The sequence below is a fragment of the Zophobas morio genome, unplaced genomic scaffold (assembly GCF_036711695.1).
Source record: "Zophobas morio isolate AGI-343-1 ecotype UQ-CSIRO unplaced genomic scaffold, CSIRO_AGI_Zmor_V1 ptg000049l, whole genome shotgun sequence".
Classification (NCBI taxonomy): Eukaryota; Metazoa; Arthropoda; class Insecta; order Coleoptera; family Tenebrionidae; genus Zophobas; species Zophobas morio.
In genome coordinates, this window is record NW_026972154.1 from 207283 (window position 1) to 279371 (window position 72089).

General features: G+C 32.9%; 3 protein-coding genes and 3 long non-coding RNA genes across 6 annotated transcripts; 2 read left to right on the plus strand and 4 right to left on the minus strand.

Annotated features, from left to right (window-relative positions):
• The first annotated feature begins 6835 nt into the window (after window positions 1-6835).
• LOC135142697 (uncharacterized) lies at window positions 6836-12566 on the plus strand. Its single transcript, XM_064074452.1, has 7 exons — window positions 6836-7876; window positions 7927-8000; window positions 8055-8247; window positions 9308-9625; window positions 9687-11175; window positions 11231-11970; window positions 12207-12566. The coding sequence occupies exons 2-7, from the start codon at window positions 7947-7949 to the stop codon at window positions 12500-12502; spliced, it is 3090 nt and encodes a 1029-aa protein (XP_063930522.1). The 5' UTR covers window positions 6836-7876; window positions 7927-7946; the 3' UTR covers window positions 12503-12566.
• A 10499-nt stretch (window positions 12567-23065) lies between these two features.
• Window positions 23066-24716, minus strand: LOC135142701 (uncharacterized). Its single transcript, XR_010282594.1, has 3 exons — window positions 24643-24716; window positions 23987-24186; window positions 23066-23879 (listed from the first exon to the last, which is right to left on the minus strand). It is a non-coding gene; the product is annotated as an uncharacterized LOC135142701 (long non-coding RNA).
• Window positions 24717-34408: 9692 nt separating this feature from the next.
• On the minus strand, window positions 34409-35629 carry LOC135142704 (uncharacterized). Its single transcript, XR_010282596.1, has 2 exons — window positions 35550-35629; window positions 34409-34854 (listed from the first exon to the last, which is right to left on the minus strand). It is a non-coding gene; the product is annotated as an uncharacterized LOC135142704 (long non-coding RNA).
• Window positions 35630-47465: 11836 nt separating this feature from the next.
• Window positions 47466-48508, minus strand: LOC135142530 (protein takeout-like). Its single transcript, XM_064074247.1, has 5 exons — window positions 48504-48508; window positions 48297-48443; window positions 47900-48115; window positions 47711-47844; window positions 47466-47665 (listed from the first exon to the last, which is right to left on the minus strand). Exons 1-5 carry the CDS (start codon window positions 48506-48508, stop codon window positions 47466-47468), a joined length of 702 nt encoding a protein of 233 aa, XP_063930317.1.
• Window positions 48509-48873: 365 nt separating this feature from the next.
• On the plus strand, window positions 48874-50682 carry LOC135142532 (protein takeout-like). The gene is made up of 6 exons (XM_064074248.1): window positions 48874-48931; window positions 48979-49219; window positions 49265-49398; window positions 49446-49669; window positions 50330-50436; window positions 50604-50682. Exons 1-6 carry the CDS (start codon window positions 48874-48876, stop codon window positions 50680-50682), a joined length of 843 nt encoding a protein of 280 aa, XP_063930318.1.
• A 4399-nt stretch (window positions 50683-55081) lies between these two features.
• Window positions 55082-56633, minus strand: LOC135142662 (uncharacterized). The gene is made up of 3 exons (XR_010282581.1): window positions 56565-56633; window positions 55911-56111; window positions 55082-55803 (listed from the first exon to the last, which is right to left on the minus strand). It is a non-coding gene; the product is annotated as an uncharacterized LOC135142662 (long non-coding RNA).
• Window positions 56634-72089: the final 15456 nt, after the last annotated feature.

Below are 72089 nucleotides of genomic sequence, written 5' to 3' on the forward strand. Positions count from 1 at the left end.
ACACGTTACATCTATCAAGTAAAATGGAAATAGACTTTGTATTTTGGAAGTACAAATTTTTACATAAAAATTTTAAAATGATTTCTTGTTCGAGAGTCGTCATTGTCATTTTCTTCAACAGGAACTCCATATTTGGTGGAAAAAACTTTTTTAATTTTAATCGCCACACTCGTTTTGTATTTTAAAATACATTATTCTAGCATAATCAAAACTTTATGTTCATATATAGCTGTAGAAAAACTTTCAAAAAGTTTTCACATTTCAAAAAAAATTATTAAGTTGCCATCTAAAAACATGTCAATGACGATATAATTTAAAACAAAAAACAATCAACATACAATGTTTATGTAGCTCTGTACATGTTGAAAATATCTAGAAAATCGAACTTAAAAATTTAAATATACATACTTATCAAAATTAAATGCAGAAAATTTAACCATCATGTTTTTTTAAGCAGAATCCCTCGTTTTACCATACAATGGACAAAAAGGGTAAATCATATATTAATAAGGAACATGTATATTATTACCAAATGCTAGGCCAGTTGCACATAACGAAAAGGAAAGCTTGTATTTTTGCCATTTGGACACTCAAAAGGGGTAAAATCACATACGTTCCATATGACGAAGAATTTTGTAAAAAAATGGTTCTGAAACCCCAAAAATTTTATTTCGGATGCGTTGTTCCGGAACTTGTTGTTCCGGAACTTGTTGTTCCTAGGAGACGTAGGAGATTATCTGTTAGAAATCCTGATTATATTTTAAAAGCACACAGAGAAAAAAAGTCACTAAAAATTAAAAAACAACTTTATTACAAACTATTTATGTATAGATTATTTGCTCGTTTTGAAAATATGTATTTAATATAATAAATCTGTTACCTCTGAAATGGTAGTTTAATTGTCTGCTATTCTACTGGTTTATATCGATCAATATGTTGCCTTTCTTAATACAAAAAAAAAAATCGTGAAGAGTATTTAGATAATTGTAAAATTTACCTGCACAATAGAAACACAACACAACAACCTGAGGACGGACGACGGTCCTCAGGTAATTTATTCAGATAAGAGAGTAGTACAGTCGCTCATCCAAGTAGAGGTTTTCGGTGCGGTGCAAGGATTTTAAATAAGTAGACTTATTTAAAATCCTTGGGTGCGGTGCTAATAATTCGCACCGACAAAATATTGTACTTCAGCTCCATCTTAAAAGCAGTTTAAAAGCAAGGGTAAAATTCTTGGGCTCGGAACAGCTGTCAGTAATATTGACCGTCCAACCCTAGCTGTCATAATAATAATTGGAAAAATTTACAACATTGCCTGCTTGCTAGCCATCCGAGCGTTTCGGATTCTGACCAAATAAATGTTATTACCTTGAGTCTGTGTCTTTGAAGTTTCTGGTTACTAGTAACAGTTTTACAGCAAAAATATTTTTTTGTGCCTGTGGGAATATTATTTTAATAGCCTTTTTTTAAAATTTATTCCATTTTTGTTACCTAATTACGAAACGGACACTCAAGGATAATCGATGAAAGAAATCAATACTGCACACTACTACTACATAAAGAATCGAAAACATAAGCAACATAATATGTAATAATAATAATTGTGTGTATGTACACATGCATGTAATAGTAACAATAATAACATTATTAATAACAAAAAATAAATTTAACACCGTTAACCTTATACACGCGGGTACATGGTATCAGTGCTCTTAATAAATTTAATGCATTTAATAATAAAAGTTGGTATATGTATAGAATTTTGATTTTCCTTCAAATGCGAACATTACGTCCTGCACTCAAATATTTGACTAGTTATGTATGTATTTTGCCTTAACCTACCTACTTCCCTCTTTTTCAAATTAATATTTTCCAAAATTCATATCATATATTGAAACAAAAAATGCCAGATGCGTGTGTATACTGAGACAACATATTTTCTCATTGGTTTCACTTATAATTCATATTGTCCGTACTTGTGAGGCCTGCACCTCTTGGGATTTATTTTTTATAAACAAAGTGAGAAGGAAAGCAAAAACGAAAGGGAATAAGAATGTATAATAATGAAGATTATATATAGTCTGAGGCATATGAAGGAAACTGAGAATATTGACAAAGATTATAAAATTTATAAGGAGAAAGAATAGACTAAAGAGGAAAATATAGTTAAAGTGTTAAAGATCACCAATGGGAGCTTTGGAGCAGAGATTTTGATATACAAAAGTAGGAGTGAGGAGGAAATTCAGGTTTCATTAGAAACCGTGTGTTCCACTTTCGCTACTCCATCTTATCCCTTAATGGCAGTAAAAGTTCAAGTTTTATCTTTCTTGAATTTATGACAACTGATTGATTAGTAGAAGTAGGAGAAATGGAGCAAGCAAGTGATTGGTGAAAATGTTCAAGGTCCTTTCAATTACACGTTAAGTTTTACAATTCTCAAATTAGAAAATTATTGATAAAATGATATTGCACTATTTAAGCTCGGTGAACGAAGACCGTTGCTTTGAATGAGATTCATTTTAGTTAAATAATTGCCGACTTATGAAATTGGAGACTGAATTATATGTAATGTATGTAACGTGCCCAAAACAGGAACTGGGTGACCTTGTAGAATTCTATATTCGCTGTATTCCAAAAATTTCCAATCATCCAGCATGGGTGATTGCCTGATTTTTCAGCGCGAAATTTAAATTTCAAATTTAGGACACCACAGCATTAAACTTATAGTAACGAAGACTTATTACAGAACCAAAATTATTTCAAAATCTTCTCAGCTTCAATTACCCACAGTAACGTTTATTTCCCTTTCCACTGTCCAAATTTCATCACAGTACTAAACAGCCTTGATGCAAGAAAATGTATCTACGTATATATACAGTATATATTATGAACAATGTTTTCTTTTTATTTTTAGAAATGATATAAAATTGGGCCTTGCCCAACGAAAAAACTAAAAACAATCTGCCTTCAAAAACCAGTCCTATTAAGAGTCGTTGAGTGCAGAATAATAAAAATTTTCCGCAACTATACTGAATGATATTTGTTTGAGATTCTTGATTAACAATTATCCGTTTTTGCATGTTTGAATCGATTTTTTTAATGCTCCTAAACTGGAAGGTAAAACTAGAGTTCAGGGTTTTCTTGAAATAAGATTGTGTATAGAGCGTATACAAGAAAAATATTAATAAAATAACTGAGCTATAAGAAAAACCTAAGATAGTGTATCAAGAAAATAGCAGTTTTATGACTTTGAGTTTTTTGCTACCATTGTCAACAAAGAATGTAGCTTTTAGTTGCAAATTTGTGACAACGCCATACTAAACAAATTGATATCGCGTCATAACAATTATTAAAAAAAAAAAAATTGAAACAAATAGTTAAAATAAAGTTTAATTTGAAACAACAAAAACAACTTCAAAGAACCAGTTTTATCACATCTTTATTAAGCAACTTGACTGATAATTCACATTCACAACACATTATCAAAAATCGCGGCAAAAATCTTTCTAAAAGCCTCTTCAGAATTTGGCTTAACATTGGCAAACATTCTCGACCAATTGTTGTTCAAAACTTGATTAATATTATCCCCGAGAACTTTGTCCTCATCAAACAAATTATCCATCTGGAATTTAATCAACTGTTGCATCAAGATGAGCTTGTTGTCGACGACTTTATAATGTGACTTCCCGTTTTTCTCGTACTCTTTGAGACTGAAAATGAGATGAAGGTTCAAATTATCTAAACACATTCATTAATGGGACGGTTTAAGAAAGTGGCATAATCAATAAATCGTTTTATACAACATTATGCAAATTACCATCATCACTACTCTCGGTTACCATTATTTAAAAAGGAGCAAAAAAGTGGTGTGAAGAACAACCGAGGGATCACCTTGCTCAATACGGCGTACAAGATATAACGCAGCGGCTGCAGGTAGTAAAGAAATAGTGGAGTGGGGGATTTTCATATTTAGTTGAAGCCGTCCCTGAACGAAACCACAAGAGCCGGTCGAGCTGCAGTGGACACGTTATTTACGACCCTAAAACCTTTTCTATTGTAAACAACTTAACTTCGACACAATGGGATGATTTTATGATGGCCATATAACCAACTTTCAACCACTTTTTTTAATAAACACTCGGTATATTAAAACTCAAATTAATGTATTCCACAACAAAGTACGAACCTCTGTTTTATTTTTCCACAATTTATGTAACTTTGGTCAGTAAATTTTAATCTTATAATTTATGAGATATCGAGGATCGTACGCGCAGTAACTTACCCTGTATAAACATACCATTTAAGTAATGATGAATATTATATGTATGAGTTCGAAAAAAAAAAGGTCGGTACAGTTAAGATCTCGAATTGTCAACCGTGAAGTGTTGAACTAATTTTAAAAATTAATGGTAGTAATGTCAGATTATCAACAACGACAATTTTTTAAATTGACAAACCGGTTTTCAGAATGATTGAGATACAAGCTGTCTGTACAGGAAATTTCAATAAACCAATTTAAATTTTTACTAGTACAAAGGTTTAATGTTGATATTTCTAAATGTAGTTTTTGCTTCCCAAGCATAATCTTAGGAAGTATTGTAATCGGGGCCGTCGGGCGTTTCTGTGAGAGAGACCCCTAGAGTACAAAATCATAGGTCTCCTGTTTTTGTCTGTCACTCTGCTTGTCCGCCATCTGTGTCGAATTTGGTACAGATAATAATCTTCGAAACTATCGGACCGATTGTTGACAAATTTATATATGTATTATGAGTATCACAAAGATCGTAAAACGCTAACCGAACTTTGTGTAATCATTAGAGAGCGGATTTTATGAAATTTCCATATCCGTAATTTTTTGCATATAAGTCTTGATATTTAATATGTGAGCAAATCATGCTAATTAAAAATGAATACAGCTATCAACAAAAATTGCATATTTGCATATATTTGCCTTCTGCTGCATATTTCACGTAACGGGTGCATATTTTGCAAAATGATTGTCATTCTATCGGCATTTATCTAGAAAGACGAAATTTCATGAATCATATTGCAAATATTGTCCTGAGCTTCAAATAACAGAGAAAGGTTTGGGTTTTATGGTAGTTTGGAGGAACCACTGGGTGTTAAGCCATGCTTCCAGGTCAAATCGGGTCCTAATTACTTTTGGAAATACCGTTTATTCCCAATATTTTTGTTCGTTACTTAAGTGTATTAATGGTATGTTTTATGGTGGTCGAAGGGACGTTATCCTATTATTTTTCATCGGGCGTTTGCATTTAAGCATTTAAAGCGATAGAGGTGTGTCAACATATAGATAAGTAACTCAAATTAATTTATGGATTAAACCTTTTCCTGAACTTGTTCTTCAAGAAGGAACTATGTTTTGTCGCGCCTGCTCTAATCCGGTAAGCATTCTTACATCTGTGGACGCAGTACGCAGTTTTTCTATTTACAAATACATACTTTAGAATCACCGGAAAAACGTTTTAGAATATTTCTAAAAATATATAAAAATAAATTGTTACCAAAATAGTAATTAAATAGTCGATTACTACCATTTTTTAATTCGTTCTGTTTACCTGTATTTATTTTTTAGTATAAGAATATTATCTTAAAAAATGTGAGTGTTTTTGCAATTTGTAAATAAATTTAGTTCGGTTATTACGTTTTTTTTAATTTTTGGAGCATATGCAACTGCATATCTCTGCATATATTAAGAAAGTTACTGCATATTTGCATACATTTGATGCATATCATATGATCATATTTCCCAAAATTTTGCTGCATATTTTCCGCTCTCTGATGATTAGTCTAATCATCCTTACCGGTAATGTGATGACGTCACTTCAAAATTGTACCTACTAAATAGATTTTAAATAGAAAAAAATAACATACGCCTACAAGTGTAGTTTGTGAATCCACGAGATATCTAGATTTTTGGAAAAAGAGCAAAATTTTATAACAATGTTTTACAATTTAATTTTGAATCTGCAAAACCGAATGCTTCGAAATCTTGTAGACGTTTTAAAAGTTATCTCGAGCATGGTAAATTATTAAACAAAATATATTTATTTATCTCCTCCAAAATTTGATGACGTTACCTCAAATTTTTGCCGAGTAAATGCTATCTAAAATGTGAAGAATATGGTGGGTCTGTACTTGTGACTTAACATTACATTCATATTTTTTGGAATTGCTTATACAGATGACTCAAACAAATTATTGTTTATTTATTGGTTAAATCAGGGAAGGCTCATTCCATTTTTCCAAAAATTTGGGAATACAATGCTGTTATTATTAGTGTTAGACTGCACTTATCCAAACTCATATATAAACCGGACAACATAGAGAAGTGGCATAGTTTAAATGAAATGACGGTTGAGGCACTGGGGACTCCTCAATTTATGTTGGTAGCAGTGTTTGTAACTAGGAGTAAAATTAACTAGAATAAATGTCATATTATTTTTAACGACACGTTTTATTTTACAAATTGACACTAGATTTATCAGAATATTACAAGCTGCTTACTGTTTCCTTCACTTTCATTCAGATCACACGAATTACAATTATAGTGAAACAAGGTTTATACTGGTATCGAGTATTTAAATTTGCCGCTTGCTTTTGGGGGTTGGGGACTTCAATGTAAATAAGGGTGGTTTTGCAGCCTCTATGTCGCATCTATATTCATCTATGTATAAACCTTCGCAAAAATGTTGATGGCGTCATCACAAAATTATGTGAGGGAAAAACTTATTTGAAACATACGCGTAGCACGCTTCTCTATATTTAGTTTAACATTACATAAATTTATTTTATGAATATGTCATTCCAAAAAATTGATGCAGTGGTAAATCACAATCAAAGGCGTATCATATTTTGCACATTTTCGATAGGATTTATTTATTTCGATTAAAACTTTACCATGTTTCCAGTAACTTTAAAACGTCTGGAACATTTTAAAACATTCGGTTTTGCAGATTCAAAATTAAATTGCAAAATGTTACAAACGTTAATTTTTTTCCCCCCAAAAATCCATATATCTAGGGTAAAAACTCAACACGGACTCATAAACCACACGTGTGGGACTACGTTATTTTATACAATTTAAAACCCATTTAGTATGTACAATTTTGAGGTGATGTGATCACATTGTTGATGGATATGATTAGACAAAGTTTGGGTAGCATTTTATCACCTACATGATATTTATATAGTTTCAGAGATTATCTGCCTAACAAAAATTGACACAGACAGACGAAAACAGAAAACCTATATTTTGTACTTTAGGGGTCATGACTCATTGAGAAAATATAAATGTAGCTAGTTTTCCAATGGATTCGATAACAATATTTTTTATGGAAATGGAGATGAATAGAAAAATTTTGTTAATGTTCGTTTCACCAAATGGTTAAACAACGTGATTAACAATTACATCTGTCTGCCGACGTTATTTCCTGTTGTCACTGTTGTCAAAATTGACAAGGGTGACAGTGACATTTATTTTAAATTAAAAATTACTACTGATTACATATTAATATAAGTCTCATATCCAAAGTCCCTTGAGGGCTTAAAAATGACATAGCACCGGTCATTTGGATCAAAATTTCCCAGAATTGCCAATCTAAACAGTATTATATTGATCGCGCTGTATTTTAATAATCATTTTTTGAAATTCTTTAAAACTGAACGTCGATAAATGTCGGATTAATATTCTAAAACTGTTTTTAGTTCTCCACTAATGTGAAGTGTAATAATATGTATGTTTGTATATTTTAGGAATCTGTTTCATGCAGTAAGCTCTATAAGTCGTCCAAAGGAAATATCTACGTAGGAAAACGAAAATTAAGTCCCAAATCTTCACTACTGTTTTCAGGAGGTGAGTTGATGTTACATAGAAAGTACAATAACAATTTGTGTTTTTTTTAGATCCCAAAACATTGTCTAGGATGAAAGATCAATTACAATCGTCGTTTATAAAAATTGCTAATAGTATTCAACTGGTATGAAATACAGTTTACAAAGAACAAATGTAAATAATCTGGCTATCGTTTTAGAACAAAATAAAACTTTCGAAGACTAGTAAGTATGAGATTTCTGACACCGATGAGGAGCCGTATGAAGACTCTGGTGATAGTTATCAACCAACCACTTCCTGTTCAAGTAGGGGATCCAGTCACATTTCATCACCAACATTTCAAGTTGATGATATTCGCAGTAATGTTAGACGTCAGCTTTTTCCTACATCAGGTAAAATAGTATATATATATATATGTATTATCCAGGTGTCCCAGATAAAATTCTGTGATCTTATATCTTCAAAACAGATAAAGATATTGAAATTTTGTATACACCATTGTTTTTGGCTTGAAGGAGGAAACTTAATTTAGCACAATGTAAAAATGACGCATATGTTGCTAGCCAACGTTTTTTTTATTACAGGATGAAACATTAAACTCGGGGTTTTCAATATCTCATTTACTATTACAAATAGAACAAAGTTAACGACCAAAGTTGTACAGTTATGTTATTTTTAACTATACTAAGGGTTCTGTTTTTAAAGCGTAACTCACACGTTAGTTTTTTTTTTAATAAAACATCCTATATATTTTTACATATTTTGATTCTTAGGCTATACACTCACAAATATACACAGTGTTTAAAAAAATTAAACTTTATAATTTTAACATGTCAATATTTCAGTTCATCAGACGAACAGCCTGTATTTTATGATCGTATCTTATTCAATTTTTGTCCTCATTTTTTTAATATGTTAATGTCTATATCAAAAAAGTAAAAAACGCAGTAACTATCATCTTCAATTATAAAGAAAAAAAATAAGACGCAGGTATGAAAAAAGGGGTAGGTATTTTATTTGAGAAAACTGAAATATCGATATTTGAGAGTTCTAACAATTAAAACATTTTGATAAACGCTATGAATACGAAAATTGAATGCCATTTATACCATAACAAAGCGCGTACCTTTCTTTAGGTGCTACACAAAGTATTGCAACACAGATTTTGAAAAAAACTTTACTCTGATTTTTTTGGGAACCCTTCCATTGCTAAAAAATACATTACAGTTAAAAATAATTTGAGAGTATAGTCCTCAAAGAATCGTACAAATTTGGTCCTGATCTTTCTTCTCAATTGCTAATATTTAATGAAACATCGAGGAACGCGGACTTAGTGACTCACCCTGTATATTTTTAACATATTTTAATAAATCCTTACATTACAATTTTATCTGAGATACTCTGAAATGTAGATAAAGAAGCTTCAAAAAAACTTGCTATATTTGTTAATAGGTTTATCCCTTCTAAGAACACCGTCTTCTGAAGAAAGCGAGTCTACCGACGCTGGCATACTTTCCAGAATGACTAGAATCACACCTTCCCCTACATGCTCGATGATGATACCAAACTGCCCCCTAGAAGAAAATACACCTACCCGTAGTAATATGCCTTCACAGTTAGCAATAGTAACATTTAAGGGCCAAAATGTTGAAGTTATTATTAACCATACGTTACATCGAGGACAATATTCCTGCCACCTTAATTGCGTCAAAGAAACGCTTACTGGTTTTCTTTACGAAAATAAAACTAATAGCAACGATCATGTGTGCAGTGAGTATACATAAAGTCCTATATAGGTAATGATTGCTACAATACATTATATGCTTTACAGGTTATTTTAAATCAGAAGGTGCATACTCTAACGTTGGAACAATAGTCCGAGATAAAGATGAGCGGAAGGCGGAGTTCCATGTCAATAAATGTTTCCTCAGTCCTGATACTTTGTTTGGAATGGAATCTTTTTTTCCTCACATGAAAACTAATCTGACTCCTCTTCTGGTTCAACAACATATAAATCAAGAAGTAGGACCAAAATCTTGTAGAATACCAACTGATAAAAAGAGTAAATACCATTTTTGTATGTACTGTGATCAAATGCGAACATCTATAGGAAGACACTTTGTAAAATGTCATGCTGAAGAAGAAGAAGTTAAGACAATTATTTTGCTTGAAAAACAAAGTAAGGCACGCCACGAGGCTTTGACTGCTTTGAGGAGAAAGTCTGACAGTGTACATAACGCAAGATCTGATCCTCATAACAGAATTTCTATTCGTGCTTCAAAGATGGTGCCAGTCGCTAAATTTGTAAATTGCTGTAATTGTGGTGGACTTTTTGCACCAAATAACTATTCTCGGCACAACAGAATTTGTACTGAACGTCCAGCTAATCGCCAAAGAGTATTGCCACTGGCAAGATTTAATACTGAGAATCAACAAGAAGATTCTGATGAAACAACACTTAACGTAAACAATCTTGTGAAGAGATTACTTGCGTCCATGGAAAATGACGAAGTTGGAGACGTTGTTAGAACTGATTCCACTTTATTACTTTATGCCAAAAACAAGGCTTTGCAGCACATGAGTGAAGAAAGACAAAATGCAAACACTCGTCAACAACTTCGAAGAGGTGCAAAACTTTTGATACAAGCACGCCTTCTAGATAGTGAAATCAGCGAATTTTCTGATTGCCTGGATCCCACTAAATACGATACGATAATTGAGACTGTCTACTTACTGAGCGGTTTAAAGATAAAAACTTATGAGCTTACCACTCCTACGGTTATTCCACATTTCAGAATTTTATTAGAAAATTGTGGTACATTTTTAAAAAGTGAACTTTTGAAAAAAGGATTAACAATGCAGGATCCACAAGTTCAACGAACTGATGCCTTTCTCGCCGTCCATAACAACGACTTTAAAATGAAAGTTTCAAAAACTGCCAGAATAAATACGGTTAGAAATATAATAGAAAAAAATAAACAATTACCGTTGCCATGTGATGTAGCGGCGTTAACAGATTACATTAAGGCTCAAGCGTCTTACAGTTGCAATAAATTAAAACAATCTGGATTTAACTACGCCCACTGGTGCAAATTAGGAAAGTCTGTTATGCTTCATGTTTTAATTTTTAATAGGCGACGTGTTGGAGAAATAAGTAACATACGTTTAGCAGACTACCAAAAAAAATCTAAGTTAGAGAAAAAACAGTGTGCAGGATTAAATAACTTAGAGCAACTGCTTGCAAATCATTTTACCCGGATGCTAATCATGGCTAAAAGAAGCAGACCTCTTCCTGTTCTGTTGGATGATGAACAAATACAGTAAGTTTAACAAAAAATTAAATCACTCTCATCTATTGTGTACTGTATTTTTTAGATATATCGATTTATTTTTGTCACTCAGAAAGCAAGCAGGAGTAAAAGAAGAGAACCCATACTTATTTGGAGCGCCATTAAAATCTCAGCATCTGAGTTGTTCAGTAGCTCTCAATGAATTTTCTATTAATTGTGGTGCCAAACATCCAATTAGATTACGTTCAACTGCATTGAGGAAACAAATCGCAACAGTGGCACAGATTTTAATTCTCAATGATAATGAGGTTCAGCAACTGTCTGATTTTATGGGCCACAACATTGAAGTGCATCGAAGACATTATAGGCAAAATGAAGAAGTAACACAAATTACGAAATTAGCCAAGTTTTTTATGTTACAAAGTGGCAGAGACTTAAACAAATTTAAAGGAAAAACTTTAGATGAATTAGAAGTTATGTTACCAGCAGTGAGTGAAATAAACGATGTAGGTGATGAGGTTGATGAAGAATTGTTTGATGACCTGAATGGCCAACATATTGATACTGATCTAGCTAAGCATCACCATGAAAATGTGCAACCTGAAGCTGAAATACGCCCACATTTAGATGATGATGAGTCTAATGTATCACATGATCCTGAAATTTTATTGGAAACCGGAGAAACTGAAGAAGCTGTATCCGACATGGTTGATATGTTGAAAACATCCATAGAAACACAAGTAACGTCTTTAAATACAGAGAAAGCAACAACAAGTGGAAATCGGCAAACAAAAATACGCCGAAAGAAGAATTGCTCTACTCCAGGTAAGATCAACCTACTTACTTATTATTTCAATATTTTAAATTACATTTGTTATACCCTACATTAGATTCAGCAAATATGTATGTACATGATTTTGGTAGATAATTTTTTTAAGTTTGCACTTTCACCCTGGTAACATTGTTTCTCAACTCTACCAAATTTGTTTGTGTTAAGACTTATACTTCTTGTTTTCGTACCACTGTTAAAGCGAAATTATTTTGTCTTTCTTGTGTTTTAGATAAAAGCCCTCAAAGCAGATTTCCAACCACACAAGAAATTTTAGTAACTCTAAATAATAGTCCAAGGAGGAGGAAACGAACTAGTAAAGCACGTTGGACTGTTCAAGAGAAGGAATTCGTTTATCAACATTTTAGAACGTACCTTCAATATAATGATGGTGTTTTTCCAAAAATGGCATTCTGTCAACAATTTGCCCAAACATATCCTAACCAAATAGGACACCGACCTGGGAATATTTTGTATGCATACATAAGAAATGTAAAATTAACTTTGCAGACACCCCCACTGATATAGTATATTTCTAAAATAATAATGTACAATAATTGGCCTAAAACAATAAAGAGTATAACAAAACTAACTATACTTTGATAACCCAAACCTCCCGCCTTAAAATGATATTGAACAAAATTTGAAATTTGGCCTTGGCTGTGATCGTCTGCAAAAGTGAGACCCTACATTGTGTTTTGAAAAATGGCGGGAGGCGTTCGTTCATACAAATTGACGCACTGCGGAGCGGGAAGAGTGACGGATTTAAAAAACTTATATATGGAAAAAAAAACTATGAGAAATAAACTCAATAAGGACTCAAGGGGCCTTGACATTGGGCCCCAGAAGGACCTAAAGAATTTATTCCTTAGAGAAAAAAAAACTTTATTTTCATTGAAACCTGAGAACATAACAAAATATCAGCAACCTCACAAGTACAACAATAAACAAAATTAAAGGTCGCGGAATTCTCGGAAAAGTAAATGGATGGCAACGTTCCAGATATTACGGTGGTGTGGCCTCTACAAACAAGATGGGGGCGCACAGCGGGTGTAGGCGACAGCCACACTTCTCGTGAAGGCCCACATGGCCCTGCCTCACCACTTCACGGGTGTGGTCTTACGCACCCGCATGTTCTAGGTTGACCTTCCTGCCCCCGCCAATAAGCCAGCTGAGTAAACTCCTAGTCAGCCAAGGTCGGAAGTCCAGCAAAACCCGTAACCACCCGCACGGAGGCGTCGACGCCACCGCGTCCACACCACACGACCCCCAAGTTAACTAGCGCTATCAAAATGAGTATTTGGATTTCAGACAAGCAATAAACAAAATTTAATTTTGTCATCAACACCTTTTTTTAAATAAAGAAAATTAAATGGGATTAAATTATGCACGTGTGATCAACAATCTTATACAACAAGAAAATGAAATAAGAAATTATTCATGTTTGTATCAATGATTTTAAACAACAAGAAGTTTGAAAGAGATTATATTATTCACATTTTAGCAATGATTTTATTAAATTAAGCTACATTTACTTCGCTGATTTTTATCAAAGTATTTATCTGATAATAACAAAGAAGCTATGGATTTTATTAAAATAATGATATTAAATAAAGAAGTTATAACTGCATTAAAATGATTTTTACCACGTTACGTTGTTTACCGAATTAAACAAACAAACCCTCCCCCCCCCAAACACAATACACATAAATAAAAACACATACGAAATAAACAAAACAACACATAAAACATGCAAAATAAATAAGACATAGCCAATCATAAACGTTCACTAGCTCCGGTGTTTCCTTCACCACCTTAGTACGGTACAGGACGGAGTACACAAAAAACATGGTTTCAAATTCATCGACAATGTTTTCGGTCAATAACGAATCCTCAATAACTAATACAAAAATTTACAAAGGACGCCCTTGAAATTTCCCGGTCAACACCCCGTACTCTGCACCCTACCACTTTCTCCTTTCTATTTTTTTTTTTATTGAATATTTGAAAACTACATGGAATTTTCCAGAATTAGAGTTTACAATAAACGCACAGGTAACGCAGCTAACACAAAAGAAACCCCCCGTCCCCCAGATAATGATATTATTATTTTTTCTGATGCCGTTCTCAGCGTTATTTTGTTAAAGATTAACTTATTCAGATTACGTTTGAATTTACTTTACTCACACGTGCTGAAATTATGCAACGCAAAATAATAACTCGAAAATTGCCATCTAAACTTTCCGCAAAACATTTGCTAAATAAAACTGTCCTAGCTAACGTAATTCCCTGAAAAGCCCTACTAAACGGATTGAAATTATGTTGAAAAGGTTAGTACGAAAATTAAGGGCCACGGCGTCATCCGGAGGCGTCGCCATTTTGTAGCTTCCGTTCGCGTATGTGTCACACACGCGAAGCTCACATACGTGGGATCCCCGCGTGTCACATACTCCGTAACCATCGAGAAGCAACGCCGCTTCTTCCATCAGCACACAAGGAAGCACGTGGAAAACATACCTCTCGGATCTTCAAACCAAACACGTGCTCACCAACGAAATAAAGCCTCTCTCTGTTCGAAACGGAGCAGAGAATTCTTACGTTCCCTGGTTCGTCCGGGGGGTGGAACTCCGTTAGAAGGAATCGCCGCTAAAAACAGGAAACAAACAACGCACAGACACATGGAAAACGCAGGGAGCACCAACTTGACGTCTTACTCGAAAGAAAGACGAAGTCAATATGGCGCGACTCACCCCTCTCAAACACGACCCTTCTGCACATCTCCTTATTAGTGGTTTTCGTTTCTTTTCATTTCTACCCCTTTTCTTACCAAAGGTTTAGCGCGCGGAAATTTGGTTCGAAACGGCTTACTACAATATACATAATTAATTCTGGTTGTATTACATTAGTTTATTTCCTATTTTTGGTGAGAGGATGTACCTAAATAATTGAGATTGTTTCTGGTGGGTAAAGAGCACAGTATTCCAAATATCTCTTCGGCAATTATTTCTGAAACGAAAGTGACATTCAACGTTCACTTCAGAGTGCATAGCATATCAAAATAATATTTATAACTGAAGTTGCTTTATTTTAATTATTGGTTAGATACCAATTATTAACTCCACACATTCATTTTCCCCACTTAACCTCAATGTGTCAGTCTTTTGACGTTTGAGGTTAGGGGAATTCTCCTTGATTATCATCAAGAATTTAACGGACCATCAAAAAAATTGACGTCAAGTTAGCTGTGTTTTTTGCTTTCCACTCACTTTCACCGCCCAGGCTCAAAATAAGGGTCGTCTTGTATAATTGAATTGCATTTCACGTATTTTACACTACGAGCGTAGTTTATAAACTACGGACGCAGTATTTTATAAATTTTGAACACCGTATTTTATAAGCGATTAACACTATAATATTATTTCTATCATGAAAAAAACAAAATAATTTATTTTATTGAGCGAACCAACAACGTTCACCCCATTTTCTCAAAAGTTTGAGAAAATAGTGCTGCTATTATTAGAAACACACTGCACCTACGCAAATTGATGTACGTGCTTTGTTAAAATATTGACGATATTATGTATTATAAAAATGTTATTATGGAAAAACTTACTTGAAACTTACGCATAACAGGTTTTTTATCTGTACCCAACAGTCCATATACATAACTCTATCTTAATTTTTTTAAATTATAGACGTTATCATAAAAAATAAAATTACATTAACAAAATCAAATTCGATAATTGTTCGAAGAAGTTGGATTTGTTGGATAGCGAGGGAAGTTCTATTTAATACGGTAGGCCAATTTTTTTTTTTTAATAAAATAATGCTTTGAATAAATTGAATTAAGTAATTTGAAAAAGAAAGATTTTATTCAAACATTGTGAAATTTATGGCAAATCTGTAAATATAGGTAGGTAGGTATGAGTTTTGCTAATATTTACTGTGATAAAATCACCTAGCGCTTCTCTAAAACAAATTATAATTGGTTATTAGCGAGTCATATTTGTACAATGCCGCTGTAAAGTCGTCATCCGGGCAGGGGGCCCCTTCAACTTTGGAACTGATGAGTTATGAGACAATGAGACCTTTGCTTTTTTGGTTTGGATGGAGTCCCTAGCTAGAAGTACTTCTGAAAAAATGTATGTATACTATATCAGTCCCATTGTTATTCTCATTCAGTCCTTAATGACTCTAAGTTTCTGAAATGGTGGAAAACTAGCTATGTGATACCGATGAACGACAATTCATCTCTATCGAATCTACTGACACGTTATATGCGTTCATGTTGACTCAGTCTGTACATATTTCGCTAAAACATTTGATAGAGTTAATCATAATATCTTAATTTTGAAATTGAATCATCTGGGATTTCGTCAAGGGCCTATTTTTGTCACTTGTATAATACGTAACTAGTATCTGCTCTCTCAGTATTATGAACTCCATACGAATGTTTACTGCGACATTCTCACCTGGCGCCCTGCTAAAACAAGTTATAATTGGTAATTAGCGCGTAATATTAGAGAACTAAAATAACAGCAGTTTTCTTTGCAATTTTTGATTTTGAACAATATAGAGATATTACTATATAAAACCGTTAGATACTGGTCATTCGTTTATTTATTGTCACTTGTATAATACGTAACTAGTATCTGCTCTCTCAGTATTATGAACTCCATACGAATGTTTATTGCGACATTTTCACCTGGCGCTCTGGTAAAACAAGTTATAATTGGTAATTAGCGCGTAATATTGGAGAACTAGTATAGCAGCAGTTTTCTTTGCAATTTTTGATTTTGGACAATATACACATATTAGTATAGAAAACCGTTAGATACTGGTCATTCGTTTATTTACAGTTTATAATAAAGCAAAAACTGAAATAATTAATGATCATTTTTTGTGTTAATGAAGTTAATTTAATGTATATACATATGTTACAGTCAAAGCGTACATTTCAGCGAATGTATACACTGACTAGTCAATGTATACATTGACGTACGGTTTTAGCCAAAGTATTCACTGCGCATGGAAATGGATACTTTTACTAGTAAATGTATACATTCACTAGACAGTGTATGCATTTACTGCAGTCTGTTAGTCAAAGCTTCAATAAAAAGAAATACTTAAACATCACAATTGAGGAGCTCAGAGAAGAAGTAGTACAAGTGACATTTTTATTAAAAATGAGTTAAGTGCTGAACAGTATATTCACTAATGCTTATGGAGAAATAGAAATAACATAAAAAGTTAAACATTCTACGTTGTTGTCTAAACCTGTACAGATAAGATAGGATAAATGAAAAAACTTCCAGGAATTACTCCCACATGTAGCTAGTTTTTTTTAAGTTTGCAGATGATAATAAATTAATAAAAGAAAGGATTAGCATGTCGAAATCGATAACGAAGAAGACAACAAACTTTGTTTTTATTGCAGTTTTATACATTGTAGATAATATTAAACTAACACTTAATATGTACTACACACTACACAAAAACAATAAATCACAAATACCGCTAAAACATCAGTAGGTACCAAGGTTAGTTAATAGAGAACAGGTTACCACATAAACGAGTATGTGGGCAAAATCGCTTACGGGGGAGGAGAGGTGTCAGCCCCATGTGACGTCAAAATGAGGTTGGTATTACTTGGGAATTTTTAGTAACTTGTAATTTTGAGTTGGTGTGACCGATCAGCTGATGCCTTTAATCTGTACGATCTGTACCCTTAGATCATATAATAAATAGATACCACCATGCCGTGTTCTTTCCCTAGGACAGCCTGTGACGACATCCTCCTGTCACACATCTCTCTCGTGCATGGAGGGATTACAATGAAGCTATCCTTGCCTGATCACTATTTGAATTTTGCGCGCTTAAATTTTAGGAAGTATGTCTGAACTAACTTCGGAAGAAAGATGTTGACAGCTTGATTTTATAAATAATTCACAGTAAATAACGAAAGGAATAGTAAATTATTGGGCAGCAATTGTGATCCTTTATGACTACATCACTTAAAATAGGATCTTTGTTCTAAATTCTAAAATTGTTTTTTGTACAACAACTCGAAAGAGAGGTTAGAAGAAACATCTGTCAAAAGCTATTTGTTGCGCTGGTGCGGTACAAGGATGGAAGTGAAATAGACATATACAGATGAAATGCATATAACAAAGATGAAGATGTGGTGATCACACAAGGATAGCATTATACTACTCCCCTTGACGTAGAATACGACAACAGATAGCTTCATGTCTAGTCACAGCTTTCAGTTTGAGTATTGGTATCTATTTATTATATGATCTAAGTCTGTACCGCTAATTCTGACGTTTGGTGTTAGTACTGCGACTCGTGTAACCCTATTTTGCCTTAAATTAAATTTATTTTTGTCTAAGCTAAAATGAAATGTTTTGATATATTACTAGAAAGGAAAAAGTAAACCAGTAAATGCAGATTTTCAGATTTTTTGCATAAAAAAATCAGTTAATAGTGTCACATTTGTTATTTTCAAGTTCTACTGGCAGCAAAACATTTTTCTTGAGGTTTATTAAATTGTTCTTTACACAGGATTGAAATTTGCGAAGTAGAAGCGGTCACTTGATTAAAAGTTTCCGTTTTTAGTGCGTTACTCGAGTATTTAAAACGGGCAATTTTCGCGCCATTTGAGAGCCCCTTGTGACGTATCAATATGGCATCCCAATGTGGCAACCTTATCTATTAAATGACTTTGAGTAGGTACAATGTGAGGTTATGTCACCATGTATTATTTGGTGCATACTTTGACTAAGCGGGAACCGTTAATGTATACATTGACTAGTTAAAGCTCACAGATCGTCCATTGTGAACACATTTACTGAGCAAATCAGTCAATGCATACGTTGGCTAGTCAGTGTATACATTGACGGAATGAACATTTTGACTGCAACAGTGTCAGCAGAGAGTAGACAGCGCGTAAATCGTTGTTGTCACGTGGTCTTGGCGTGGTCTTTCTGTTTAGTCAATTAATTGTCAATTAATATAACTAATAATTATTAAATAAGACTTTCTTGATTAAATATTATATTTTATTCCATATTTTGTATATAAACTACAAAACTTTAAATCCAACATAAAACCATTTTAAATTTCGCGGTCTGTCAAATGGTGTTAATAATTTTTGTTTTTGTTAAGTTTCCGCCAGGTTTGCTCCACGGTGACGATACTATATGTTTTCTAGGGGCTATATTTGGTCTAAAGTTATTTAGACAGAACATCTCTTCCACCTGAGGTATAGTATAACATATCCAGATATTTGGAATAATCATAAAATTTGAATTTGAGAATTACATTTTCTTATGATAACCCTTATAAGTTAGAAATCAAGAAGTGGATGTAGTGTTAGAGTAAAAGAAAAGAGGCATGCTTTATGTATGTTTCATGTGAGTTTTTCCGTCATAAAATTTTGAGATGACGTCATCAGCATTTTAACAAGACCATATACATCTATCTGGACAGGTGTAGTGTAATACTAACAAGGACAGTACTTCCAAGTTTTAGGAAAACTGGACAAATGTTTTGCATATTTTAGATAGAATTTGTTTGCGCAAATTTTTCGATGATACAAATTTTTTGGGAAGGCATAAACGAATAAGGCTTGAGTAACAATTTGCCATACTTACGATAACCTTAAATCGTTTGAAAGATTTCAGCAGTCGATTTTGCAATTTCAAAGTTAAACTGTAAAATCTTGTTATAAAATTTTGATTTTTTTTCCAAAAATCTAGATATTGAGGAGATAAATTTAACACGAATTCATAAACCGCAAATGCAGGAGTACATTTGTTATCGCACAATTGCGAGATGATATCATCGGATTGGTGGTGGGGAAGAAAGAGATAGACACCAGACGCCAGACGACAGACGGCACAGAGACAGATGGAATTTAGAGATCATCATTTTGGTAAACTAGTAGTCCTGAAACATGGAGAACTGATGAAGTTGGAAATATGACTGGGTCGGTAAATTAAAATACTTTCCTTTGAATCGATAAGTCAAAATCGGTAGGTTGTTGCCATATAACTATAAAAATTAAATGTTATTGACAAATCGCGTAACAACAAATGTCGTAGTGGTTGAATCTGTAAAATACAAACAAAAAAAGAAATGAGTGGCTCGCATGTGAGCGCAATTTTTTATAGCCACAAATTCAATTTGTCAAATATTAAAACTATTACGTTGGCTCCATATCATTGTAGCATTATTTGACTTATTGATATTGATTCTTGCCTAGTTTATTGTAAGGGTACATATCTACCAAAAATTAATTATCAAATTCATATACAATGGCAGAATTTAAAGTGGGATAGTAAAATTATTAACTACAAAATAAACTGCGGTTGTAATTAGAAGAAAGGTGTACTGTTCTAAAATGAAATAAGTTACAAACATTATACCACCACAGCTAAACAACGTCCAAATTTATCGTTCGAATCTAAAACCCATTCAGTGGAATGTAAAATAATGCACAGTATGAATTCATTATAATGGCTCTTTACAAAGGCAAGGCAAAACGCGCTGCTAAAGCTGGTTGGTAATATAGGGACCAATGCCCTCCTGGTGGACAATAGCTGAACTGAAATAGGTAGTGCTTGCATTAAAATGCAGCCTTAGAAAGGCAGAGAAAAATGCATCTTCAAAAACATAAATAGAATGCCTCGCTAAGTCAAGGTACGACATTATAGTTATTATTATTATTATAATCAATAAAATAACGAAACAATTTACTCACGTATAAGGCGCCGGCGTGTAATATGAGAGGGAACTGAAAATCGTGTATGTATAAGCATTCGTAATTTAAGATGACAAGCGTAACAGCATACGTGAGAGTCAAACAGAGAAACTGTAAACAAAACGACCATCGGTTTTATTGCTTCGACTTCCGCTTATTATATAAAACATTGGGTTTTATTTTAATTTTTGACGGTGGAATTCACAATTGGTTGATTATAAACATGTCTATACCACATTCGCGGAACCTAGAGAGCGCGCAAAACAAATGTACGTCTGTAATGTTAAAGTCGATGTAAATAAGCGTGCTACCCTTATGTTTCAACCGAGTTTTTACTTTAAAAAATTTTGTGTCTACCAAATTGGGTTGGTCCAATGTAATATTAATAATAAGTGTTGCCTTTAATTTGATCAATAAAACAAATTGACTTCATTAATTTTTTTGAGCCACCTCTTAAGAAAATCTAAAAAATATGAATGGAATGATAAATCACAAGTACAAACTCATCATCTTTTTTGCATTTTAGATAGGATTTCTTTAGCAAAATTTAAGGGTGACGTCACCAATTTTTTTACGAGGGATGAACAAATACATTTTGAACAAAAGTTTACCATGCTTATAATAACTTTAAAATATCTCCAAGATTCCAAAGCATTCGGTTTTGTAATTCCTGATTAAATCGATAAAATAAATTCACCCATTCATTAATTTTTTTGAGTCAGCCTGTATATGTAAATCCAAAAATTATGAATGGAATGATAAATCACAAGAAAAGACTCATCATATTTTGTACATTTTAGATAGGATTTATTTAGCAAAATTTTGTGGTGACGTCATAAATTTTTTAGGGGGGATGAGCAAATATATTTTGATCAAAAACTTACCATGCTTATGATAACTTTAAAACATCTTCAAGATTTCAAGGCATTCGGTTTTGTAGTTCCTGAGTAAACCAATAAAATAAATTTACGCATTCATTAATTTTTTTGAGTCACCCTGTATATGCAAATCCAAAAAATATGAATGGAGTGATATATCACAAGCACAGACTCATCATATTTTGTACAGTTTAGATAGGATTTATTCGGCAAAGTTTCGAGCTGACGACATCAATTTTTTGGAGGGGATAACCAAAAATATTTTGACTAAACATTTATTATGCTCTTTATAACCTTAAAACATGTGCAAGATTTCAAAGCATTCGGTTTTGTAGTTCCTGAGTAAACCAGTAAAATAAATATACGCATTCATTAATTTTTTTTGAGTCACCCTGTATATGCAAATCCAAAAAATATGAATGGAGTGATATATCACAAGCACAGACTCATCATATTTTGTACATTTTACTACGTACTTACTATGTACAATTTTGAAGTGACGTCATCACATTAGTGGTGGGGATGACTAGACAAATTTTGGTTAGCGTTTTACCATCTACATGATATTCCTAATATAACTACAAAACTTCACAACAATCGATCCAGTACTTTCGGAGATTATCTGTCTAATAAAAATCCGGGACGGCAGACAGACGGACAGACGGACAGACAGACGGAAATGGGAGACCTATTTCTTGGTCTTCTAGGGGTCATGAAAGATCGAGAAAACGTAAAAGTAGAGAGTCGGCCGACGGACTCGATTACAATACTTCCTTTGCTTACGCTCGGGAAGTAAAAAACGCGCCAAGTAAACTACATCACAGGTGGAGTGGAAATGTGTGCATATCATGTAGAATGTAACTCCTTCAACTTTTAGAACGGCGATATCTTAGGAATGGTCATTCTTAGGGAAAAAAGTACAAGAGCCAGTTTAGTATATAATTTTAAGCTCTATAATTTTTGTCTGAACTATATTTTTGATAAAACTTACCGTTTTCGAGAAAAATCGAAAAAACAAAAAAAAAATGACTTTTGACCTTGAATAAATTTTTTAGCACACTTGGGATCTATGGGGACTTTTGACAATTTATTTCTACTGGTGTACCCAAGGTCTGTACCAAAATTCAGCTCTGTCGGAGTTTTTGTTATTTGATCATTATTTTTATGTCTATTTTGACCGGACTAGGATATACATAAGCAAGAACGCAAATCGAGAATATCGGAGTCTAGATATAATGCAGAGTATAGAAAAATAGTAAAGGACCAAGTACCAAAGGACACACACAGAGAGAAAGTCTAAAAGAGGAAAGAATGATAGCGAGTTATAGGTGTGGAAATGAGGAGAAAGAGAATAATTTTTGGATGGATGAAACGGACAGAAAGTGTAGGATATGTTGGAGAGAGGGAGAAACAATAGAACATATGCTGGAGGATGTGAAGGATTGAGAGAATCGGAAGAAAGTAGGGAGAAGTACTAAACGAGGATGGAAGAGCACTGGACTGGACTGGATGAAAGAGGTACGGAAGAAGAACTAAGAAAGCAAGGGGTGGGCAAGCAGAAAGAATAGAACAATTATTATTACATAAAACTTTTTAATTATTTATTTATTTTTCATTATTTATGATTTGTTATTATTTATGATTTGTTATTATTTATGATTTGTTATTATTTATGATTTGTTATTATTTATGATTTGTTATTATTTATGATTTGTTATTATTTATGATTTGTTATTATTTATGATTTGTTATTATTTTTTATTATTTATTATTTTTTATTTATTTTTTATTTTTTACTACTTTTTATTATTTATTTTGCTGCTGCTGTAAGAGGTTCTGCTGGTAAAAGCTGTCCATTTGGCTTTTCTCTCCAATGCACTTCTTTTTTAACTTGGCGCTCTGATAAACCCAGAGTAGCAGCGAGTTTCGATTTTTGTTTGATTGTTATGTAACAATTAAATAAAGTGGATTCTTTTTCTAATTCGATCCTTTGGAGGTCCGAATAAACTATTCGGTATTTGTCCTTCGTTCCTGTTTTCCTAGGGTTGCACTGACTCTGATAACTCGTCTACTCATCCACTCGAAGGGGGTCCTCGCTGGCGGTGCCCTCGCCACATGGCCTTTGGAGGTTTTGGGGCGAGATGCTCCTGTTTCCCGAACTCCAAAAAATCCCCGTTGGTGAATACGGAATGCGTTAGCACGTGGTCGTGGTGGGGCCACATTTGCGGCTCCTAGATTTGGCCGGCGGCGCGGCGACGGCTTCCTGCAAAATGTATATTAACAATGTTGCAATGAATTTTTAGTAATCATGTGGATTGAATGCTGGGTCCTGAGTAGACTTTTCAATACATTAATGCAGTTTAGTCTTACCTCAGGTGTTTGAAGGTCTCTGATCAGTCCAACTCCAAAATAATCTTTCATTGAAGCGAAAATTTGTAATATCATGTTGCGTCGATAATGGTCCAAACCGTTTCTTAATTCTGATTCTTAGCGTTGAATATTTATCCTCAGATGAAAAACGTGCTGGATGAGATAAAATAGTTGATATAGATAGGAGTTGTAGTAAGGTTCTAAACAAAAAAAATATAATTATCGCATGGGGTTTTGAAGTTTGGCAAGGTGTTGTAAAACTGTACCATTTGCAACCTCTGGTATGTCTCTGTTTCTGTCTTCTTCTGATAGACTGTATTTAAACAGGCAAAGAATGCCCGCGTAACTGTATCGGACTATAAGACAGAAAGAGAAACATTCCGCTTTACAACATCTTGCCAAAATTAAAGGAATTCTACCATAATAATAGTAAATAAAAATCTGAAAGATAGTATTTTTGGGGTGCAAATTAAAAATAATCAACAAAGCTTACAATTATTTAAAATATTCATTATTTTTTAACGTCCAGTGAAAGCCAAACAAGTGATATCTGCGAAACTTTAGAAAGACGTTTTTAAAAATTGGGAAAAAAATTCTTATCACCGAAAGCGATTACTTTGCCACCCCCAAAACATACTAATGCAGTTCAGTCTTACCTCAGGTATTGATGTTAATTTGTTGAGAACTCAACCAGAACAGCTCCTGTCCTGGTTGAGCTCTCGACAAGAACAGAAAACAGCACTGATGTGTACTTAACGACCTACCGCTATCGAACCGAAAGAGTGGGGTGGAAAATGGTGGTGGAGCTTGTACCCCCAGAAGGTGGTAGTGGGGAGGACATTTCTAGAAAACAGAAAATTGTTTGGTAGTGAAAAATTAAAAACTAAATCTAACGAGTTTTGGCAGTATGTCATACGGGAAAATGGATTATCGACTTTTTAACGGGGACAATTTTATGTATCCTGACATATGTTATTTGTTTTATAAACACTGAGACGACGTCGTTAACTCTGTGGACGGGAAGAAATTCTAATTGTTGTTTTTCAATCGTCAATGTTACTATTTTGCTGTTATAAATTTAATTTGTATACATTTCGAACTACATTTAATTAGCAAATCTGTTGCCCTGATGTCATTACATTTTTAGTGCAAAAGAGCAAACGAATTCTGGTTGGCGTTTTACCTACTACACAGCATTGTTTTAGCATCAGATGAACCTTTAAAAGAAAATATCTTCCAACAAACGCTTGAATTAATTTCGAGGGTAAAATTTCTCCAACATATAGTGATAATGAATAACAAACACAAATATGGAATTTATGAAAATTTTTGTTTTGAAACGGTTATCAACTATAATGAAGGAAAAGATTTAAGAGAGTTTAATGATTTCGTTTAGAGTTAAAGGCACCATAAATAAAATAAACATTACAACGGATAATTTCGACGAAGAGTCTTTTCTTCCTCAGCATGAGGCAATGGGGCCGTAAAAGTGACGTTATGAAGTTATTAGCAGAATGAGTGTCGCCAAAAATTAGAAATTCCAGAAAATTCTATGCGGGCTCCTTACAAAGAAACGACTTAAGTCTGCTGCATGGGAATCTCTCAAATGTAGAAACACGTGCAAAATTGTTATTAACCCAACTGGTGAGTTAAGGCTTCTTCTTCTACACACTAAAATATGGCAAAAAGTACAAAACGGCGTGTTCAGTTTCATCCTTATGACAACAGCACATATGTACAGGATGTGTTTTTTATTTGATACTCCTTTAAGTTTTTGATTTGTGAAGATCCGAATTAGAAGTAATGATAATAAAATAATAATAATAATTGATGGTAAACGCATTTTTTTATTCTCACTTCCGTTAACACCGGAAATGACATTAACGCATTATATTTTTTAATAAATACATCATTTACATATCTTACCACAAAAAATTACAACCAACCAAAAGTCTAAAATTGCTAATATAAAAGTTACTTAGTAAAATATATGAAATATACTACTTATTTGTGAAAAAATAACAACCAAGTTTTCATTCTCATAGTTCATTAAATTTAATTAAAAGAAATCTCGATCGACGAAAACTCGAATACAACAAGAGCACAATTTTGTCTTTCCGTTCATTAAAGTAACTCATATTTCATTCCAAAGGAAATAATCAATGATGTTCAAATCGGGTTATCTTGCTGGCTATCTTATTGCACCCCCATTTTTCACCCAACCGTGTTGAAACTTTTTATGTAATCATAATAAAATAATAATTTTCGTAATGAGAGCTCGGCCAAAATTAAATTCGACCCGTTTTACTCCATTACAGCTATTTATACAGGGCCGGCTCTAAGGGACCAGGCGCCCCGATGCAACTTACTGTTCAACGCCCTCTAAAAAATTTTTGTAAAAAAAAAACAAATAAAATTTTGTAATCACATTTTTGTAGAGCGATATTTTTATTAACAAACATACATAAAATTATGATGAATCAATCTTAATATATACACTATGTCCCCGGTATGAGTTCACAAGAGAAAAAAAAACTGTATTTTCTATTTTACAAAAAAATTACATAGGAATAACATTTTTTGCTTAATTCAAAACGTATAAATCTGCAATTAAAACTTCAATATTCCTGGTCTATACTTTTAAAATTATTTTTTTCTTATTTCTCAGTTCTTCGTTACTTTTAGTTTTTTTCGATTTTAAGGACACAGCCTGATAGTATTAAAATTTTAATTGCAGATTTATTCGTTTTGAATTAAGCTAAAAATGTTATTCCTATATCATTTTTTTGTAAAATAGAAAATACAGTTTTTTTTTCCTCTTGTGAACTCAATCCGGGGACATACTGTATATAAAAGTGTTTGTCCTGACTGACAGACTGACTGATTTATCAACACAAAGCCTAAACTACTTAAGCTACAAAAATGAAATTTGGACAGTAGGTTCATTTTGTGTTATAAGCACCCATTAAAAAAGGATTTTTTGAAATTCCGCCCCTACCGGGGACAAAAATTTATGACTTTTTAAATTAGACGGGTTCACTAAGGAGGGGGGAGTGAACGGGATGAAAAATGATTTGTGAATTCCACGCAAGGGGAGCTGCAGGCAACAACTTTTCTACATATTGTCTTTGCCATTTCTACTGAAACACCACCTGTTGATTTTGCTTAAAATTTAGCAATTGGTAACAGTTTTTAGTTGATTGACAACGGCTTTTAGTTAGAAAATTGTCTGAATATGAACGTTACCAAATTTACGATTAACAAGTGGTGTTTCAATAGAAATGGCAAAGACTTTAGTATAAGTATAAAAATATTTATATTACAAAAAGTTTTGAATTTTTAATATTGTAAAATTGAAACGATTTCAAAGTTATTTTTAATTTAGATTTACCTCAATGTTATTCGAAATTTAAATGTAAAATTAATGATGACAAAGAGCCACAAAATGATACAACAGAATCAAATTCGGTTGCAAACAGGAACAGTGAAAAATATAACAAAACTGTTGAACAATCAGCACAACCAACCGACTAGACTTGAAAAATAAAATTTTTAAGTATGTGCCGACATGGAGTTTTATGGTAAAAACAAACGTGACAAATGTTAGGAAAAACATCTGGTTTTGGTCATACCGCTGTTTCGTCAAATTGTTATTCAGATAGTGCAATCATAAATCTGGTACTTTTTGTCAGTATTGATCTAAAGGTCCAATCACCCAACCCAAAGGTGCACTTTTTTTCAATTATTACAGTCAAAAAGTGACTTCTTATGATCTGTTTTTGTGAACCACTCCCCATAGTGGAATATTAAACTGTAGCTTTTTCGAAAAGTTTTCGATGGGCGCCTTGGTCTGTTCTTGCTATAATATTTTGTACATAGTGATTCAATGTTTATTTTTATAGAGTTAATATAAAAGCATAGGCGGTGCCCGCCGCCCGGCGCCCTTTGTCATGGGCGCCCCGATGCGGTGCATCTTTCGCTTACCGTGTTGAGCCGGCCCTGTATTTATATTATCCGACCTCTTTCCTCTTTTGAGGAGACCAAATCAATCAAATTTCATTTTGTTTTAACGGAGATGGTTGTTATTGTAACGTGCTAATAGTCGAATTTTTTGGAAATATAAACTTAAACGGTCGAATTTACTCATGTATACAAAGAAAAGTTATTTAGAAAAATTTCCAAATTTTACTTACAGGCATCTGTAGTAAATTTACTCTGGCGTAGAATTGTTTTTGAAAAATCAAAACCGGATAATGAATAAACTCTAAAACACATGCCGAAAAAACTGATTCGGAAATATTTTTCAAGCTGAGTAATTTTCTGGTTTACTGTGGATGAGACCAGGTATACGCCTAAAGAGCTTAACGCCATCACTCATAGATAAACGGATTAAAGTGAAGAGGCCAACTATGTTATGATTCAGGAGATTTTTTTACTAGAAATTATTTAGCTAATTTTCACAAATTCAGATTTTATTTTCTTCTTACCTTTGGTCTACACACTAATTGGTCATAGGATCCTAATATTTGTAGCAATATACAAGTGATTACAGTTTGTGGTCATTTTATCAATCGGAAAATTTATCTGTTTATTAGAATACTGCGTTTATATAAGCAGGTATGTACGTTTGTATGTATTTCACAACTTAAATACTTATACAGTAGAAACTCATATACAGATTGGTCGTATCATATCTTTTACGTTTATTGCTAACTTAGGGGCAAGATTTTATGACTCACACGTTACATCTATCAAGTAAAATGGAAATAGACTTTGTATTTTGGAAGTACAAATTTTTACATAAAAATTTTAAAATGATTTCTTGTTCGAGAGTCGTCATTGTCATTTTCTTCAACAGGAACTCCATATTTGGTGGAAAAAACTTTTTTAATTTTAATCGCCACACTCGTTTTGTATTTTAAAATACATTATTCTAGCATAATCAAAACTTTATGTTCATATATAGCTGTAGAAAAACTTTCAAAAAGTTTTCACATTTCAAAAAAAATTATTAAGTTGCCATCTAAAAACATGTCAATGACGATATAATTTAAAACAAAAAACAATCAACATACAATGTTTATGTAGCTCTGTACATGTTGAAAATATCTAGAAAATCGAACTTAAAAATTTAAATATACATACTTATCAAAATTAAATGCAGAAAATTTAACCATCATGTTTTTTTAAGCAGAATCCCTCGTTTTACCATACAATGGACAAAAAGGGTAAATCATATATTAATAAGGAACATGTATATTATTACCAAATGCTAGGCCAGTTGCACATAACGAAAAGGAAAGCTTGTATTTTTGCCATTTGGACACTCAAAAGGGGTAAAATCACATACGTTCCATATGACGAAGAATTTTGTAAAAAAATGGTTCTGAAACCCCAAAAATTTTATTTCGGATGCGTTGTTCCGGAACTTGTTGTTCCGGAACTTGTTGTTCCTAGGAGACGTAGGAGATTATCTGTTAGAAATCCTGATTATATTTTAAAAGCACACAGAGAAAAAAAGTCACTAAAAATTAAAAAACAACTTTATTACAAACTATTTATGTATAGATTATTTGCTCGTTTTGAAAATATGTATTTAATATAATAAATCTGTTACCTCTGAAATGGTAGTTTAATTGTCTGCTATTCTACTGGTTTATATCGATCAATATGTTGCCTTTCTTAATACAAAAAAAAAAATCGTGAAGAGTATTTAGATAATTGTAAAATTTACCTGCACAATAGAAACACAACACAACAACCTGAGGACGGACGACGGTCCTCAGGTAATTTATTCAGATAAGAGAGTAGTACAGTCGCTCATCCAAGTAGAGGTTTTCGGTGCGGTGCAAGGATTTTAAATAAGTAGACTTATTTAAAATCCTTGGGTGCGGTGCTAATAATTCGCACCGACAAAATATTGTACTTCAGCTCCATCTTAAAAGCAGTTTAAAAGCAAGGGTAAAATTCTTGGGCTCGGAACAGCTGTCAGTAATATTGACCGTCCAACCCTAGCTGTCATAATAATAATTGGAAAAATTTACAACATTGCCTGCTTGCTAGCCATCCGAGCGTTTCGGATTCTGACCAAATAAATGTTATTACCTTGAGTCTGTGTCTTTGAAGTTTCTGGTTACTAGTAACAGTTTTACAGCAAAAATATTTTTTTGTGCCTGTGGGAATATTATTTTAATAGCCTTTTTTTAAAATTTATTCCATTTTTGTTACCTAATTACGAAACGGACACTCAAGGATAATCGATGAAAGAAATCAATACTGCACACTACTACTACATAAAGAATCGAAAACATAAGCAACATAATATGTAATAATAATAATTGTGTGTATGTACACATGCATGTAATAGTAACAATAATAACATTATTAATAACAAAAAATAAATTTAACACCGTTAACCTTATACACGCGGGTACATGGTATCAGTGCTCTTAATAAATTTAATGCATTTAATAATAAAAGTTGGTATATGTATAGAATTTTGATTTTCCTTCAAATGCGAACATTACGTCCTGCACTCAAATATTTGACTAGTTATGTATGTATTTTGCCTTAACCTACCTACTTCCCTCTTTTTCAAATTAATATTTTCCAAAATTCATATCATATATTGAAACAAAAAATGCCAGATGCGTGTGTATACTGAGACAACATATTTTCTCATTGGTTTCACTTATAATTCATATTGTCCGTACTTGTGAGGCCTGCACCTCTTGGGATTTATTTTTTATAAACAAAGTGAGAAGGAAAGCAAAAACGAAAGGGAATAAGAATGTATAATAATGAAGATTATATATAGTCTGAGGCATATGAAGGAAACTGAGAATATTGACAAAGATTATAAAATTTATAAGGAGAAAGAATAGACTAAAGAGGAAAATATAGTTAAAGTGTTAAAGATCACCAATGGGAGCTTTGGAGCAGAGATTTTGATATACAAAAGTAGGAGTGAGGAGGAAATTCAGGTTTCATTAGAAACCGTGTGTTCCACTTTCGCTACTCCATCTTATCCCTTAATGGCAGTAAAAGTTCAAGTTTTATCTTTCTTGAATTTATGACAACTGATTGATTAGTAGAAGTAGGAGAAATGGAGCAAGCAAGTGATTGGTGAAAATGTTCAAGGTCCTTTCAATTACACGTTAAGTTTTACAATTCTCAAATTAGAAAATTATTGATAAAATGATATTGCACTATTTAAGCTCGGTGAACGAAGACCGTTGCTTTGAATGAGATTCATTTTAGTTAAATAATTGCCGACTTATGAAATTGGAGACTGAATTATATGTAATGTATGTAACGTGCCCAAAACAGGAACTGGGTGACCTTGTAGAATTCTATATTCGCTGTATTCCAAAAATTTCCAATCATCCAGCATGGGTGATTGCCTGATTTTTCAGCGCGAAATTTAAATTTCAAATTTAGGACACCACAGCATTAAACTTATAGTAACGAAGACTTATTACAGAACCAAAATTATTTCAAAATCTTCTCAGCTTCAATTACCCACAGTAACGTTTATTTCCCTTTCCACTGTCCAAATTTCATCACAGTACTAAACAGCCTTGATGCAAGAAAATGTATCTACGTATATATACAGTATATATTATGAACAATGTTTTCTTTTTATTTTTAGAAATGATATAAAATTGGGCCTTGCCCAACGAAAAAACTAAAAACAATCTGCCTTCAAAAACCAGTCCTATTAAGAGTCGTTGAGTGCAGAATAATAAAAATTTTCCGCAACTATACTGAATGATATTTGTTTGAGATTCTTGATTAACAATTATCCGTTTTTGCATGTTTGAATCGATTTTTTTAATGCTCCTAAACTGGAAGGTAAAACTAGAGTTCAGGGTTTTCTTGAAATAAGATTGTGTATAGAGCGTATACAAGAAAAATATTAATAAAATAACTGAGCTATAAGAAAAACCTAAGATAGTGTATCAAGAAAATAGCAGTTTTATGACTTTGAGTTTTTTGCTACCATTGTCAACAAAGAATGTAGCTTTTAGTTGCAAATTTGTGACAACGCCATACTAAACAAATTGATATCGCGTCATAACAATTATTAAAAAAAAAAAAATTGAAACAAATAGTTAAAATAAAGTTTAATTTGAAACAACAAAAACAACTTCAAAGAACCAGTTTTATCACATCTTTATTAAGCAACTTGACTGATAATTCACATTCACAACACATTATCAAAAATCGCGGCAAAAATCTTTCTAAAAGCCTCTTCAGAATTTGGCTTAACATTGGCAAACATTCTCGACCAATTGTTGTTCAAAACTTGATTAATATTATCCCCGAGAACTTTGTCCTCATCAAACAAATTATCCATCTGGAATTTAATCAACTGTTGCATCAAGATGAGCTTGTTGTCGACGACTTTATAATGTGACTTCCCGTTTTTCTCGTACTCTTTGAGACTGAAAATGAGATGAAGGTTCAAATTATCTAAACACATTCATTAATGGGACGGTTTAAGAAAGTGGCATAATCAATAAATCGTTTTATACAACATTATGCAAATTACCATCATCACTACTCTCGGTTACCATTATTTAAAAAGGAGCAAAAAAGTGGTGTGAAGAACAACCGAGGGATCACCTTGCTCAATACGGCGTACAAGATATAACGCAGCGGCTGCAGGTAGTAAAGAAATAGTGGAGTGGGGGATTTTCATATTTAGTTGAAGCCGTCCCTGAACGAAACCACAAGAGCCGGTCGAGCTGCAGTGGACACGTTATTTACGACCCTAAAACCTTTTCTATTGTAAACAACTTAACTTCGACACAATGGGATGATTTTATGATGGCCATATAACCTTATAGCTCTTGGTTCACTATAACTAGGTATGTATAGTGAACCAAGAGCTATAAGGTTATATGGCCATCATAAAATCATCCCATTGTGTCGAAGTTAATTTGTTTACAATAGAAAAGGTTTTAGGGTCGTAAATAACGTGTCCACTGCAGCTCGACCGGCTCTTGTGGTTTCGTTCAGGGGCGGCTTTCACTAGATATGAAAATCCACCACTCCACTATTTCTTTACTACCTGCAGCCGCTGAGGGTTCCGAAATAACCACTCGCTTTGAAAGCCGGCCCTGTTAAATATGAGCAAGAATTGTTTAGAAGATGATTTATTGCCAACCGGTAAGCTTAGTGCGAACCACACAAAAGGGGTATTTATTTGCGATCAACTACTTTTATGATGGCCATATAACCTTATAACTCTTGGTTCACTATACCTACCTAAATTTCTAAGATTTCGGGTTGAAAAATTCCAAGATTAGTAAAAAATACTCACAATAACGTACCTTCGTACCTACAATAAAATATTCTTGGAAATTTAATTTTACTTTTCTACCTACTTCCAGAATATGCCCAACACGTACGAATTTTTATGGAAACAGGAATTTAAAAATAAGAGGAAGAATTATGGTCGGAATTATATATATGAACAAGCATTTTTTTGTTGTGTGTATTGCGAGTAAAGATCTCAACAGTCTCTGACAATGATTTTATTAATTTATTTTAAAACACACATTTGGCTTTTTTCTTTTCTTATGACAGTAAATTAGGTTAAACCGCATATCAAAAATTCTCTTTCAAGGGACTTTATGCTAAAAAAAGGTAGGAAGTGCTATTTAAAAAATTTTCGATGACGTCATACACCTGTCAAATATCGCTCAAAACTTTTAAAACTAATATTACAAAATGGCAATTTTTATATACCAGTAGACGTGTTTTTGCGTTTTTACTTCTCGAACGTAAGCTAAGAAATATTGTTTATTTTCTTTCATAGTAGATAAATATTTTAGTTCCTTACTCTGCTCTACCTGCAAGCTGGGATACACTTCCCCCGCTGACAATAGCAGTAATAAAACTAGTTAAGTATTGTAAACGAAGTGAACGATTTTAACCCTTAGAGATGAGTGGCAGCTGTCATAACGAGGTAGCATGGGTGTTTTACAAGTTGCATATCTTTTAAAATAAAAATTTTCTTGAGGTGTGGTAGACCCCTAAACAAGAACGCAGGTCGAGAATATCGGAGTCCAGATATGATGCAGAGTATAGAAAAATAGCAAAGGAGGACGTACCAAAGGACACACACACAGAGAGAGAGAGAGAGAGTGTAAAGGAGAAAAGGATGATGGCGAGATTTAGGTGTTGAAATAAAGAGAAAGAAAAAAATTTTTGGATGGATGAAACTGACAGAAAGTGTAGGATCTGTTGGAGAGAGGGGGGAAACAATAGAGCATATGCTGGAAAGATGTGAAGGATTGAAACAATCGAAGGAAAGTTGGGAAGAAGTGCTAAACGAGGATGGAAGAGCACTGGGCTGAATGAAATAGGTACGGAAAATAAGGGAAATAAGTATATTATTAGATAAAACTCAAGTTATCTATTTTATTTGTTCATTTATTAAGACCCACCACTGACCCGGAAATGACCGGCATTCAGGCAAGACTTCTATCATTACGGGTACTAAGACCAAGTAATGATATGAATTGATTAGATTAACAGAACAACTTTCGAGATTCTAGAATTACAGCATACAAATTAGTCTGCTATTATTCTCTAATCTCACCCCATCCCCAAAAGTCCATATTATGTTCATTATTTTTAGCATGTTCATTATTTTTCATTTATTTTTTATTTATGTTGTTCCCTGACCCGGTTGTGATTGTCGTTGCTGCTGCTGTAAGAGGTTCTGCTGGTGAAAGCTGTCCATTTGGATTTTCTCTCCAATGCACTTGTTTTTGCTTGTTTCCGCCGTTTCGGTTGTCTGTTTTGAAACCAGATTTTAACTTGGAGCTCTGATAATCTCAGAGTAGCAGCGAGTTCTAAACAGAAAAATTATAATTATCGCATGGGGTTTTGAAGTTTGGCAAGGTGTTGTAAAACTGTACCATTTGCAACTTCTTGGTATGTCTCTGTTTCTGTCTTCCACTGATAGACTGTATTTAAACAGGCAAAGAATGCCCGCGAAACTATATCGGACTAAGACAGAAAGAGAAACATACCGCTTTGCAACATTTGGCAAAAATTGAAGGAGTTCTACAATAATAGTAAATAAGAAACTAAATGATAATATTGTTGGAGTGACAAATAAAAATCTCAAACAAAGCTTACAAATATTTGCAATATTCATTATTTTTGAACGTCTAATGTAAGCCAAACAAGTGATAGTTGCCAAACTTTAGAAAGACGTTTTTAAAAAAATTTCTCGTGCAACTGTATCGGATTAAGACAGAAACAGAAACATACTACTTTACAAAATCTTGCCAAAATTAAAGGAATTCTACCATAATAATAGTAAATAAAAATCTAAATGATAGTATTGTTGGGGTGAAAAATAAAAATAATCAACAAAGCTTACAAATATTTATAATATTCATTATTTTTGAACCTCCAATGAAAGCCAAACAAGTGATATTTGCGAAACTTTAGAAATACGTTTTTAATTGGAAAAAAATTTTTATCGCCGAAAGCGATTACTTTGCCACCTGCAAAACATATTAATGCAGTTTAGTCTTACCTCAGGTATTTGATGGTTAATTTTTTGAGAGCTCAACCAGAACAGTTCCCGTCCTGGTTGAGCTCTCGACAAGAACAGGCAGGAACAGGACTGATGTGTACCTAACGACACCCTAACGACCTACCGCTATCGAACCGAAAGAGTGGGGTGGAAAATGGTGGTGGAACTTGTACCCCCACAAGGTGGTGGTGGGGAGGACATTTCTAGAAAACAGAAAATAGTTTTGCAGCGAAAAATTAAAAACTGAGTCAAACGAGTTTTAACAATGTGTCTAACGAGAAAATGGATTTTCGATTTTTTAACGGGGACAAATTTATGTGTCCTGACACAAAATATGTTATTTGTTTCATAAGCACTGAAACGACGTCGTTAACTCTGTGGACAGAAAGAATAAATAAATTCTAATTGTTGTTTTTCAATTATCAATGTTACTATCTTGCTTTTATAAATTTAATTTGTATACATTTCGAACTAGATTTACTTTGCAAATCTCGTGCCCTGATGTCATCATATTTTTAGTGCAAAAGAGCAAACGCACTCTGGTTGGCGTTTTACCTGCTACACAGCCTTGTCTTTTAACAGCAGACAGCAAATAAACCTTTAAACGAAAATATCTTCCAACAACAATGATAATGAATAACAAACCCAAATATCGACTTTATAAAATTTTTGTTTTGAAACGGTTACGAATTATAATTAGGGAAAAGATTTAAGAGGAGGTAAAGATTTTGTTTATAAAATATATTATAAATAAAATACCATAGACAATTTCGACGAGAAATCGTTTCTCCTTCAGCATGAGGCATTAAGGCAGTAAAAGTGACGTTATGAAGTTATTAGCAAAATGAGTGTCGCCAAAAGATTAGAAATTCCAGAAAATTGTCTGCAGGCTCCTTACAATGAAAAGACTTAAGTCTGCTACCTGGGAATCTTTCAAATGTAGAAACACGTGCAAAATTGTTATTAGCGAAACTGGTGAGGCCTTAAAGCTCCGCCACACAGTCATTAAAAGATGCCAAAATAAGGCAAAACGCCAACCCATTTTGCGCCTTTATTTTAACAGTTGAAGAGCAGGGCGATACATGTGCGTGCTCATGACATAAAAATCTTTAAGGAAGCACTTGTATTTTTTAAAAAACGTAGCAGTTTTTAAAATAAAAAATAAAGTGCGTAAAACCCCAGCGGATTTTTAGCGAAAACTATAACTCGGTGTGCTTTTAAAAAATATCGAGGTGATAGAGAATTTTTTTCTACTTTAGGCGCCATTCTTCGTTTTCTGTTAAAATTTTACTTCTTTTAGTTATTGTAAAAAAACTGCAAAGCATTTTGGGCAAATTTTGGTAAGTTAGGCAACCCAAAATATTAGCTGAGTCGGTAAGCTGTAATTTATGGCCCACACAATAGAGCACCTTTTAAATACCTTAAGCTTATTTGACCACCCTTTGAAGTACCTGACAATAGCATTAATAAGAAGGATATATATATCTTTTAGCTATATGCACTGGACCCTGTTATACCTGATACATACCTATAGTTGTGGTTCTGGTTCAAACTAGGTAATTGTAATAACTGCATTTATTGAACAATAAATTAATGATTTTATTTTTAATAGCTCTTTAATATTTTTACTGCAAGCCGCATATGAACATTTAATCTCTGCAATTGAATTAGAATTTATTAACCCATCTGGAGAAGCTCCTAAAAATTTTTTTCAAATTTGTTAGAGCTTCAAATTTTTCTTTGGCCTTTTCTTCATTGTCAATAGCAAATTGTATAGACTTGTACAATTTTTTCATAAAGTTTTATCGGAATGCACAATACTTTTAACGGTATTTGCGGTGTTAATTCCGTCTCTCATTTTGTCCTTTCTTTACTCCATTCCCTACACATTCGCTGACCACAAGTACCTTTTTCAATAGCATTTACGTTACTCTGTGACAGCTTTATTAATAAATCCGATTTTTTTCTTTCATACACTTCGTTTTCGTTTGTTCATCGTTGACGATATTATTTTTACCGGAATCCAGACTTCGGATACGCAATTTTTTAATAGAGGTTTTAGTTTTATTAATCGTTTTTGTTTTTTTCAATTTTTGTTCCACAAACGCCTTCGTATACTAACATTGGCCTCCCCAATTTTTTTTTTTTGAATAACGGAATTAGGAACGTACCCTTATTATTATAACTTATTGCCGCAGGAAAGCATCACCCTTGATACGATCCTCGTGCAGAAAAACTTAAAAACTTATTCTTTTTCCTCCCACAAATTTATTAACGACAGAATTGTAGCATTCCACAGCATTGTTCTCAATATCAAAAAGTAAACTAGACGACAAAGTTGCAATTCTATTTAAAACTTGTTTGTAAGGTTCGTATAAAATACCATTTGCGAAAGTAGAAATTAAAATATCATTTGACTGTCCACTTTTATAATAAAAATAACTTGCACATTGTTCGTGATTGCCAAATATATGCTGGAAAAGAAGGAAGAGGCTCATTTTTGCTGATAACTGATAACAATAAGCGAAAACCACCATCAGAGACAGTAAAACTTGAAACAAACCAAAATAATGAACAAGACAGTGTTCATTATGCTGATAGATTAAAATTTATTTTTATGTTGGTTATCATTCTGAGAAGGGAACTCTTGATTTCCTTTGGTTATTTTAGAAGTTTGTTGAGAAAGGGCTGAGATTTTTTTTCTAGTAAGCTGAGATCTAGTCGTTTTGACGTGCTCATTTTTACATAAGTACCACTCAAATTTAAAATAGAAAAAATTCGTTCATTCAAAAGACGAAAACGCACTGATTACTAAAGTCTATCACTGATTGTGGCTGTACAAAGTGAGTACTATAAGCCTAAATACCTTTTGCGACCAATGAATGTTCATTAAAACACAATGCTAGTTTCAGTCGTCTCGCTTCTCCAAAAAAAGCAATTTCCGCTTGTATAAAATAAGCGAAATATTGATCACAATAAACGGCAAAACTGTAATGCATTGGTATTGCGTGGGCCCGTTCCAAGCTATTTTGATCACACTAACCGGTTGATAACATTAACCGTGATCATATTAAGCGGCGTCTACTGTATTTTTAAAAAATTTTTAATAGTGATATCTGCTTTCGTTGTTTTAACTATTTCTCTAATTTTGGAACAATAATTACCAAGTATGTGATTTCTACATTCAATTTTTTCTATAAAATAATATGCACCATATGGTTTTGCAGCCCGAACTTTTTTTAATACGCTACTATCCTCGTCGCCTATAATTCTCCTATAAAGTTACTAAAGTAAATCCCTCTAAGATAATTGAATCTTCCATGGACATAGATGTTTGCTCCCAGTTTTTAAAACAGTTATGTGTTGGAATTTCTTTTTTCTGTTTCATACAGGTTTTACAGAAACTACAAAGTTTGTTTTTGACTCCAACATAAAGTATTTTTTTAGTTCTGGCAGCAATTATGCGTCCTACCCCAGACAGTGCATTGGATTTGTAAGAGCATTTGTTCCAAGCTCCATCGGCAATAACGGTAATATATGGGACGCAATCATTATCTACCTCCCTCGCCTTCACAGCTAATCGGTACTCTTCATTACCTGTGTTTTGGTTTGTTCTTCGAAAAGTGCTTCGATGCTCTTTAGAACTCTAGCCCCGGCTTTACGATATGTCGCCTGGGGTATTTGAGGGATATCTAGAGCTGAACAAAATTCTGAAATTTGAGAATAACCTACGACCGTTGATCTAGCTCCACAAATAGCTGCATAATTGACTTTGTATATATGATTTTCAGGTTCAGTACAAAGATTACCGAATATTCCGTACATATGAAATTTGTAGTAGAAAACAATTTTTAAACGATAACAATTTTCGTGAGTTATTTCAATATTGTCTAAAGTACTGATTGATTTCAGTGTTGTTAATAAGTGGCCTATGTCAACAATTCTACGTCCAGTACCAATTTCTCGACGTGTTATGACCTCTAGAGTACGAAAAAAGTGGTCTCCCGTTTCCGTATGTCCGTCTGTCTGTCTGTCTGTCTGTCTGTCTGTATGTCTATCTGTCTGTCTGGTGTCTGTATCCATTTTTTATTAGACAAGTGTTCTCCGAAACTACTGGATCGATTATTGCCATATTTTATATGTATATTAGAAATTTCATGTAGATGGTTAAACGCTAACTAAAATTTGGCAAATCATCTCCACCACCAATGGGATGACGTCATCTCCAAAATTTATAATACAAAGTTTTTTAAATTTGATAAAATTAGATACTCCTGCACTTGTGGTGTGTAAATCCGTCCAGAATTTTCACCCTAGACATCTAGAATTTTTGGAAAAAATTTTAACGTATCCGGGTTCGCATAAAAAAAATAACATTCGCATATTCAAATTTTATAATTTTTCGAAAAAGCTAGGTTTGTTTTGTTGTATTTCAGAGGCGAGAGAAGTTCTGTCGAAATAACTGTCGACCAATTTGCTTCATTCAAAATACATTCCGAGAGGTAACTAGGTATGTTGGTATGTACCTACCTAAATTTCTAAGATTTTGGGTTGAAAAATTCCAAGATTACTAAGAAATACTCACAATAACGTACCTTCGTACCTACAATAAAATATTCTTGGAAATTTAATTTTACTTTTCTACCTACTTACAGAATATGCCCAACACGTACAAATTTTTATGGAAACAGGAATTTAAAAATAAGAGAAAGAATTATGGTCGGAATTATATATATGAACAAGCATTTTTTTGTTGTGTGTATTGCGAGTAAAGATCTCAACGGTTTCTGACAACGATTTTATTAATTTATTTTAAAACACACATTTGGCTTTTTTCATTTCTTATAACAGTACATTAGGTTAAACCGCATATCAAAAATTCTCTTTCAAGGGACTTTATGCTAAAAAAAGGTAGGAGGTGCTATTTAAAAAATTATCGATGACGTCATACACCTGTCAAATATCGCTCAAAACGTTTGAAACTAATATTACAAAATGGCAATTTTTATATACCAGTAGACGTGTTTTTGCGTTTTTACTTCTCGAACGTAAGCTAAGAAATATTGTTTGTTTTCTTTCATAGTAGATAAATATTTTAGTTCCTTACTCTGCTCTACCTGCAAGCTGGGATATACTTCCCCCGCTGACAATAGCAGTAATAAAACTAGCTATTGTAAACGAAGTGAACGATTTTAACCCTTAGAGATGATTGGCAGCTGTCATAACGACGTAGCATGGGTGTTTTACAAGTTGCATATCCTTTAAAATACAAATTTTCTTGAGGTGTGGTAGAGCCTTAAGGCTTCTTCTTCTACACACTAAAATATGGCAAAAAAGCCAAAACGACGTGTTCAGTTTCATCCTTATGACAACAGCCACATATGTACCGGTGTGTTTTTTATTTGATACAACTCCTTTAACTTTTTTATTTGTGAAGATCCGAATTAGAAGTAATCATAATAAAATAATAATAATAATAATTGGTGGTAAACGCATTTTTTAATTCTCACTTCCGTTAACACCGGAAATGACATTTACGCATTATATTTTTTAATAAATGAATCATTTACATATTTTACCACAAAAAATTATAAGCAACCAAAAGTTTAAAATTACTAATATAAAAGTTATTTAGTAAGATATATGAAAATTTACTACTTCTTTATGAAAAAATAACAACCATGTTTTCATTCTCATAGTTCATTAAATTTAATTAAAAAAAATCTTGATCGACGAAAACTCGAATACAACAAGAGCACAATTTTGTCTTTCCGTTCATCAAAGTAATTCGTATTTCACTCCAAAGGGAATAATCAATGATGTTCAAATCGGGTTATCTTGCTGGCCATTTTATTGGACCCCTATTTCTCACCCAACCGTGTTGAAACTTTTGATGTAATCATCTATCTGTATTAATAAAAATGAATCGCCGAAATGTATGTACGCCTATAACTTCAGAACGACCGCACCGAATTGGACGATTCTTTTTTTTTACGTGTTCCTTATCGCCAGGAGAAGGTTTATATGTAAGAGTATTTATAAAAAATGAGACGGCTAAAAGATAAAAAAAAATTTTAAAATTTTGCACGGGAATCGCCACTTCGAATGAATTTGTATAGTTGGCCATTCCTGACGGACCTGTCACCTGACTGACGTGTCACACAAAACTATTTCTTCCGTGCGATTGTGAAAAGTATTATTGCATTTCAAGTCGTTGTTTGTTTTTTCGTAAAAAAAAACGTCGTTTATTTCAAGAAAAGTGTTCGTTAAAGTTTGATCTGCCATATTATTTACCTATGTTCACTTTGTTGGTTTCGACAAAACCTCAAACTTTACCGCTATTCGAGGATTTCATTTGAAGTTTTCAGTATTTTAAAATTCTCAAGACAAAATTTACAGATTTGATTGACTGCGAAAATAATTCTGTGTCGTTTTATGAAGTTCATTACAACGCCGAGAAGACGACAAGCTGACATAGGTCCACGAAGTCAATCAAATGTGCGACGAACTACCTCAGGTGCAAACCGCAATGATTTATTTCATGGGTAATTCGGACACGGAAGTTGATCAGCGTTGTGCTCATAATCAACATAATCAAACATTGAAGCGAGACATTGGGTGGTATGAATAAAAGTGAGTAGATACTCATATTCGAAGTACAAAGTACCTAGAAAGAGTAATAATCTTATATACCTGAGCATCTACTCTATGTACTGAGTACCTACTTGGAAACATTGTATCTCCCCGGACACAAATTGAACATCTACGCGTTTTGTGAGCATTCAATCTAAAAATGAGCATCGGCGTGGCAAATAATTGAGCTGTCTGTAAAGCAGCTTAGAAAACGAGCAGGATCGTTGTAAGAGTGAGTTTTGACTAAATATGGGGACTTTCATGAACGTGGAACGTCGCCAAAAAATGCATTCAGTTTGGAGTGGGAATATCCAAAACTTTTCAGGTAATTAACTTTTATTTATGCATAAATTGTGCAGTGCGTTTTTTCTTTCATTGGCCATAGAGATTCCCATCTCAAGGTGTCTACCTAATACTAACTTGTATTTTGGTGACTCGATTTTTGCCTTGATGGTTGAACACTGTCACTGTTTTCCGTTTTTGTTGTATCGAGATGCTACTTGGGCATCAACTGGTACCTATTGAAGTATTAGCATCATCTAGAAAAACTAGAAACATTTGGATTTGATATTCGAGTAGATGCTTCGTATTTCGAGTATGAGCATCTACTCAGTTTTATTTATACCAACCATTGTCAAACAACTGATCGAACGTTTTTTCGATAGAACTTCATTCGGACCAAAAGTATAATGTAACATATTCAGCATTTTCTTGTTGAGTCTTTCCTTCACACAATTTTGTGATGACCAAATCAACATTTACAATCAACACGTATATCACCTTGGACTGGTGCAGTGTAACTAATACTAAAAATAACTGTATTGTATCTCCAAAATTATCTGCGAAATTCGAGTGAGCCGTCCCATCAATTTTTAATGATTAACAATTTACCATACTTACAATAACTTTAAAACGTCTGCAAGATCTCAAAGGTATTCATTTCTGCAACTCTTGAGTTATTCAATAAAATAAATTGACTGTACCATACATTTTTTTAAGTCACTGTAAAACCAAATCTAAAAAATTGGTCTAAAGAGTTTAGACAGTACTTCCCTCGCTGTCGGAAACGTGACGACTGCATGTCTACTATGTTTTTTTCTCGGAGTGGATTTCAAAGCAGTCGGTTTTGTAGTTCCTGAGTAAACCAATAAAATAAATTTACGCATTCATTATTTTTTTGAGTCACTCGGTATATGCAAATTCAAAAAATGTGAATGGAATGATAAATTACAAGTACAGACTCATCATATTTTGTATATTCTAGATAGGATTTATTCGGCAAACTTTTGAGCTGACGTCATCAGTTTTTTGAAGAAGATAACCACATATATTTTGACTAACAATTTATTATGCCATTTATAACCTTAAAACATTTGCAAGATTTCGAAACATTCGGTTCTGTAGTTCCTGATTAAATCAATAAAATATATTTACGCATTCATTAATTTTTTTGGGTCACCCTGTATATGCAAATCTACAAAATATGAATGGAATCATAAGTCACAAGAAGAGACTCATCATATTTTGTACATTTTTATTCAGCGAAATTTTGTGGTGACGTCATAAATTTTTTTAGGGGGGACGACCAAATACATTTTGATAAAAAATTTACCATGCTTATGATAATTTTAAAACATCTTTAAGATTTCAAAGCATTCGGTTCTGTAATTCCTGATTAAATCAATAAAATCAATTGACGCATTCATGAATTTTTTTCAGCCACCCGATATATGCAAATCGAAAAAATATGAATGGAATGATAAATCACAAGTACAGACTCATCATATTTTTAACATTTTAGATAGGATTTATTCACCAAATTTTAGGGTGACGTCATCAATTTTTTTAGGGAGGGATGAGCAAATAAATTTTGATAAAAAATTTACCATGCTTATGATAACTTTAAAATATCTCCAAGATTTCACAGCATTCGGTTCTGTAATTCCTGATTAAATCAATAAAATATATTGACGCATTCATTAATTTTTTTGAGTCACCCTGTATATGGAAATCGAAAAAAATTGAATGGAATGATAAATCACAAGAAGAAACTCACCATATTTTGTACATTTTAGGTAGAATTTATTCAACAAAATTTTGTGGTGACGTCATAAATTTTTTTAGGGGGGACGACCAAATACATTTTGATAAAAAATTTACCATGCTTATGATAATTTTAAAACATCTTTAAGATTTCAAAGCATTCGGTTCTGTAATTCCTGATTAAATCAATAAAATCAATTGACGCATTCATGAATTTTTTTCAGCCACCCGATATATGCAAATCGAAAAAATATGAATGGAATGATAAATCACAAGTACAGACTCATCATATTTTTAACATTTTAGATAGGATTTATTCACCAAATTTTAGGGTGACGTCATCAATTTTTTTAGGGAGGGATGAGCAAATAAATTTTGATAAAAAATTTACCATGCTTATGATAACTTTAAAATATCTCCAAGATTTCACAGCATTCGGTTCTGTAATTCCTGATTAAATCAATAAAATATATTGACGCATTCATTAATTTTTTTGAGTCACCCTGTATATGCAAATCCAAAAAAATATGAATGGAATGATATATCACAAGTACAGACGCATCATATTTTGTACATTTTAGATGGGATTTATTCGGCAAACTTTCGAGCTGACGTCATCAAGTTTTTGGAGGGGATAACCAAATATATTTTGACTAAAAATTTATGATGCTCTTTATAGCTTTAAAACATCTGCAACATTTCAAAACATTCGGGTTAGCAGATTCAAAATTAAATTGCAAAATGTTGTTTTATAATTTTTTTTTTTCCAAAAATCTGGACGTTTCGGATAAAAACTCAATTGGGGGTCGTAAACTACATGTGTAGGACTATGTTATTTTATACAATTTAAGACCCATTTACTATGTACAATTTTGAAGTGACGTCATCGCATTAGTGGTGGGGATGATTAGACAAATTTTGGTTAACGTTTTACCATCTACATGATATTCCTAATATAAGTACAAAATTTCACAACAATCGGTCCGGTACTTTCGGACATTATCTGTCTAATAAAAAGCCGGGACGGCAGACAGACGGAAATGGGGGACTTATTTCTTCGTCTTCTAGAGGTCATGAAAGATCGAGAAAACGTAAAAGTAGAGAGTCGGCCGACGGACTCGATTAGACTATACTTATACAATACTTCCTTTGCTTACGCTCGGGAAGTAAAAATCTTTTCGTTTTCATAAACCAGCTCTGGATAATTTTTAATCCATCCAGAAACAAGCGAACTTTTTTCTTTCGGCATTTTTACTTCTCCATGCCTCAGTCGTTTCGAACACCCGCAGCCCCTTCCCATAAATTTTAAAATCATTATTCATCCATAACAATCTCAAAATTTATATTTTTACGACTTTATGAGTTCTAAGAAGTAACGGTATTTGTGACCGTCGCCGTCCAGCTTGAAAATTTCGGCCGGAAGTTGTCAAACCTATCCGTTGTGTTGTATTGAACCGAGCACGTTCTAAAAAATATCATGGGAAAGTGAAAAGGGAACAAAACCTGCACTGATATGCACGATTTCTCCGAAATATGCAAGAATTAGAAAAAATGATGAAATATGCATGCAATATGCATTCGGCATAAATTCCGCACTTTAATTATTAGATAAAACTCGAATATCTATTTTATTAATTCATTTATTATTTATCGTGTTCATTATTTTTCATTTGTTCATTATTTATTTTTGTTGCTCCCTGACCTGGTTGTTATTGTCGTTGCTGCTGCTGTAAGAGGTTCTGCTGGTAAAAGCTGTCCATTTTGCTTTCGTCTCCAATGCACTTCTTTTTGCTTGTTTCCGCCCTTTCGCACGTCTGTTTTGAAACTGGATTTTAACTTGGCGCTCTGATAAACCCAGAGTAGCAGCGAGTCCCCATTTTTCTTGTTATGTAACGATTATCTAATGCGTTCCTTTGGAGGTCCGAATAAACTACTCGGTATTTGTCCTTCGTTCTTGTTTTCCTAGGGTTGGGCTGACTCTGATAACTCGTCTACTTCATCCACTCGAAGAGGGTCCTCGCTGGCGGTGGCGGCGCCACGCGCGCTTGGAGATTTTGGGGCGAGGTGCTTCCGTTTCCCGAACTCCAAAAACTCCCCGTTGTTGAATACGGAATGCGTTGGCACGTGGTCGTGGTGGGGCCACATTTGCGGCTCCTACATTTGCTGTTCGGCGCCCTGATGGTAACCGTGCCAGGAGTGCGGGTTAGCTAGCAGCTGTAGGTAAATATCACATACAAATGTAGTTCTAATTTATTAGAAAAAAGAAACAAAATTCCTTACCGTCTTGGAGTTTGGAGTCTTTAATTTGTTGAGAGCTCAACCAGAACAACTCCCGTCCTGGTTGAGCTCTCGACAAGAACAGGCAGAAACAGTACTGATGTGTACCTAACGACCTACCGCTATCGAACCGAAAGAGTGGGGTGGAAAATGGTGGTGGAGCTTGTACCCTCACAAGGTGGTTGTGGGGAGACATTTCTAGAAAACAGAAAATTGTTTGGTAGAGAAAAATTAAAAACTGAATCTAACGAGTTTTAACAGTATGTCTTACGGGAAAATGGATTATCGACTTTTTAACGGGGACAATTGTATGTATCCTGACACAAAATATGTTATTTGTTTTATAAATACTGAGACGACGTCATTAACTCTGTGGACGTGAAGAATAAATAAATTCTAATTGTTGTTTATCAATCGTCAATGTTACTATCTTGCTGTTATAAATTTAATTTGTATACATTTCGAACTACATTTACTTAGCAAATTTCTTGCCCTGATGTCATCACATTTTTAATGCAAAAGAGCAAACGAATTCTGGTTGGCGTTTTACCTACTACATAGCATTGTTTTAACAGCAGATGGACCTTTAAACGAAAATATTTTCCAATAAATGCTTGTCAGTAGTTCGAGGGAAAAATTTCTCCAACACATAATGATAATGAATAACAAACCCAAATATCGACTTTATGAAAAATTTTTGTTTTGAAACGGTTACCAATTATAATTAGGGAAAAGATTTAAGAGGGGGTAATTATTTTGTTTATAGTTAAACATACCACAAATAAAATATATACCATAGATAGTTTCGAAGAGAAATCGTTTCTCCTTCAGCCTGAGGCAAAGGATTAGTAATTCCGGAAAATTGTATGCGGGCTCCTTACAAAGAAAAGACTTAGGTCTGCCACTTGGGAATCTTTCAAAGGTAGACCCACGTGCAAAATTGTTATTAGCGAAACTGGTGAGTTAAGGCTTCCCCTTCCACACACTAAAATACACGTCGTTGATCTGCTTCCCCAACCTCTCGTCCCCGTTGAATAGATTATCGAGTTTATAGTGAATCAACTTTGGTTCCAAAGTCAGTCGACTTCCGATAATTTTATAATATTTTTTGCCATTTTTCTCGTATTCTTCCAAATCGAACGTGAAGCTGAGTAACAAGTCACCTTAAAAAAAGAGAAGTAAAATGATTATATAAAAAATAGCCTTACTAAGATCTATAACACCAGGTCCGTGCCCGTCGATAGGCAAAACCAAAATCTTGCCTGTGGCATCATACATAAAGTCTAGTCTCAAATGAGGTACCGTAAAGACAAAACATATATTTTTCTTATCAAAATCAACACTATAAACAGGGATAATAATTATAAATTTCCACGATTCGCAAAACTAAGACATACTCAAATTTCGATACTTTTCCTTGAGTGAGTCCGGATAGTTTCAGGTTGGTGTAATTGTGGCTAAAACTTGCTGGGCCACCTCCTGGTGCTATGGACATGAAGGGAATTTCCAGAGGTTCCAAACCAATCAAACCAACTGACGGTATTGCGTGATTCAGTTGACTTATAGCATTTTCTACCGCTTTTGCGATGCACGGGTTGAAGTCGCTTTTATTCCTATCGCATTTTTGGAAAGAAGAGGTTAAAACTGGTCTTTAGCTTGTGGTAACATTAAAAAATAAACTTACGCAGTTTTACACAACCAGAAATAGCAATGGTGTGTAGCGGTGAGGGGAGATTATAAAAAATTGTGTATGGCACACAGGTTTATTGAAAATTGATTATTACATCAGAGCACCCGTGTGCTAGATGTTCCGGACAAAACTTAATAGCGACTGACTTAAAAACTAACTGTGTCGGTGTAACATAAGAAGTCGCCCCCGAATCGAAACCCAATGATTTTTTACGGGTCAACCGGGTCAAAGGGGTGGCTGCAGACCTGCAGCTGCAACATTTCTTTGACACACCGACGACATAGGCGTACTAAAGACATAGGCGTACCGACGACATTGTAGCACACGCAACAAGCAATAAGGACACAAAAAGTTGTTACCAACGAATGCATATTTGAAACCCACTTGTACTGACACCGGGAAATGATTTTATAAAGAAAAACCTACCTGGAAAATTTCTGAAACGAGTTTTTTGTACTTTGTGTTGTAATTATTTTTAAACGATGTCGGCTTTGATACAAAGCGTAGAAGTCTTATTTTCATGTTTTTTTTAATATTAAATACATTATATACAACCAGTAGAAATTATAAAACATGCTTGTCATCAAATTAACTCACCAGTAAAAAGGGACCTCGAAGACTATTCTATCCAGAGCAGGTTTAGCTGAACTTATTCCAAGTCAAAAACAGTCTTGTATAAAAATGAAGTCTTTAGCAATACTTTGTGCCCTTTTCGTGGTTTCGGACTGTGTTAAAATGCGTAAGTTAAAATTTTTTGAGTTTCCTTTATTCGAATAGCAATTTTAGCCTCCACTTTCCAAAAATGCACCAGAAACAAAAGCGACTTTAATCAGTGTTTGTTGAAAGCTGTTGAAAATGCTGTGCATCAGCTGAATCACCCAATGATGGCTGTGGGTTTGATTAGTTTAGAACCTCTGGAAGTCTCTTCTATTAACGTCTCGCCGGGAACAGGAGCAGCCCAGTTTACCCAAATTTACAAAAATGTGAAAATTTACGGTTTTAGCAAAGCGAAATTCTCAAAATTTGAGTATGTGTTTATTTTGTAAAAGTTTTAGTATTAACGTGGTTTTAGCTTTGACTTTGATAAGAAAACAATCACTTTTGAGTGCAGTGTTTCAAATATTCGAGTGGAGGCTGAATACGATTTTAAAGGGAGAATTATGGTTATTCCCTTTAATGGAAAAGGTTCCGCTGTTATTACACTTGGTAAGAGGTTTTGACGAAGAGAACTTGTATGATTGTTATTTTTGAAGACGATGTGAACTTCGTATTTACGTTTAATTTGGATGAGTATGACAAGAGTGGAGAGAAATATTATAAAATTAAAAAGAGCACACTTGTTGCGGGACCACAATTAATCCATTTTCAGTTAGATAATTTGTTTGGTGAAGATGAAGCGCTAGGGAAGCACCTCAATGACGTTTTTAATGAGAACTGGAAGGCACTTTGGGACGATGTCGAAAGCAGTTACGAGGAGGTTTTTAATCAATTAATTACAAATGATTTTGATAGGTTTTTGGAGAAAGTGCCAGTTTCTGAAATTTTTGATTAAGGGAGAATAATTCTATGGATGGCTTCTAACGTATGTTAATTTTTAAGTTTTGATTTTATTGTGGAGGAAAAACATACTTCTGTACGTCTATAATTTTAAAATATATTTTAGTGACAGAATATAAAATTGTTTTTATTTTGCCTCATGGGCTTAAATAAATTGCCAACGTAGTACTGTTATAAACATGTCCTTCAAAAAATCGGATATGGCATCTTCAAAATTACGAATCGGTTGTCGGTTTTTTAAAACAAATCGATTATTTAATTTTTATTAAAAATAGTTGCCATGTAAAAAAGAAAATTAAGAACTGAAACTGGATGTTCTCAATTTTCTGGAACAAAAAATAAAAAATAAAAACGAAAGTGCAACAAGATATGGGTCTAGGGTAATCACCAAGTACTAAAGCAGTAAAACTACAAAAATATTAAAATCTTAAAAAATAAAAGTCGAAAAGGGAAAAAAACGTACGTACTTGACAGTGTCAAGAACGAGGTAAATTTGACAGAAAAATCAGAGATGAAACTACGTATTAGCTATTGAAAGTTTAAATAATAGTAACATTTAGTGCTTATAATCTGATTGAAGCTTCTATCTAGTGTGACCAAACAGAAAAACAAAACTAAATGGATGAGAAACAATAGTCAATCTCAGTCTCTAAAAGTTGACCAGGGGAAGCTATTTTTGAAAATTTGGTAATCACATAAATCAAACATTTCAACAATTTTTTAGAATCGTATTTTCAGTGACAATTAAGTTGGTAGGTTTCGCGGATGTCACAGATTTTAGTTTTGAGGCGAAATTAAAACAATTCGGAATGTTATATATGATCTTCATTGACTAACCTGTGGTGGGCCGTAAGGAGGAGGTTCGCGGGCCGCTGGTTGTCGACAGCTGGCCTAAGTAGTTTGGTTGTCACCAAAGGATTAGAAATTCCATAAAATTTTATGCAGGTTCCTTACAAAGAAAATACTTAAAAGCAACGGTAAAATTCTTGAACTCGGAACAACTGTCAGTAATATTCACCGTCCAGCCCTGGCGATCATAATAATATTTGGAAAAATTTACAACATTGCCTGCTTGCTACCCACCCAAGCTTTTTGGATTCTGACTAAGTAAATTTTATTACCTCGAGTCTGTGTCTTCGAAGTTTCTAGTATAGTTTCCTCAAACCTATAATGCGTTAGTAAATGTAAACCATGCCACGTGCCAGGGACGGCAGTGACGCGAAAGACCGGACTAAGAGTAATTTTGTTTTTAGGGTTTCTTCCGTACCTTAATTATTTAATCATTATTCTGCACATTTGAAAATATTATTAAGATACTGAAAGCAAAAAACATAAAATTTTTAATAAGTACGATCGGAATTATAGAAAACTGGTCCACTAAGTTTTTTGATAAATCAAATAATTTTGACGATGTCACCGTGCTTTGTTTCAAATCCAGAGGGTACATTCATATTGCTGTTATATTAAACATAATACATGACTAAAGAGCGAAAAGTATGCAGCAAAATTTTGAGAAATACGATCATGTAATATGCATGAAATTTATGCAAATATGCTGTAACTTTATTAATATATGCAGAGATATGCAGTTGCATATCCTCCAAAAATTGAAAAGAAGTGTAATAACACAACTAAATTTATTTACAAATTTTAAAACAGGTTTATCAAGCTTAATTTTTTTAATAAAAAATACATAGGTAAATAAAATTTTTTAAAATTATTGTCTTACACTAAATAGTGACAAATAAATAAAAATTAATAATAATAGGCCATTTAATTAGTATTTTTGTAGCAATTTATTTTAAATACTTTTCGAAATATTGTAGCAAAAAATTTGGCCGATGATCCGAAAACATATATTTGTAAATAGAAATGCGGTTTGTAGCAGAAGCTACAAAATACAGTGCCTTCTTGAAGAATAAATTCAGGAAAAGACCAGTACAGGGCACGGTTGATAAAACCGCTAATTGTTAATTTAGAAGAGTCCAGTGATGATGACAGTGACTATTTCGATCAATAAATAAGCAGTAGTAGTTAATAAGTAAATAGTTTGGTATGTCAAAATTCTAACTAATTTGCTGTAATAAAAAATGATTGAGTACAAAGTTACTTTGTTTTTACTTAAAATAAAAAAATCGAAAGGCGCAGTTGTCGGTAAATGCAAAACTCAGTCTTGCCCTGTGCTTTTACCAGAAAAGGTCTTTTCAGGTAGGTATCGGTGAGCGGGTTTAAGACATCCGGTTGTGACGGCCTATTGAATTATAATGGGAGTCAAATTGGTGTGAAGTCATAAACGCCTTATATGTTTGAGGGAACTCTACCAGACGATCAGGCAGGGTTTAGGAAAGGAAGAGGTATTATGGACAATGTGTATACATACAAGCTCCACCACCATTTTCCACCCCACTCTTACTGTTTCTTCACATATTTTTCCATTCTCGTTACCAGATACGCATCTACTCCCTTTCTCCTCAAATACTCTCACATTTTCTTTCTATCCACGCTATCAAACGCTGCTTTGAAATATATGAACAATGCGTACATTCGCCCTCCCTCTTTCCTAATTTCTCTTCCCACTAAATACCGCAGAATATACATACAATAACTCAGATAGATCGAATATTCAAGAAATGGTCCGAAAAGCGAACAAAGTGATAGGAATAATATGGGGAATAGGAGAGAGAAAATTTGGACGTGATTATAAGGGAAGAATGATGATGTTTGATAGTTTGATCAAGAGTGTATTTATGAAGGGAGCTGAGATTTGGGGATGGAGGGAATATGAAGAAATAGAGAGAGTGCAAGAAAAATACTTAAACTGGACATTGGGATTGGAAATCCCAATATCCCGCCGGGGTATATAGTGAGAGAAGAAACAAAAGGGGAGAAAATAAGAGTGGAAGCGGTTAAAAGGGCGGTTGGATTTGAAGAGAAGTTCAGTGCGAGAGGTGATTGTAAAATATTGCAAGAATGTTAGAAACAAATAAGAAAGGAAGGGGGAAAACAGGTTTGGAATGTAAGAGACAAGTACTATGAAGAAAAGGGATATTCATGTGAAGAAATAGAGAGAATGAGAGAAATGGGAAAGAGTATGAAAGAAGAACTGAGTGTAAGAGATAAGGATTAGTCCGGTCAAAATAGACATTTCAAATAACAAAAACTCCGGCAGAGCTGAATTTTGGTAGAGACCTTGGGTACACCAGTAGAAATAAAGTGGCAAAAGTTCCCATAGATTCCATGTGTGCTAAGAAAGTTATTCAAGGTCAAATGTCAACATTTTTGGTTTTTTGGATTTTTCTCGAAAACGATAAGTTTTATCAAAAATACAGTTCAGACAAAAATTGTAGACCATAAAATTATCTACAAAAATGGCCCTTATACTTTTTTGCCTAAGTATCTCCATTCCCAAGATATCGCCGTTCTAAAAGTCGAAGGAGTTGCATTCTACATGATATGCACACAAATTCCACGTATATCTATAGTCAGACCCTTAATATAACTAAAAATGCCATTCGTGTCTCTTACATGTATAAAATAACAACGAACAAAATAATAAATAACTACTAACAATTCTGAGAATATACACTCAAAAGAAACTCAATCCCTTAGTCAGCCCCTTCTAGTATAGATTGATAAAATCATTTAATTTTTAAAATCTGGAAAGGCTCAACAGCGAGCAGAAACATATTCTTCAAGCAGTTTATCTTTTTATCCAAAATGCAAAAACCATATTTTATTTTTACATGTAATAACCGGCTGCGATACTACATCAGCACTGTTCAGAAGGGGTAAAACGTGAGTATTGAAATTACTTGAAAGGACTTAACTCATTGCGCTAAAATATTTGAAGAAATTGACGCGTCTCCTCAAACGATAATCACAAAAGGAATTCTCTTTCTCCTTACGGTTTATGGAGCTCCAAAAAAATTAATTGTTTCGACAAGTACCACTTAAAAAAAAAACGAAACAAGAAACAAGTACAACTATCTTGTCTTCCTCCAACATGGCTTCTGCTCATCAACACTTGTATCGAGTAGGTATATTATCAAGTTCAGACATGGCTAGGCTATCAACTGAACCCCGAAGACTGAGGTTGGAAATTAACAGATAATACTTTGGAACCGATTCAAACTACACTCCCACCTGCTCCGAAAAAACTCCTAAACACTATTTTTTGCAATTGTAAAAAAAATTGTTGTACTAAGTGTGGCTGTAGAAGAGTAGGGTTGTTGTGTTCAACAGCGTGCACTAATTGCCAAGGTCACTCTTGCTCGAATGTTCAATGGAATCCAACAGACGAAGATTCATGTGATATCGATGAAGAGACAACTGATTCGTCTTCAGTTGAAAAATTTCTGAACATCCAACAAGAAGAGGAAGAAGAAGAAGAAATTGAAGAACACGTGACTGATGAAGTCGAATTTGAAGAGTATGAATCAGATTAAAATGTTAACAGAAATTGGAAACATAGTTTAAATCAATCAACTATATCAATATCAAAATCAATACTCATCATGCAGTAATTACAGCATTTTCCCATAAAACTCCATCGTAGGCCTACAGCGGAAACCACGTTAAAAAAAAAGCGCCAAGTACACTACATCACACCTGTTGTGGAAATGTGTGCATATCATGTAGAATGTAACTCCTTCAACTTTTAGAACGGCGATATCTTAGGAATGGTCATTCTTAGGGAAAAAAGTACATGAACCAGTTTTGTAGATAATTTTAAGCTCTATAATTTTTGTCTGAGCTATATTTTTGATAAAACTTACCGTTTTCGAGAAAAATCGAAAAAACCAAAAAAATGACTTTTGACCTTGAATAACTTTTTTAACACACATGGGATCTATGGGGACTTTTGACAATTTATTTCTACTGGTGTACCCAAGGTCTGTACCAAAATTCAGCTCTGTCGGAGTTTTTGTTATTTGATCATTATTTTTATGTCTATTTTGACCGGACTAGGATATACATAAGCAAGAACGCAAATCGAGAATATCGGAGTCTAGATATAATGCAGAGTATAGAAAAATAGTAAAGGACCAAGTACCAAAGGACACACACAGAGAGAAAGTCTAAAAGAGGAAAGAATGATAGCGAGATATAGGTGTGGAAATGAGGAGAAAGAGAATAATTTTTGGATGGATGAAACGGACAGAAAGTGTAGGATATGTTGGAGAGAGGGAGAAACAATAGAACATATGCTGGAGGATGTGAAGGATTGAGAGAATCGGAAGAAAGTAGGGAGAAGTACTAAACGAGGATGGAAGAGCACCGGACTGGACTGGATGAAAGAGGTACGGAAGAAGAACTAAGAAGGCAAGGGGTGGGCAAGCAGAAAGAATAAAACAATTATTATTACATAAAACTTTTTAATTATTTATTTATTTTTCATTATTTATGATTTGTTATTATTTTTGATTTGTTATTATTTATGATTTGTTATTATTTATGATTTGTTATTATTTATGATTTGTTATTATTTATGATTTGTTATTATTTTTTATTATTTATTATTTTTTATTTATTTTTTATTTTTTACTACTTTTTATTATTTATTTTGCTGCTGCTGTAAGAGGTTCTGCTGGTAAAAGCTGTCCATTTGGCTTTTCTCTCCAATGCACTTCTTTTTGCTTGTTTCCGCCCTTTCGCTCGTCTGTTTTGAAACTAGGTTTTAACTTGGCGCTCTGATAAACCCAGAGTAGCAGCGAGTCCCGATTTTTGTTTTATTGTTATGTAACAATTAAATAAAGTGGATTCTTTTTCTAATTCGATCCTTTGGAGGTCCGAATAAACTATTCGGTATTTGTCCTTCGTTCCTGTTTTCCTAGGGTTGCACTGACTCTGATAACTCGTCTACTCATCCACTCGAAGGGGGTCCTCGCTGGCGGTGCCCTCGCCACATGGCCTTTGGAGGTTTTGGGGCGAGATGCTCCTGTTTCCCGAACTCCAAAAAATCCCCGTTGGTGAATACGGAATGCGTTAGCACGTGGTCGTGGTGGGGCCACATTTGCGGCTCCTAGATTTGGCCGGCGGCGCGGCGACGGCTTCCTGCAAAATGTATATTAACAATGTTGCAATGAATTTTTAGTAATCATGTGGATTGAATGCTGGATCCTGAGTAGACTTTTCAATACATTAATGCGGTTTAGTCTTACCTCAGGTATTTGAAGGTCTCGGATCAGTCCAACTCCAAAATAATCTTTCATTGAAGCGAGAATTTGTAATATCATGTTGCGTCGATAATGGTCCAAACCGTTTCTTAATTCTGATTCTTAGCGTTGAATATTTATCCTCAGATGAAAAACGTGCTGGATGAGATAAAATAGTTGATATCCCCGAGGAGTTGTAGTAAGGTTCTAAACAAAAAAATTATAATTATCGCATGGGGTTTTGAAGTTTGGCAAGGTGTTGTAAAACTGTACCATTTGCAACCTCTGGTATGTCTCTGTTTCTGTCTTCCTCTGATAGACTGTATTTAAACAGGCAAAGAATGCCCGCGTAACTGTATCGTACTAAGACAGAAAGAGAAACATACCGCTTTACAACATCTTGCCAAAATTAAAGGAATTCTACCATAATAATAGTAAATAAAAATCTTAAAGATAGTATGTTTGAGGTGAAAAATAAAAATAATCAACAAAGCTTACAAATATTTATAATATTCATTATTTTTGAACCTCCAATGAAAGCCAAACAAGTGATATTTGCCAAACTTTAGAAAGACGTTTTAAAAATTGGAAAAAAAATTTTTATCACCGAAAGCGATTACTTTGACACCCGCAAAACATATTAATGCAGTTTAGTCTTACCTCAGGTATTTGATGGATGAATTTTTTGAGAGCTCAACCAGAACAGCTCCCGTCCTGGTTGAGCTCTCGACAAGAACAGGCAAAAACAGTACTGATGTATACCTAACGACCTACCGCTATCGAATCGAAAGAGTGGGGTGGAAAATGGTGGTGGAGCTTGTACCCTCACAAGGTGGTAGTGGGGAGGACATTTCTATTCTAGAAAACAGAAAATTGTTGGTTGTAAAAAATTAAAAACTGAATCTAACGAGTTTTAGCAGTATGTCTTACGGGAAAATGGATTATCAACTTTTTAACGGAGACAATTTTATGTATCCTGACACAAAATATGTTATTTAAACGACGTCGTTAACTCTGTAGACGGGAAGAATAAATAAATTCTAATTGTTGTTTTTCAATCATCAATGTTATTATCTTGCTTTTATAAATTTAATTTGTATACATTTCGAACTACATTTACTTAGCAAATCTCTTGCCCTGATGTCATCACATTTTTAGTGCAAAAGAGCAACGAATTCTGGTTGGCGTTTTATCTACTACACAACATTGTTTTAACAGCAGATGAACCTTTAAAAGAAAATATCTTCCAACAAACGCTTGAATTAATTTCGAGGGTAAAATTTCTCCAACATATAGTGATAATGAATAACAAACACAAATATGGAATTTATGAAAATTTTTGTTTTGGAACTGTTATCTAAGTACTATAATGAAGGAAAAGATTTAAGAGAGTTTAATGATTTCGTTTAGAGTTAAAGGCACCATAAATAAAATAAACATTACAACGGATAATTTCGACGAAGAGTCTTTTCTCCCTCAGCATGAGGCAATGGGGCCGTAAAAGTGACGTTATGAAGTTATTAGCAGAATGAGTGTCGCCAAAAGATTAGAAATTCCAGAAAATTCCATGCGGGCTCCTTACAAAGAAACGACTTAAATCTGCTACCTGGGAATCTTTCAAAGGTAGACCCACGTGCAAAATTGTTATTAGCGAAACTGGTGATTTCAGGTTTCTCCGTCCACAAAATAAAATATGGCAAAATAAGACAAAACGCCGTGTTCAGTTTCATCCTTATGACAAGAGCACATATGTACAAGTTGATGTGTTTTTTCTCATTCACTCACTCCTCTAACTTTTTTATTTGTGAAGATAAATCCGAATTAGAATTAATATATAATAAAATAATAATAATAATAATTGATGGTAAACGCATTTTCAAATTCTCACTTCCTGTAGCACCGGAAATGACATTAATCCAGTATATTTTTAATAAATGAATCATTTTGGTACATGTTTTATTACAAAAAATTATAAGCAACCAATAATCTAAAATTACTAATAAAAAAGTTGTACATTAAAATATATCAAAAATTAACAATCACGTTTTCATTCTCATAGTTCATTAAATTTAATTAAAAAAAAATCTTGATCGACGAAAACTCGAATACAACAAGAGCAAAATTTTGTCTCTCCGTTGATCAAAGTAACATATCTTTTATCCCAAAAGAAATATTTAATGATGTTCAAATCGGATTATCTTGCTGGCCATTTTATTGGACTCCTCTTCTTCATCCAACCGTGTTGAAACTTTTTATTTAATCATAATAAACTAATAATTTCCATAATGAGAGATCGTCGAAAATTATATTCGACCCGTTTTACTCCATTACAGCTAATTAATTAAATCCGACCTCTTTTCTCTTTTGAGTAGACCAAATCAATCAAATTTCATTTTGTTTTAACGGAGATGATTGTTATCGTAACGTGCTAATAGTCGATTTTTTTGGAAATATTAACATAAACGATCGAAACATGTATGCAAAGGAAATACTTACAAGGGGGAGCTGAAGTAAAATATTTTATCGGTGCAAATTATTATTAGCACGGAAAATCTCTACTTAGATGGGCGACTGTACTAAGCCCGTATCTGAATAAATTACCTGAGGACCGTCGTCCGTCGTCTGGTTGTTGTAGGTTAAGTACGTTTATTTTTATGTTTAGGTAAATTTTACAATTAACTAAATAATCTCCACGATTTTTTTCGTGTTAAGAAAGGCAACATATTGATCAATATAAACCAGCAGAATAACAGACAATGAAATGAAAGTAGCATTTTAGAGGTGATAGATTTATTATATTAAATATTTTCAAAACGAGCAAATAATCTATACATAAATAGTATGTAATAAGAGTATAATTTATAGTAATAAAAAAATAAAAATAGCATAGAAAAATGAAGGGGAGACATACATTTGAAATTTAACAGACAGGCTTATAGATAGACAGATAAATATATTATAAAAAAATTGCTCGAAGCTGATTTCGACTAAACTTTCCGAAAAACAGAGAACATGTCAAATTTATAAAATTAATAAAAACGAATTAATACAACAAAAAAATAACCAACAGTTTTATTAAACTTAAAATTTAAGTTGTTTTTTAACTTTTAGTGACTTTTTTTCTCTGTGTCTTTTTAAAATATAATCAGGATTTCGAATAGATAATCCCCTACCTCTCGTAGGATCAACAAGTTCCGGAAGAACGCATCCATAATAAAATTTTTGGGGTTTCGGAACCATTTATTTTACAAAATTCTTCGTCATATGGAACGTATGTGATTATACCCCCTTTGAGTGTACAAATGGCAAAAATACAACCTTTCCTTTTGTTATGTGCAAGTGGCCTTGCATTTGGTAATAATATACATGTTCCTTATTAATATATGATTTACCCATTTTGTCCATTGTATGGTAAAACGAGGCATTTTGCTTAAAAAAAACATGATGGTAAAATTGTTTGCATTTAATTTTGATAAGTATGTAGGTATATTTAAATTTTTTAAGTACCATTTTCTAGATATTTTCAACATGTAAAGCGCTACATAAAAATTGCATGTTGATCGTCTTTTGTTTTAAATTATATTGTCATTGACATGTTTTTGAATGGCGCCTTATTTATTTTTTCGAAGAGTGAAAATTTTTTGAAAGTTTTTCTACAGCTATATATGAACATAAAGTTTTGATTATGCTAGATTTTTTACCAACTAATGTATTTTAAAGTATAATACGAGTGTGGCGATTGAAATTAAAAAAGTTTTTTTCACCAACTATGGAGTTCCTGTTGAAGTAAATGACAATGACGACTTTCAAACAAGAAATCTTTTTAAAATTTTTATGTAAAAACTTGTATTTCCAAAATACAAAATCTATTTCTATTTTACTTGAAAGATGTAACCTGTGAATCATAAAATCTTGTCCCTAAGTTAGCAATGAACATAAAAGATTTATAGAAAAAGATCTTGTTACAACTTTTTATGATTTTTGAATTTCTACTGTATAGGTTTAACAAACAACACAAACATACAAACGTACCTGCTTATATAGACGCAGTATTCTAATGAACAAATAAATTTTCAAAATGATAAAATGACCACAAACTGTAATCACTTGTATATTGCTACAAATATTAGGATCCTATGACCAATCACTGTGTAAACCAAAGGTAATAAGAAAATAAAATCTGAATTTGTGAAAATTAGCTAAATAATTTCTAGTAAAAAATTCTCCTGAATCATAACATAATTGGCCTCTTCACTTTAATCCGTTTATCTATGAGTGATGGCGTTAAGCTCTTTAGGCGTATACCTGCTCTCATCCCAGTAAACCAGAAAATTACTCAGCTTGAAAAATACTTCCGAATCTGTTTATTCGGCATGAGTTTTAGAGTGTATCTATTATCCGATTTTAATTTTTCAAAAACATCTACTCCAGAGTAAATTTACTACAGATGTCTGTAAGTAAAATTTGGAAATTTCCCTGAATAATAAAAACACTCAAAATTTCAGGAATTGTAAAGCTTAAAAAGAATGTTTAATGTTTTTAATTCTCACTTCCGTTAACACCGGAAATGACATTAACCCAGTATACTTTTTAATAAATTAATCATTTACATTTTTTACCACAACAAATTATAAGCAACCATCAGTAGTCTAAAATTACTAATAAAAAATTATTCAGTAAAATATATGAAAAATTACTACTTTTTTATGAAAAATTAACAGCCATGTTTTCATTCTCATAGTTCATTAAATTTAATTAAAAAAAAATCTTGATCGACGAAAACTCGAATACAACAAGAGCACAATTTTGTCTTCCCGTTCATTAAAGTAACTTATTTTTTACTCCAAAGGAAATAATCAATGCAATTCAAAAAACATCCACGGTTCTCACGTTGTGGGGTGGTGCCCTATCTTGTTGAAAATACAAGTTTTGGACGTGATTCAAAGGTCAGTTATCTAAATAGTGTTCATCTATTTATCGCAGAATACGTAAATATTGCTCGTCATTCAGGTTGAGATCAAAAGTTATAGTCTAAATGTGGTGCTGTTTATCATGCGAACTCATGTATTAAATTTCCAAGCTCTTTCGTTTCACTTTACAGGAGTTACGGAAACAAATGTTTTGAAGAGTATTTCTAGTAATTACTGAGCATCGTTCATCTTTAATGAGTATTCCACTTCATAACAATGACGGCGAGTGAGTAGATTCCAAACCTCAGGTTTCTAATTACACAATTCAGTTAATCGAAAAATTGAAAAATCGAAAAATTTAGAAACGTCAAAAATTGAAAAGTGAAAAATAAAAAAAATTAAAAATCGTAAAACTGAAATATCGTAAAGTTAATAAATTGAAAAACTGAAAATTTTGAAAAAAAAAATCGTAACAAAAACTAAAAATTCAAAAAATCGAGAAATTGAACAATCAAATAATCAAAACATTGAAATCCCAGTAAGTTGATAAATAGAAAAATTTAAAAAACAAAATATTTTAAAAATTCAAGAATTGAGCAACAAAAAAAATCTAAGCCTGAAAACTCAGATAATTGAATGATTGAGAACAAAAAATCTAAAATTTAAAAATTCGACAAATTGAAAAATCATGGAACTGAAAAATCGAAAAGTCGAGATAGTGAGAAATCTAAAAACTTAAAACATTAAAAACTGAAAAATTAAAGTATCGAAAAATTTAAAAACCGAGAAAACACAATATCAAAAATTTGAAAAATTGAAGAAACGAAATATTGCAAAATTCAAAAGATGAAATATTGAAAAACCTAAAAATGGAAGCAAAATTAAAGAATCGAAACAGTGAAAAAATTCCAAACTAAAACATTGGAAAATTGAGAAATGGAAAGATGGGAAAATCAAAAAAATTGGCCTAAAGAGTTTAGACGGTACTTCCCTCGCCATCGGAAACGTGACGACTGCATGCCTATTATGTTTTTTTTTCACATTGGAATTCAAAGCATTCGGTTTTGTAGTTCCTGATTAAATCAATAAAATAAATTTCATTTTTTGAGTCACCCTGTATATGCAAATTCAAAAAATATGAATGGAATGATAAATTACAAGAAGAGACTCATCATATTTTGTAAATTTTAAATAGGATTATACGGCAAACTTTTGAGGTGACGTCATCAATTTTTTAGAGGGGATAAGTTAATATATTGTGATTAAAACGGTCCTGGTATAATAACAAAAAAATATTGTTCGTCTATGAAACAAGCTCGTACCTATGCTGGTTCCGATTACGATTATGGTTTAAATATTTTTTAGAAAATCCTGTCATGGGTGTAGAAACATTTGTGACAGCCAAAGAGGTTTTTTTGAGAAAATTATCTTTGAATTTAGACCAAATTGAAATAGACACTAGGCAACAGGCACATTTGGGCAAAAGAAAGAGAAATTAGGGTTACGGCTTCAAATTTTGGACGTATTTACAAACTCAGACCGACTACAGCAATAGCTAAAACTGTAGAGTCTCTGTTGTACAGTACATTTAGAGGTAACCGTCATACATACTGTGGACAGCAAAGTGAGGAAAAAGCTGTCAAGTGTTTTAAAATAAATAAAAATATAAAAACTGAACGGTGTGGTTTGTTTATTTCAAAACAATTTCCTTACTTGGGTGCTAGTCCAGACAGGGTTCCAGAGGATAGGAGTGCATTAGTCGAAATTAAATGCCCTTCAAAATCGCAAGATTTGTCTCCCGAAGAAGCGCTTAGAACAAAAAAATCAAATTTAGTACATTGACAGACAGAGAATTGAAACTAAAAAAAATCATGATTACTACTTTCAAGTACAGGGATAAATGCTTGTTACGGGTATTTAACAAGTTTATTTTGTTGTATGGACACCCAAAGGAATAAATATAGAAAAAATTTATAAAGACGAAGAAACATATGTAAAAATATGGCATATAAACTTGGCAGATTTTGCTTTGGCGTATTATTGCCCGAAATAATTGATTCAAGAAGAAAGAGGAACCTGCCTTTGCGAGAGATTTTTTTAAAGTAAATAAAATTTGTTTCTATTTTTTATGCACTTTAATAATTTATTAGGAGTACATTTTTCATCACCAAGACTTGCATATTTTTATTATAAATATATTTTGAAAATGATCTCTCGGCAAATGAAAACATATACGAGCACTTTTTTCGAGTAAACAATATAGGGAGAAGTTACTGGGCGGAGGGCTTTTTTAAAACACCTCCTCTCTGGGATAAGTAGTAGATACACTTAGCTACTTATACGTGTTAAACAAAAGCTGTATTTTATATATTTTTTATTATTATTATAAATATGTTTATTAGTTGTATTAATTAAGAAAGCAAAATATATATTAACAATAATATTACAATGAATTTTTAGTAATCATATGTATTGAATTCAGAATCCTGAGTGGAGTAAAAATCTTATAGTTCCCCAGTTTTAATTCGGTTCTATGATAGTACCTCATTGCGTAAAAGTTAGTTTCTTTAACAATAGATTACTACGGCCGGTCCTGGCGGCTTGTTATAAAACTGAGTTCCTTGCCATAAATTAGAAAAATCAGCCGAGAACTCTAACAATCAGCTTATGGTAAAGTAAGCGATAAGGGTTTTACCTGGAAAGTCGCTTCCGTAAATTTGAGTGGCGCTCCTGTCGGCAAAGTACTGAACTAACGGCTCAAAATCTGTCGAATTGATACCCATTTTTTTCAATAATTGTTAGTTTTTGTTAAAAACTCTGCCAACCAATAGATAATTAATTTTCCTTTGATATTCCTGTTAAAATTATTCGACGTATCTGGCATTAATTTGTGGTATATTTTGATTTTAATAGACACATTATTATTTAAACAAATTGTATCACTAACAAACATTTAATGACTCTGCGGCCTGTAAAAGTGATGTTTTATCCATCTGCGAATTTTCAAGCGATTCTATGATGGTTATGACTCAAAAAACTTGAAAAGAAAACATACAATGGTGCTTTTTTTACGATATTTCTCAGCCATATTTTTTTAGTTGATTGAACTGGTCTCTGCGCTCTAGAATATGAAAAATGCTGCAGTTTGATGTATGATACATCTATATTAATATCATTTCTTCATACAAAAAACCAAAATAATGTTATACCACGTCTAGCGAGTCCCCTTAGGCAAGAACGCAGATCGAGAATATCGGAGTCCAGATATAATGCAGAGTACAGAAAAATAGCAAAGGAGGACGTACCAAAGGACACACAGAGTGAGAGAGAGTGTAAAGGAGAAAAGGATGATGGCGAGATTTAGGTGTTGAAATGAAGAGAAAGAAAATAATTTTTGGATGGATGAAACTAACAGAAAGTGTAGGATATGTTGGAGAGAGGGAGAAACAATAGAGCATATGCTGGAAGGATGTGAAGGATTGAGAGAATCGAAGGAAAGTTGGGAAGAAGTGCTAAACGAGAATGGAAGAGCACTGGGCTGAATGAAATAGGTACGGAAAATAAGTATATTATTAGATAAAACTCTAATTGTCTATTTTATTTGTTCATTTATTATTTATTTATGTTTATTATTTTTAGATTGTTCATTATTTTTGGATTGTTCATTATTTTTGGATTGTTCATTATTTTTGGATTGTTCATTATTTTTATTTTATTTATTATTTATGTTGCTCCCTGACCCGGTTGTGAATGTCGTTGCTGCTGCTGTAAGAGGCTCTGCTGGTGAAAGCTGTCCATTTGAATTTTCTTTGCAATGCACTTCTTTTTGCTTGTTTCCGCCATTTCGGTCGTCTGTTTTCAAACCAGATTTTAACTTGGCGCTTTGATAATCCCAGAGTAGCAGCGAGTTCTAAACAGAAAAATTATAATTATCGCATGGGGTTTTGAAGTTTGGCAAGATGTTGTAAAAGTGTACCATTTGCAACTTCTTGTATGTCTCTGTTTCTGTCTTCCTCTGATAGACTGTATTTAAACAGGCAAAGAATGCCCGCGTAACTGTATCGGACTAAGATAGAAAGAGAAACATACCGCTTTACAACATTTGGCAAAAATTGAAGGAGTTCTACAATAATAGTAAATAAGAAACTAAATGATAATATTGTTGGAGTGACAAATAAAAATATCAAACTAAGCTTACAAATATTTGTAATATTAATTATTTTTGAACGTCTAATCTAAGCCAAACAAGTGACAGTTGCCAAAATTTTAGAAACACGTTTTTAAAAATTGGGAAAAATTTCTCGTGCAACTGTATCGGATTAAGACAGAAACAGAAACATACTGCTTTACAAAATCTTGCCAAAATTAAAGGAATTCTACCATAATAATAGTAAATAAATATCTAAAAGATAGTATTTTTGGGGTGGAATATAAAAATAATAAACAAAGCTTACAATTTTTTATAATATTCATTATTTTTGAACGTCCAATGAAAGCCAAACAAGTGATATCTGCGAAACTTTAGAAAGACGTTTTAAAAATTGGGAAAAAAATTCTTATCACCGAAAGCGATTACTTTGCCACCCCCAAAACATACTAATGCAATTCAGTCTTACCTCAGGTATTGATGTTAATTTGCTGAGAACTCAACCAGAACAGCTCCTGTCCTGGTTGAGCTCTCCACAAGAACAGAAAACAGAACTAGTGATGTGAGAGTACGTATTAAAATATTCGTTTATTCCGAATACAGAAATATTCGGGTGAAGCCGAATATGCCCGAAAGGAACGGATTCGGAATAAATGTTACGCGAGAGTGGTACACGGAACACGGACAATGACAATTGTCGTTCGGAATCGGAAAGAGAATACGGAATTACTAAGGGATGAAAATTTAGTTAGATAATATTTTTATTAATAAGTACGTTATTAAAGTCATGAAAGTTCGGAAATATTAATTTTTTTAGTTTCAAATATATGAAAAATCAAATTGTTTAAAATTCTTCTCGTTTGCTGCGCTAACTCGAGCGATATTTATAAAAAAATTATCGAAAATTTAAAATAATCTTGACATTTTACTCAAGAATATTTTTCTTTCCTCGGCTCAACGGTCCAACGCTAGGGGCTGGGGGACTCCAGAAATGGCCCTTTGCGTTCAGTACTAAAGAAACGTAATCGTAAGCGAATTCTGAGTCGGTATCCGGATTCGGAGTACTCGGACTACTCGGTAAATCGGAGGCTTACGTACGAATTCGGAACCGGATGATTATTACGAATATTGCATTCATCCGATTCCGTACAATCCGAATATCAGGATCATCCGAACATTTCCAACGCTAAACAGAACTGATGTGTACCTAACGACCTACCGCTATCGAACCGAAAGAGTGGGGTGGAAAATGGTGGTGGGGCTTGTACCCCCACAAGGTGGTAGTGGGGAGGACATTTCTAGAAAACAGAAAATTGTTTGGTAGTGAAAAACTAAAACCTGAATCTAACGAGTTTTAGCAGTATGTCTTACGGGAAAATGGATTATCGACTTTTTAACGGGGACAATTTTATGTATTCTGACACAAAATATGTTATTTGTTTCATAAACACTGAAACGACGTCGTTAACTCTGTGGACACAGAAAGAATAAATAAATTCTAATTGTTGTTTTTCAATTATCAATGTTACTTACTATCTTGCTTTTATAAATTTAATTTATATACATTTCGAACTACATTTACTTAGCAAATCTCTTGCTCTGATGTCATCACATTTTTAGTGCAAAAGAGCAACCGAATTCTGGTTGGCGTTTTATCTATTACACAGCATTGTTTTAACAGCAGATGAACCTTTAAAAGAAAATATCTTCCAACAAACGCTTGAATTAATTTCGACGGAAAAATTCCTCCAACATATAGTGATAATGAATAACAAACACAAATATGGAATTTATGAAAATTTTTGTTTTGAAACGGTTATCTACTATAATGAAAGAAAATATTTAAGAGAGTTTAATGATTTGGTTTAAAGTTAAAGGCACCATAAATAAAATAAACATTAGAACGGATAATTTCGACGAAGAGTCTTTTCTCCCTCAGCATGAGGCAATGGGGCCGTAAAAGTGACGTTATGAAGTTATTAGCAGAATGAATGTCGCCAAAAGATTAGAAATTCCAGAAAATTCTATGCGGGCTCCTTACAAAGAAACGACTTAAATCTGCTACCTGGGAATCTTTCAAAGGTAGACCCACGTGCAAAATTGTTATTAGCGAAACTGGTGATTTAAGGTTTCTCCGTCCACAAAATAAAATATGGCAAAATAAGACAAAACGCCGTGTTCAGTTTCATCCTTATGACAAGAGCACATATGTACATACAAGTTGATGTGTTTTTTCTCACTCACTCACTCACTCCTGTAACTTTTTTATTTGTGAAGATAAATCCGAATTAGGATTAATATATAATAAAATAATAATAATAATTGATGGTAAACGCATTTTCAAATTCTCACTTCATGTAGCACCGGAAATGACATTAATCCAGTATATCTTTTAATAAATGAATCATTTTGGTACATGTTTTACCACAAAAAATTATAAGCAACCAATAATCTAAAATTACTAATAAAAAAGTTGGACATTAAAATATATCAAAAATTAACAACCACGTTTTCATTCTCATAGCTCATTAAATTTAATTAAAAAAAATTTTGATCGACGAAAACTCGAATACAACAAGAGCAAAATTTTGTCTCTCCGTTGATCAAAGTAACATATCTTTTATCCCAAAAGAAATATTCAATGATGTTCAAATCCGATTATCTTGCTGGCCATTTAATTGGACCCCTCTTCTTCATTCAACCGTGTTGAAACTTTTTATTTAATGATAATAAACTAATAATTTCCATAATGAGAGATCGTCGAAAATTATATTCGACCCGTTTTACTCCATTACAGCTAATTAATTAAATCCGACTTCTTTTCTCTTTTGAGTAGACCAAATCAATCAAATTTGATTTTGTTTTAACGGAGATGATTGTTATCGTAACGTGCTAATAGTCGATTTTTTTGGAAATATTAACATAAACGATCGAAACATGGAAATACTTATAAGGGGGAGCTGAAGTAAAATATTTTGTCGGTGCGAATTATTAGCACGGAAAATCTCCACTTAGACGGGCTACTGTACTAATCCCTTACCTGAATAAATCACCTGTGGACTGTTGTCCGTCGTCTGGTTGTTGCAGGTCAAGTAGGTACGCTTATTTTATGTTTAGGTAAATTTTATAATTAACTAAATAATCTTGATGATTTTTTTTTGTATTAAGAAAGGCATCATATTGATCAATATAAACCAGCAGAATAAGATGAAACTACCATTTTAGAGGTAATAGATTTATTATATTAAATATTTTCAAAACGAGCAAATAATCTATACATAAATAGTATGTAATAAGTAATAAGAGTAAAATTTATAGTAATAAAAAAATAAAAAAAGCATCGAAGAATGAAGGGGGACATACATTTGAAATTTGACACACAGGCTTACAGATAGACAGATAAATATATTATAAAAAATATTGCTCGAAGCTGAATTCGACTAAACTTTCCGAAAAACAGAGAATGATAATTTAAAGACATGTCAAATTTATAAAATTAATAATAACGAATTAATACAACAAAAAAATAACCAACAGTTTTATTAAATTTAAAATTTAAGTTGTTTTTTGACTTTTAGTGACTTTTTTTCTCTGTGTGTTTTTAAAATATAATCAGGATTTCGAATAGATAATCCCCTACGTCTCGTAGGATCAACAACTTCCGGAAGAACGCATCCATAACAAAATTTTTGGGGTTTCAGAACCATTTTTTTTACAAAATTCTTCGTCATATGGAACGTATGTGATTTACCCCCTTTGAGTGTCCAAATGGCAAAAATACAAGCTTTCCTTTTGTTATGTACAAGTGGCCTTGCATTTGGTAATAATATACATGTTCCTTATTAATATATGATTTACCCTTTTTGTCCATTGTATGGTAAAACGAGGCATTTTGCTTAAAAAAAAACATGATGGTAAAATTGTTTGCATTTAATTTTGATAAGTATGTAAGTATATTTAATTTTTTAAGTACCATTTTCTACATATTTTCAACATGTACAGAGCTACATAAAAATTGTATGTTGATTGTATTTTGTTTTAAATTACATTGTCATTGACATATTTTTAAATGGCACCTTATTTATTTTTTTGAAGAGTAAAAATTTTTTGAAAGTTTTTCTAGAGCTATATTTGAACATAAAGTTTTGATTATGCTAGATTTTTTACCAACTAATGTATTTTAAAGTATAATACGAGTGTGGCGATTGAAATTAAAAAAGTTTTTTTCACCAACTATGGAGTAAATGACAATGACGACTTTCAAACAAGAAATCTTTTTAAAATTTTTATGTAAAAATTTGTATTTCCAAAATACAAAATCTATTTCTATTTTACTTGAAAAATGTAACGTGTGAGTCATAAAATCTTTCCCCTAAGTTAGCAATGAACATAAAAGATTTATAGAAAAAGATCTTGTTACAACTTTTTATGATTTTTGAATTTCTACTGTATAGGTTTAACTTGTAAAATACATACAAACGTACATACCTGCTTATATAAACGCAGTATTCTAATGAACAGATACATTTTCAAATTGATAAAATGACCACAAACTGTATTCACTTGTATATTGCTACAAATATTAAGATCCTATGACCAATCACTGTGTAAACCAAAGGTAATAAGAAAATAAAATCTGAATTTGTGAAAATTAGCTAAATAATTTCTAGTAAAAAATCTCCTGAATCATAACATAATTGGCCTCTTCACTTTAATCCGTTTATCTATGAGTGATGGCGTTAAGCTCTTTAGGCGTATACCTGCTCTCATCCCCAGTAAACCAGAAAATTACTCAGCTTGAAAAATATTTCCGAATCTGTTTATTCGGCATGTGTTTTAGAGTGTATTTATTATCCGATTTTGATTTTTCAAAAACATATCTACTCCAGAGTATATTTACCACAGATGTCTGTAAGTAAAATTTGGAAATTTCCCTAAATAATAAAAACAATCAAAATTTCAGGAATTGTAAAGCTTAAAAAGAATGTTCATTTTTTAATTCTCACTTCCGTTAACACCGGAAATGACATTAACCCAGTATACTTTTTAATAAATGAATCATTTACATTTTTTACCACAAAAAATTATAAGCAACCATCAGTAGTCTAAAATTACTAATAAAAAAATTATTCAGTAAAATATATGAAAAATTACTACTTTTTTATGAAAAATTAACAGCCATGTTTTCATTCTCATAGTTCATTAAATTTAATTAAAAAAAAATCTTGATCGACGAAAACTCGAATACAACAAGAGCACAATTTTGTCTTCCCGTTCATTAAAGTAACTTATTTTTTACTCCAAAGGAAATAATCAATGCAATTCAAAAAACATCCACGGTTCTCACGTTGTGGGGTGGTGCCCTATCCTGTTGAAAATACAAATTTTGGACGTGATTCAAAGGTCAGTTATCTAAATAGTGTTCATCTATTTATCGCAGAATACGTAAATATTGCTCGTCATTCAGGTTGAGATCAAAAGTTATAGTCTAAATGTGGTGCTGTTTATCATGCGAACTCATGTATTAAATTTCCAAGCTCTTTCGTTTCACTTTACAGGAATTACGGAAACAAATGTTTTGAAGAGTATTTCTAGTAATTACTGAGCATCGTTCATCTTTAATGAGTATTCCACTTCATAACAATGACGGCGAGTGAGTAGATTCCAAACCTCAGGCTTCTAATTACACAATTCAATTAATCGAAAAATTGAAAAATCGAAAAATTTAGAAACGTCAAAAATTGAAAAGTGAAAAATAAAAAAAATTAAAAATCGTAAAACTGAAATATCGTAAAGTTAATAAATTGAAAAACAGAAAATTTTGAAAAAAAAAATCGTAACAAAAACTAAAAATTCAAAAAATCGAGAAATTGAACAATCAAATAATCAAAACATTGAAATCCTAGTAAGTTGATAAATAGGAAAATTTAAAAAACAAAATATTTTAAAAATCCAAGAATTGAGCAACAAAAAAATCTAAGCCTGAAAAATTGAATGATCGAGAACAAAAAATCTAAAATTTAAAAATTCGACAAATTGAAAAATCATGGAACTGAAAAATCGAAAAGTCGAGATAGTGAGAAATCTAAAAACTTAAAACATTAAAAACTGAAAAATTGAAGTATCGAAAAATTTAAAAACCGAGAAAACACAATATCAAAAATTTGAAAAATTGAAGAAAGGAAATATTGCAAAATTCCAAAGCTGAAATATTGAAAAACCTAAAAATGGAAGGAAAATTGAAGAATCGAAACAGTCAAAAAATTCCAAATTGAAACATTGAAAAATTGAGAAATGGAAAAATGGGAAAATCAAAAAATTGGTCTAAAAAGTTTAGACAGTACTTCCCTCGCTATCGGAAACGTGACGACTGCATGCCTATTATGTTTTTTTTTTTCACATTAGAATTCAAAGCATTCGGTTTTGTAGTTCCTGATTAAATCAATAAAATAAATTTGCTCATTCATTAAATTTTTTGAGTCACCCTGTATATGCAGATCCAAAAAATATGAATGGAATGATAAATTACAAGAAGAGACTCATCATATTTTGTAAATTTTAAATAGGATTATACGGCAAACCTTTGAGGTGACGTCATCAATTTTTTAGAGGGGATAAGCAAATAATATTGTGATTAAAACGGTCTTGGTATAATAACAAAAAAATATTGTTCGTCCATGAAACAAGCTCGTACCTATGCTGGTTCCGATTACGATTATGGTTTAAATATTTTTTAGAAAATTCTGTAATGGGTGTAGAAACATTTGTGACAGTCAAAGAGGTTTTTGTGAGAAAATTATCTTTGAATTTAGACCAAATTGAAATAGACACTAGGCAACAGGCACATTTGGGCAAAAGAAGGAGAAATTAGGGTTACGGCTTCAAATTTTGGACGTATTTACAAACTAATTAGACCGACTACAGCAATAGCTAAAACTGTAGAGTCTCTGTTGTACAGTACATTTAGAGGTAACCGTCATACATACTGTGGACAGCAAAGTGAGGAAAAAGCTGTCAAGTGTTTTAAAATAAATAAAAATATAAAAACTGAACGGTGTGGTTTGTTTATTTCAAAACAATTTCCTTACTTGAGTGCTAGTCCAGACAGGGTTCCAGAGGATAGGAGTG

What these genes read in the sequence shown, in the direction of transcription:
- LOC135142697 (XM_064074452.1), top strand. Translation starts at nt 7,947, where the DNA reads ATGAAAGATCAATTACAATCGTCGTTTATAAAAATTGCTAATAGTATT. An exon ending in TCAGCTTTTTCCTACATCAG is followed by an intron (nt 8,248 to 9,307) that starts GTAAAATAGTAT and finishes ATTTGTTAATAG; the next exon opens with GTTTATCCCTTCTAAGAACA. An exon ending in GAAGAATTGCTCTACTCCAG is followed by an intron (nt 11,971 to 12,206) that starts GTAAGATCAACC and finishes CTTGTGTTTTAG; the next exon opens with ATAAAAGCCCTCAAAGCAGA.
- LOC135142530 (XM_064074247.1), bottom strand. An exon ending in CCGGAACATCTAGCACACGG is followed by an intron (nt 48,116 to 48,296) that starts GTGCTCTGATGT and finishes AAAATGCGATAG; the next exon opens with GAATAAAAGCGACTTCAACC. An exon ending in ACCTGGTGTTATAGATCTTA is followed by an intron (nt 47,666 to 47,710) that starts GTAAGGCTATTT and finishes TCTTTTTTTAAG; the next exon opens with GTGACTTGTTACTCAGCTTC.
- LOC135142532 (XM_064074248.1), top strand. Translation starts at nt 48,874, where the DNA reads ATGAAGTCTTTAGCAATACTTTGTGCCCTTTTCGTGGTTTCGGACTGT. An exon ending in GCGAAATTCTCAAAATTTGA is followed by an intron (nt 49,220 to 49,264) that starts GTATGTGTTTAT and finishes ACGTGGTTTTAG; the next exon opens with CTTTGACTTTGATAAGAAAA. An exon ending in TCGAAAGCAGTTACGAGGAG is followed by an intron (nt 49,670 to 50,329) that starts GTTTTTAATCAA and finishes ATCTGATTGAAG; the next exon opens with CTTCTATCTAGTGTGACCAA.